At 48.6% G+C, this 71,338-nt stretch overlaps 2 protein-coding genes across 5 annotated transcripts in view; one reads left to right on the forward strand and one right to left on the reverse strand.

Annotated features, from left to right (window-relative positions):
• Positions 1-5,034: 5,034 nt before the first annotated feature.
• On the forward strand, positions 5,035-38,064 carry Lkb1 (Lkb1/serine/threonine kinase 11). 4 transcript variants are annotated; one of them, XM_089572331.1, is made up of 10 exons: positions 5,035-5,324; positions 8,789-8,934; positions 13,935-14,128; positions 21,064-21,237; positions 23,868-24,000; positions 25,358-25,494; positions 27,325-27,716; positions 34,455-34,544; positions 34,628-34,702; positions 37,680-38,064. In XM_089572331.1, the coding sequence occupies exons 2-10, from the start codon at positions 8,791-8,793 to the stop codon at positions 37,778-37,780; spliced, it is 1,440 nt and encodes a 479-aa protein (XP_089428457.1). In that variant the 5' UTR covers positions 5,035-5,324; positions 8,789-8,790; the 3' UTR covers positions 37,781-38,064. The 4 variants fall into 4 exon arrangements, with proteins under 4 accessions (XP_089428457.1, XP_089428456.1, XP_089428459.1 ...); XM_089572330.1 differs by lacking the exon at positions 5,035-5,324 and adding an exon at positions 5,345-5,848; XM_089572333.1 differs by lacking the exons at positions 5,035-5,324; positions 34,628-34,702 and adding an exon at positions 5,347-5,848.
• Positions 38,065-44,140: 6,076 nt separating this feature from the next.
• The window catches only part of milt (trafficking kinesin-binding protein milt), a 30,894-nt gene continuing 3,696 nt past the window's right edge, over positions 44,141-71,338 (reverse strand). The window contains exons 3-14 of the mRNA XM_089572334.1: positions 68,979-69,083; positions 67,970-68,261; positions 66,381-66,459; positions 65,550-65,628; positions 64,361-64,491; positions 62,964-63,286; positions 59,558-59,632; positions 57,698-57,837; positions 56,878-57,015; positions 55,365-55,434; positions 53,673-53,799; positions 44,141-51,902 (exon numbers count right to left, since the gene is read on the reverse strand). Coding sequence (XP_089428460.1) covers positions 51,666-51,902; positions 53,673-53,799; positions 55,365-55,434; positions 56,878-57,015; positions 57,698-57,837; positions 59,558-59,632; positions 62,964-63,286; positions 64,361-64,491; positions 65,550-65,628; positions 66,381-66,459; positions 67,970-68,235 — 1,665 coding nt within the window. The 5' untranslated portion in view covers positions 68,236-68,261; positions 68,979-69,083 and the 3' untranslated portion in view covers positions 44,141-51,665. The remainder of the gene's footprint in view (positions 51,903-53,672; positions 53,800-55,364; positions 55,435-56,877; positions 57,016-57,697; positions 57,838-59,557; positions 59,633-62,963; positions 63,287-64,360; positions 64,492-65,549; positions 65,629-66,380; positions 66,460-67,969; positions 68,262-68,978; positions 69,084-71,338) is intronic.

Here is a 71,338-nt window from a genome sequence, read left to right on the forward strand (position 1 = left end):
GCGAAGCAGGTCTTACCGCTAGATGTCGCATGTGTTGCCCGGAACACGTCCAGAGCATTCAAACAAGCGTTTTAACCTCTGTACGTGTGTACGCATAATGCGATCTCAAAAGTCCCTAATCTGTGTCCCTATCTGTGAAATGTCCCTAATCTGTCCCTAATCTGTCCCTAAATGTCCCTAATCTGTGAAAAAGAAACAAACAAAAGCCGAAGCGTCCTACAACAAACTTCCGGTTGGATCTCTTCCACTCGATGAAGCGAACTGTGGTTGTGGTTGCGCTTTTCATTCTTACTAATGCAGATATTTAGGTATTATTTCTGTCATCCACGCTCGTAACACAGATCAGCAATATCAAGTTTCCGATATCTCTTTACGTGGGTGAGATCTTAGTAGGCAACTGAACAAACACCTTTCTTGGTGAAATGCCCAGTCTCTCTGTCTTGTTGCAAGAAGAACCCTCGCTCTGTGCTGATGTAACGACGTATTTCTAAAAAAATTGAACATCCTCGTTGTATTCAAGGCAAATCCACTTGCTGAATTCGCACTTCTTGGTTACATAACTTTGCCGATGCTTAAACTTTTATATCATGTTAACTGCAGTAGGTCATTGAACCGGAGTACCCGGGTTCGAACACGATCGCTGCGCTCGCGTTTCGATGGAGGCATAGAGTAGGGAAAGAATCTTTTGACCTGAAGCCTCTTCCAGGCCCTGCCCTCCTTTGGAGTGAGTGACCTATTTCGGAAGTGAGAGTCTTCTCCTATCCAGTCTAGGTGTTTCAGAATTCTTAACACGTTATGAGAGGTCTTTATTCAAACTCAGGGGCACTTACAGAGCTGCTAGGACGCATAATTCTCGAGCGAGGCTGTGAAAAGCCTCATTACCCGGTATGTTCTCATCAGTAGTAGAACCCATATGAGGGAGACCTCTCTGCTTGTGGGGTATCTTAGTAAATTTGGCGGCTTGACTGTAGACCACCCCCTTACGAAAGTTGTGAACAGCTGCCTTATGGTCAGACAAGATGATCTTGGCTTTGGTACTGACGCACGCTAGGGCAATATATATCCGCCTCCTCTGCCACTAACGCATTCCTAGTAATAATCGATGCTATTTCCCCTCATTCCCATCAACGACGGCAATGACTGAGGCGCCATCGGACCCACAGGCTACGCCGCAGAAGCCTTTGTGCCCTGCGGGTCCCGGGCGTGATTATTCTTTATTCTTCGAGCTCTATGTCTTCTCCTTCTTTATCATGCTCCGGGTGCATGTTCTTAGGTATTGTTCAGATCAGAGAACACGGGCCTGGGAAGAATTAGTACCAGACGTGAGCCATCGTGAAGCAAAAGATGCGGCGAGGGCTGGCGACGGCGGCAGCAGCGGCGGAAGCAGTGGCGGCGGCGGCAAGTGGACGAGTCTGTCCTCGGGCCGCCGGACGGAGTGGGTGCTGCGCAAGGTCAAGCTGTTGCTCTTAATAGAAAGACGGCTGTGTCCTCGACAGCGGTCTCGTGCTTTGGACTTTCGGTGGGGGAGTGCGAGGAGGTTCATTTACCTGCTAGGAGACTGCGGGAAATTCCTTTCGCACGGAGGCAGCGAACAGAAGACTTGCCGCAGTGGTCAAAGTGACTGTTGTGTATCGTGGTGCTGCCGCTCCAACTGCCCAAGCAACCACCGATATCCTTCGGACGGCCGACAGAGGTCTGTTTCGGATGTTCTGTACGTCCGCTGAACATCCGCAAACAGCCGGTAGACGTCCGTCGGCCGTCCGAAAGGTGGCCAAAGGTATACGATTCGCCCGCCGACGGACGTCCAGTTGAGTACGTCCATAGGCAGATCTTTCTCGAATATTCGCATATATGGTGCATGTGTGCTTTATTCACTCCGCGCGATGCAATAAAACCAAAAACAACTTGATGAACAGCACGCATATTTTATTGTGGTTGATGATACATCAGCAGAGCAATGGGTTATATTCGGAAAATTTCTTAAATGTGACTCTTCAAAAGTGGCAAGCTTGGGACACACATCCGTAATCTTCCCACCCACAGGATTTCTGAAATAAAAAAGAACGCGGCAAACATCAGTCATGTCAAACAAATGGCACAATGCAGCAGCCCAAGTTAAAAACATTGGAACCAATTAATAGAAGCGCTGCAAGTATAACAGACAATGCACTTTAACAAACACCTCAATAAGTATAAGGCAATAACAGCTCTCACTTTTCCACACCACATTTGACAATGTATTTGTTCTTTATTTATTCTCATGGGCCTTAGGGCACTAACCTGCGCAGCAGTGTACGCGACTGCGCACAGAAAGCCGCAAAGCTTCCGTTGAGAACCACTACGAACTACACGTGCTTCCTATGGTCCGCCTTTCGCGCGTTGTCACTCTTTATAGAGGCACAGTGAACCTAGCTATGCCTTAAAAATTAACAAGATGCGAAAATACTCCGTCCCGCAACTTTGAAGAGGAGTGGGAATTAGCCGCGCGAGTTGAAGGCTCCCGCAGCTGTGTGAAGTAGGCTCCCGAAAGTGTGAGAACAGCACACACTTGTTGAAGCCATCGCCTCGCGCTTACTGCTCCCACTGTCCTGTGAACGAATGTTATATGAGCATGCTGCATTGTCCTAGAAGCAAGTTCCAAGAAGTGTACTGGATACATACCTTCGTAGGCAATCACATGTGCACTAAGCCTTCTTTAAACCAAGGTCGACGCAGTACGGGATTCCGGTGTTCCAGAAGACCTTCAGGCGCTCCTCGTATCTTTCGAATTGCTTAAGTTACATACTACTTTCGTCCACAGACCGAACAAAGCCACACATTATAATAACAGAGCTATAAAGCTCTGCGCGACAACACTACGCGCCAAATCAACAACAGCGCTACGGAGCGACGGAGCCGTACTGATGGATTGGATTGGACTGACCGCGAACTGACATCTATGATGATGGTGATAGCAGAATGCACGGGATTTTGATTCTTACGAATGGTTTCAATGGTAAGTTTAGCTGTCTCACAACTCCACTAATTTGGAGAAGTTTTACAAATATAAAACTAGTCATTGAGTTCTTGCAAAATTCTGCAACACCCCCTTCTCCTCTTAGATAAATTTAGCTCGTTGGCGGCTCTTGCACTGCAGGTAGGAGTGGAATCGCACCAATTTACAAACATCTTCGCGTCAAACTCTCCAACAGATGCAAATAAAACAGTATACATACACGAAAGACGCGAATTTTCTGTGAAATAAAAAACGTCCATACTCATGGCCTGGGAAAATACTCGGCCTTACATCCTTCGGACGTACACCTCGTCTCTCATGCGGATATACAAAAGTGGACACTGTCCGTACGTCCGGCGGATGTACGAATACGGATATCCGAAATCGGATTGTGTTCGTACGTCCGATGGACGTCCGATCTCGGCAAAGGACGTTCGGATCTAGCTCGTACGTCCGACGGATATCTGTGGTTACTTGGGTGTGTATCGCACTACTGCCGCTCCAAGCGCCGCTTCCCGTATAGTACCTTCTGTCTGGCCTGAGCATCGTATTTCGCTCAACACCTCATCCCCGCGTCTCCGCGGCTCTTCGGTCCTGGCACGTACCATATGCATGTACGAAGCTACACGCGGACACTGAACTCTCTGCACTCTCTCTCTCTCTATCCCGACTGTCTGCCCCGCTTGTACGCTTTCGCTATATAAGCAGTTTTGCCTCAGACTCCGACTGGAGAACACATCAGTGACACATCAGTGTTTGATGACTCTGTCTTCCCCTTCCCATCGACCGAGATGCGAGAGAGCGAGAGCCCAGCACCGCCCCCTGCAGTGGCCAGTGTCCACATCTGCCCACATCGTTCTCTGTATTTTATTCCCCAGTCAGGGATCTGGAGAATACGAAGCCTATTTAACGGGAAGTTGTTTTGTGACCGGAGCACGGCCCATCTCGACTGTAAATATGTAAAATAAACCTTCTGTATAGTTTCCTCCATAACGGAGTACGACACCGTCCTTCGGAGCCGGGACCTGCGAGCCTGAACGAGTCAGTCAACAGGGCCCCTCCGTCTCCAACACTGGTGCCAGCGGTGGGATTGAAGCGCAATCTCGTATACTGGCAATTTTGAAATGCTTCCGTAGGGGCTCTGCAGTATAGGGGGTTTCCTCTCGCTCTCCCCTAGGTCATTTAGGATCTGCCTACCTTAAGCCTCCAAATTTGCGCTCCCCTTACTGCCCTGGTGATCTCCGCGATGAAGACACTGGGGAGCCTGAGCTCTGCAGTGGCTGCCAAAAAATGACTTTGCAAAATCACGTAATTTGGGACTGCCAGGATTCTCCTGGGACTAACTCACGTAATATCTCAGACCTTACCACCTGAGAAGAACTGTTCCGGAGCCACCACCCGGTTCAGAGAAGATTCATATCATCCGTCAGGCGGAGACGGTCTCCGGTGCCGAGAGCCGGCTGAGAGGCACTCCCTCCTGCGCCCAGACCGTAAGACCCCGTGATGACGGGAATAAAGTTCATTCATTCATTCGATGGAAGCGAAACGCGAAGGAGCCCGTGTGCTGTGCGATGTTAGCGCACGTTAAAGATCCCAAGGCGATCGAAATTATTCCGGAGCCCTCCACTTCGGCCCCTCTTTCTTCCTTTCTTGTATCACTATCGCCTTCCTCCCTTCCCTTACGGCGCGATTCGGGTGTCCACCGATATGTGAGACAATTACTGCGCCACTTCCTTTCCTCAAAAACCAATTTTCAAAGAACTCATCGATTCTTATACAACGTGCTCTGACGACACTTGTCTTAGCGTGTGTTTGAACATAGCCTCATAGTAGGCTTTGAATTTGCCGCTTTGAGACAACGAACTTCGTCCTCGCCGCATTTTTTGTGTCTGAGTTATCTAGAATAGTACTATATTTTTGATTTATTGCAAACTCTTTTAGCTCCAGCCGTCGCCTCCTGTGAGCTTCGATCATGTCGAAATAAACGCGCTGTTACGTTCACGGTTCCCAGCGAAATAGCAATGCTCCGTATTCTCCGAGTCTGCCGTCCGTCCGTCCGTCGGGTGGTGTGTGATCGTGGTTGTCCGTGTCCGTGGGCTGGGCCAGTGCACCGATTTCTTTTAGCGCGCTTGTTGCCGGCTAGCTATCTGCAACGTTAATGCCTACCGGAACTTCATACCACCTGTCTGTCACCGAGCCGCATGATCTGATGTTCGGGCGCTCATATGCGCGCTCGGTATCTGACCTAAGGCGCTCTCGTCGCGGAAAACTGTCAAGGATGCCGGCTGCTGTGGTTTCGCTCTAACGACTCTGTTTACGAGAACTCCAGGTAGGAATTTCGGGCGTCATTACGCTGGATAAGATGCGAGGGAGGCCTAAACGTACGCAGCAGGACCGAGCCAAGGGCATAGCACATTTGATTCAGTGTTGTCCGTTTCGCGGATGAAACTACACGCGTGCACGAGCAAATCACGCGTGCAGTGTTTATGGTGGCGCGCTCTCGCGAGATTTCGAACATTCCCGTCTTCTTTCTCCGGCGGTTGGCCTGTTCTTTCGACGGTTGTCACCGTCCTAATGCATTTCCGAGGTTTCCTCTTCAGTTGTCGACGAAAGTGTGAGCTATCGGGCTGCCGTGAGAAGCGAGAGTCGTCCTTGCCTGTGTTTTCTCTTGCGTGATACGCTGAGGAAGCGTAATGGTTACTTGCGAGTGAAGAATAGAAGTACGGAGGACCAGGAGGAAAAAACGTCGCTGAGAAGTTCCGCTAGCCTGAGACGTCGAACAAGTGGAGACCATGTTTCCACGCGCTTTGCCGTATTACCTCGAAGACATTGAATCGAGCTGCGCGCACATGTGTACGGTATATTGTCACTTTCGGTTCCTTTCGCGAAAACCGCAGTGTCGAAAAATGTCAAACGTGCTTTGCATCGCAGTGTCATTTTGCAGCTGTAGGTGTCCTTTAGCTTCTTCACCCTGACATGAAAACGTTGCCTCGGGCATACTGAGCGAGTCTCGGAGGCGAGGTCCTTATTCATGCAAGATGATAACGCTGCTGCGGGTGCGATTAAGCTTTCATGGGTTCAAGTGTCAGCACTCTGTCAACAGGCTTGTTGACGGCTGCTTGGCTGGAAAAAAGCGTTGTACGCCACCTTTGTTGTAACAGTTGGAAGAAAAAAAGATGTAGGCAGTATAAGTGGCCACTGTCAGCTCTTGTAAGGAATGGTGGTGCTCAAGATGAAAGTCTCGTATGAGCTTTGCATTGCCCCTACATGTCTTAGGCTTTCTTTTGTGTATATCGGTGCATCACATGAAGGAAAGTCCATGCATGTTTTCAGGGATGTGGCTCACATGTTGACAAAGGATCAAGATTTTGACAATAGCAGTGTGTACTTTTGAAGTGCGTTTTCTTTGCAGACACAGGTGGACAGAGTTATTTATTTCTCCCTAACCTTGGTGCGTTTGCATAATAGGGTGCAGTCTAAACAGAACTGTTTGCCTGATCGTTAAATGGGCTTTGTGGCCATAAATTAGATGTCGGTGGGTTCTTTAGTACGTTGCACCTTAAACCAGTGGAGTGGTCCAACTAGATCTATTATACCAGTAACCTCTGTGTTGGGGCATGTTTTTAGTTTTTATCATGCATTCGCCGTATGTAGTGGTTTCTGGAAGTTGCCTAATTAGTGCTTAGTAAATTTCAGTTTCTACATGGGTCACGCACTTGTTTTGTGTTTGTAACTTTATTGGCCGATTACTGTGTATTGTCGTTAAAAAATAAGCCAGAAAGAGAAGCGTTTATACACAAAGCACAAATATTAGGTTTTGCCTTTTTAGGTCACGTCTTCAGCTGTGTACTTTGTTGTCTGACTGATACCACCTTCATTGAGAGTGGAAAGGCGTGAGGCATTAGTGCAGCATGTGTGTACTCTTTGAAAGCATCTGACCAGTTTTAGCCACCTTTATTTGTTGCAACCTTGGTACTGTCATGCTGATGTGACATGCTTGGAATTACGTTTCAAATAATCGTGGTAAATGGACTGTTTGCTGAGTAAACTTGTGGCCAAAAAACGAAATTGGTTGCACCATAGCCAGAAATTCGTTAGGCTTCAGAGTTGAAAGACTGTGTGTGGCCTTTAAGTGTTGTGTGTAGTGTCACACATTCTGGCTCGCTTGGCAGTCATTGTTGCAGTTCAGTGAAGCGCTTCGAACATACCAGTGCGTAGCTCAGCCTTTGCCAAGATACAGCCATAACTAGAACAGAAAACTGGGCAAGTTGGAACGGATTCATCTTAATACAGCGCGATACACAGGACGAGAGAAAGAAACAAGAGACGACACGAGCGCTCGTGTCGTCTCTTGTTTCTTTCTCTCGTCCTGTGTATCGCGCTGTATTAAGATGAATACAGCCATAACATCTGAGCAAAGTGGAAAGATAACATGGCTCTCTTTAATGTGATGCATAATTTGTCTTAGAACACCAGTGCTGCTCCCAGACGTCTTTTTTATTTTGCATGCCATTGCGCCTTGGCTTCCTTTCATGGCAGGGGTCTGAGACACTCTGGCCGCAAACCCTTGTCGTGCAGCCCACGAGGCTCAAAGATTGCACCCTCTGATCTGGAGAAACATCATTCCTTCTCCCTTTTTCACTCTGTGATGATCTAGGATCGCAAATAATTTCTCGATATTCAGTCACACCTGCCTATGTCAACAGCTAGCCTTTCGTAAAAAGGTCCTAGAAATTAGAATATGGCAGAAAAATTGAGAATACTGGGGGAAAAAAAGCTCTGTTCACGAGTGGCCCTCATTGCTGAAGCTTCTGACTTTTTGTTTTCTTTTTTTTTTTCCTTTAATTTACACTTACATGCTTTTGGCTGATTTTTTTGCCGATTTGTTACTTTTTTGGCATTGGAGCCGCCCCGCCCCTCTTTTTTTTTTATATACCTATGCTCTGTGGGGGTCGTCTGTTGCATAACCCTTCTCATATACAGCATGGCAGACTTACTCCATGTGTGAGCAGTTTAGGTTTTGTGCGCTGCAGCTTTTCTTTGGGGTAAATGTGACAGTCTGGCGGCTTGTGGCAGGCCATGAAGCAGTTCAGCCAAGCTGCGTTTCCAGTTCACTGTTCGCACCTTTCATCCATCTATGTTTTGATTTGAAGGGTGCTTTAGCCTTAACTACCTTTACTGCTTCTGCCTCATTGGTTTGGGTCATACTGGGAAATACCTGGTGGGACAGGCTCTGACGTTATCATCTTGTGAAGCTTTGCAAGAACTGAAATATGCACCAGCTGTGCTTTGCTTATACCCTCCATGTGTAATTTTTCTCATTCACATTTGACCACTTTCCACCTAGAAATATCACAAAACTTAATATGCTTCATGTCACAAAGGGCACTGCCGTTTTTGTCTAGACTCATTGTTTCTTGGTTTATTTGAAAATTCCACGCTCAATTTTCAGTTACATAGTAGGTTGGCGCATAGGTATTTGAAGGTTTAAGGCATGAAAAAAGCATGAGCATGTCAGTTGCAAGTCGGTGCACTTGAAATATGACAAGCACAGAGGTTGACCACTGAAATGTTCCTTATTGTTAACATAGTAGTGAACCGTGTTAAAGCCTAAATGTGAGGAAAAGTGAATCTGCGATGACAAAACACTCTTGTTATGTTCATTTCATTCACTTGTCATTCTGAGAAACAGCAATGATTGGAACATCTGATGTATGCATGAATGGTAGGGTGGTGTAGTACAGCAGTGGTGGTGCGTACACGTCGGATCATGGTTCTTTTTATGGGTCACAGGCATGGAGGAAGTGGAAGAATGCGTTCCCGTGTCGGACCTGGATGCGGACGCATTCTACACTGAGCCTGATGACGAGGGGCAGCCGCTGGAGCGATGGCTCAACGACGACGAAGGGCCGCTGGTCTTCTACCGTGTCAACTCGCAGGTGAGACTGAATCCTGGCGTTTTGGTATTTTGGGACACTGACTCAAACTGAAGACTTCATTAAGGCGAAAGCCTTTAATGGCTCATGCTGTCGTGACCAAGGCCTGTTAGCAAATTAGAGTTTCAGATTGGTCGAAATGGTTGTGACGTCAGTGCGGGCGAATTTTAAGGCGAATGCCTTTAATTTCTCATACTGTCGTGACCATGTTAGTAGCATTTAGTTAAGAAGTGGCATGTGGGACTGTTCACTGCGGGCGTACCTTAAGTAACACTAATTAATCAGTGTACTAGTTAAGGTCACATTAACTATCATATAACCATGCATTAACTAGTATCACTAAATGTGCAAGTCATGCTTAACTATCATTGTTGCAACTGAGAGGAGGAGGAAAAGGAAAGTGCAACACCACCACCACCAGCAGAGGGGCCTTAAAAGATAAGAGAAGAGAAGAAAAAAACAGAAAACAAGAGAAGCACTTCAATATAGGAGGCTGGCTAGAAAAACAGATAACCCAGTTAGCTGTTCTACATGTTTCATATACATTCTGTTGAATATTCTAGACAGTTCCAACATTTGACTGGTGAATGACAGAACATGATGGATGGAATTACAATAATCTAAATATCAATTAGCCTAATTAACCTTTCTAGTCAGACCACATAAATCAATAAAACCGAGTACGAAATTGGTCCAGTTGGGGTATGAACTAGAGCTGTGCGCGGGCTCGGGCCGGCCCGAAAGCCCGTACCCGGCCCGGCCCGCGGGCCGGGCTCGGGCCTTACGGAAGTCTATTCACCCGGGCCCGGGCCGGGCTCGGGCCACGGTATATTTGTCTCGGACGGGCCGGCTGGGCTTCGCGATCGCGATTGCTCCTGCGTGGCTCCAGCCGCCCTACTGTTGCAAGGTTCGGAACTAATCTCCACATGAGTGGTCTCACGAGCCCAAATGACACTGCACAAAGGAAGGTGAGGTGTGTCGAACCGAAGGCACTCGCAAAACTACCCTCCGCCACGCGTTGACGGGGGCCGGGTGGGAGGGGTGGGGGGGTCATTATCACATGTACGGGACAACAGGATTTTCGCTCGTGTGGCAACAACGACGTGTTGTGACCGTTACCTTCTTGCTCGCCATGGTTACCTGCGAAGGCGCATAGTTTAGTTGCCGTCACGTGAATGCAAGGAGGTCGCGCGACTCGATTCGTCACTGAGGACAGCGAAATCGGGCATCAAACATGTCGCTGGCGACTCATTGGGGTCGCCCCCTCCGTGACCATTCGAGTGCCTCCGACAGTCACCAGAGTGAAATTATCTCTTTCTGTTTCATCGTCACTTCAATTTCAGTTTTGCAGGTCTGGCCGGGCCCGGGCCGGGCCTTAACTAACACGGGCCGGGCCCGGGCGGGCTTAGGTTTCTTCAGTGTCGGGCCGGGCCGGGCCTCCGTCAGTAGTGTAGGGCTCGGGCCGGGTGCGGGCTGAAATTTTCGGCCCGTGCACAGCTCTAGTATGAACCAGGGTCTCCAGAGTAGCACACTTCCACTCCCCCATGCCAGCTGAATGATTTTGAATGAACAAAGGCACCTAGCTAATAGGGTGTTCTTCACTCACATCTTCCTCCCTTCCCTTACTGCCAGGTTCAGGTGTACACCCAGGTTCAGGTGTACACCCAGATATGAGAGAGAGAGAGAGAGATACATTTCCTTTCCTTAAAAACAAATTTACTGTCCAGCAAGGCGTGGAGGGAAGGGGTAAGGGTGTTCTGTGGACTCCCTGGCAATGTTGCAAGACGCTGTCGCAGAGGGGAAGCTTAAAGGTGCACTGAAGAGGATTCTGAACATGTCTTTTTGCCGCGGGAACTCGATCCACACGTTCCTAGCATTCTTAGAAATAGTGACTTATTGCCCTGTGTGGCCGATTTCCCCAATTAAAACGAATTAACGTCCGGCTCCCGCCTTTTTTTTTTTTAATTCTGCCTCGTACGGTGGGCGGAGTCGACCAACGCGTGGAGCGCCTTTCACCCAGTCCCGTGGAGGCTTTGCTTTTGCTTTATTTTGTTTTTTAGGTTTCCATGAATAAATAGTTTCATTCGCAGATAATATAGCCGCAAAATAAGCCCGAAGAAATAAAAATACGCGCGGACTATTTGCTACTACGGACTACTATGTATTACTCCGCCGATGGCAGAGCGGCAAGCCGCCACGGGACTGGGTGAAAGGCGCTCCACGCGTTGGTCGGCTCCGCCCACCGTACGAGGCAGAATTAAAAAAAAAAAGGCGGGAGCCAGACGTTAATTCGATTTAATTGGGGAAATCGGCCACACAGGGCAGTAAATCGCAGTTTCTAAGAAAGCTCGGAACGTGTAGATCGAGTTCCCACGGCAAAAAGACAGGTTCAGATTCCTCTTCAGTGCACCTTTAACATCTTAACCACACATCAGTGACACAAGCAGACAGCCAATGGACGCGTCATCTGTCTGCTGGGACACTTGAATCATCATTCGCAACCACATTCATGACAAAATGCTGTACTCAGGCTTTCGCCTTGCACCACTTTAGTTGCCAAAGTGTCTCCTAATTTTTTCTCCTGTCATATGAAACTGGTGGTGTGAGACTTTGTCGATATGTTGTCCCGGCAGTGACCTAATGACATACATAAAGCTTTCTGTAGACCTTTGGTGCTCGGTTACTGATGTAACTTCACTGTCGTCCAAGTCCTTGCAGCTGTGTTCATTAGCTTGACGGTGCCTGGCCTTCCTGGTTGGCCTAGCTGCAAGAGTGGTCCTTTTAGACCTGTTACTAATAGTTGAGCTTCTGTTGCCAAACACGCATCATATTGGCACATCTGGTTGTAAGTGGTACTCATTTTGCAGCTGCAAGGTTCGTTACAAGAATCTCCGCCTTTTTTCTTTTTAAGGCAAAAGCCTTTCTTGGCTCATGAGTGGTGTAGACGGAAGTGGTAGACGGAGGATGTCCGTAAAAGTGTCCACTTGAACTGTCTACCATAAAATAAGAAAAGAAAATTGGATTCTAGGTCGGAATCGAATCCGGGCCGCCGGCGTGTGAGACGGGTGCGCTGCCACTCCGCCATGACGCTTCAACATTTGAAGCTGAGTAAAGTCGCGTCTAGTGAATGCATAGTTTCTAAAAACGTATCTTCGAGATATGTACTAAGGCCTGTATTAGTAATTATGAGCATGTTAATTACATATGTCGCAATCAAGCGAGTACCAAATTTCCTCCATTTGCGGTAAATTTTCTCCATGCTTGGCGGGCAGTTGTAGCACCATCATGCGGCACCCACTGAAACACCCCCTTGCAACGTACGTTGCTGGCTCAGCAGATAGCGCAGGGGGTGGACCATGCTCAGCTTTCGCATTTCCGCACGTAAGGAGACTTTAGTGCACCTCATAAATTTTTTCTTTGTTTTATCCTCGCAGCTACTCTTGCATGCTTGCTGATCATTGCCGTGGTAGATGCGCCCCTCGTAAATTTCTTTGTGGCACCTGCTCATGCAGTGTGTAATTTAAACCAGTGAAATCAAAGGTGCTGAGCAATGTTCCTGTGTTCACTCGTTTCTTTTTTCATGTCCTGTGGCCAAAAGCTTTGTTGCGATCCAAGAAGGTGCCCTTGGAAACATACCTTGCCTTCCGCATGTCGTAAATGGTGTACATGTGTTTCATTCGCTGTTTGAATTATCTGGAAATGGAATTATCTAGTGGAAAACTTTCAGATAGATCACCTGTAATCTGTACCAGTGACCTCTGTGTGTTTTCTCCGTGTTCTTACTTCCATTGGCCACATTAATTTTCTATCATTTTTATTTGTATCTAGCCATCAATAGCTTTGTATGTACCATCGTGGGTAAAAGGAAGAGAACCCTCCTTCCAAATTCCGACCCGTGCCGCTATGTGAACGTGCACCACCTGACAAAGCACTTCTGGTGTCGAGATGGGCCAACTGCGCCGGTCTCGACACCAGAAATGCTTTGTCAAGTGGCGCCTCCATACAGAGTAGTACAGATCGCAACTTAAAAAGACAGTCTCTTACTTTTGCCCACAGTAGTACAGCAGTCACGTGGTACTATTAGGGCGTGTACGGCATGCTTTTTAGCTTTTATGAAGTGCTTGCTTGCAATCTGGTTTAGCAAGACATTCAACTGGGCTAGTTGGTAAAGATTCATGGTGACAACACAGCGCAAAAGACGAGGAACCAGAATGCCTACCTGTTTCCTTCATATAAGAAGGTTTTAGAAAATAAAGCCTTTAGTTGCGAGTCAGCGCCTGTCCTGTGTCGTTCTTATTCTGGTTTCTCGTCTTTTTCGCTGTGTTGTCAACATGTTGCGCGCAATCCACAAAGATTAAATGTAGGCTTGAATTGGGACAAAAACCGACATTGTCCAGAAGAACGCCCTTCCTGATTGGTATTGTAATTGATGCAACATTTTGAACAGTGGAAAGGAAGGATTGTTTTCCTGCCTTGAATGAGGTGCACAGGAAAGGGTTTCTGAAGAAAGTTAGCCAAAGTGCAGATGGCTGATCTCTCTCATACCTTGCTTTGAAAGGCATTGTCACTGCTCTGAGCGGATGCCAGAGTTACTCGAGAGCGTGTCCAGATGCACGCCTGGCTGATCGACCATCCCATTTGCCATTCGTCGAAAAGAATGTGATAGGTGTGTAGGGTACGTGGAGTGCAGGTGACTGCTGTTGACAGCAGTGTGCTCATGTAAATCGCAACATGACTGCACATGCAGAGAGTAGTTATTTGTAGTTAGTGCCTGTAGATAAGTGGATAACACTAGTGGTTGAAGTAACCCACCAACTGATGCAACCGCATTGCTGCAAGCTGCAGCAAGGCATTGAATTGCTTGGAGCAGTGTGACTGAGAATGGCCTACACGTTCTTGTCTCTCAGGTTAAGTAGTAGTTGAGTGTGAGCATGCCGTGAAGTCGCTCTTGACCCCTTCAGCTCCTCTCCGAGTGCTACCTCACTCGCTCGCTGTGCCTGCAGGACATCATCTACAAGGCGAAGAAGAAACGACCGAAGATGGTGGGCCGCTACCTGATGGGGGATGTGCTGGGCGAAGGCTCGTACGGCAAGGTCAAGGAGGTACTCGACTCAGAGACACTTTGCCGGCGAGCCGTCAAGATCCTCAAACGCCGCAAGCTGCGCAAGATCCCCAATGGCGAGCAGAACGTGCAAAGGTGGGTCAGAGCCCCCTGCTTACTGTGCATGTGTAGTGTGCTTGTGGAGTTTTAGTGCTCACAGCATGTCAGGCCAAGTGTGTCTCCCTCTTCTGCAGTGGTGGCGACACCTTCAGGCAGTTGATGCACAGCCATTCTTGGTCAGTAGTCAGCTGATACAGGTATTGTATTCCTTGGTGTCAAGAGAACCCAATGGCATACATTTCAGAAAGTTTCCTGCAGCAAATTTTCTTCAAAACTCTCCGCAAAATAGTTGCATAAAATGTGCATAAGTGCTCAAGGAATTGTTTTAGATGAAATTAAATGACATACCTAGAATCAGCGCACAAAAATACATGTGCCCTGAAAATTTAATAACTATGACTAAATTAATAAAATTTTCTTTTCAAGACCAGTGTCCCCCCTTAAACCAGATTTGAAAACTTAGATTCGGTGTACTTCTCACATTTTTAAAAAATTTTTTCAGTTTAATACAAACACTCCAACCTCTAGTTACAACATAACTGTGATGCGAACACATTTTAGCCTACAGAAGGTCTCCTATGCTGGTGTCACTGTGAGAAATATAAAGAATTTAATGGGTTTGTCCAGTGCTTAGCTTGGAAGGACGTGCCAGTGCAGTGTATGGCTGCTTCAGAACTGTGCTTGCTCCGCTGTTTCCGTGACAATCCTCTCCTGCTGAACTGGAAGCTTACTAGGGCAGTGATGTTTATGTCACTCCATTAAAAGTTATTCTTCATGCCTACCTCTGCGTGGCTTGGCGCACATGTCTCACTCGCTTGTCCACCCTCAGAGATAGTGTGTTCCACATAGCATTGCACTCAACTGTGTTCAGCGGTCGTATAGTCTCCTCTGCAATTGCTGATAAACTGATGCTGCCTCAATTGAGGTAGACAATGGCTTATTGAGCTCAGGGATAATGTTTAACATCCAAAACTGTCCAGCATAATGTCTACTGTAGACATCCCTGTCTCAGTCACTGCTCACAGATCCTTAAACACAGTCCGTGGCGTAGTCGTTGCAAATGATTGTGTCCATCTCACAGAGGAAGAAACGATGGGGGGTCTCAGAGACCAAAATGTCATCAACATTCATCGAATTAAAATCCAAAAGAAAACAAAAAAATAGCGACTAAGCACCTAGTCCTCACTCAAGCACACTCCCTGACTCAGTAGAAGTGGGGCCCCGCCGCGGTGGCTCAGTGGTTACAGCGCTCGGCGGCTGGCCCGAAAGACGCGAGTTTGATCCCGGCCGCGACGGCTGAATTTCGATGAAGGCAAAGTTCTGGAGGCCCGTGTACTGTGCGATGTCAGTGCGCGTTAAAGGACCCCAGGTGGTCGGAATTTCCGGAGTCCTTCACTGCGGCGTCCCTCATAGCCTGAGTTGCTTTGGGACGTTAAACCCCAATAAACCAATAAACCAAGTAGAAGTGGGTATATGAAAATGTCTGATCATATATACCAAACCCTCGACGGTGCTTCAAATGCCAGAGATACGGCCATGCCTCGTAGAGTTGGCATGGCTGCCAAACTTTCGCAACATGCACCTCAAAGGAACGTGCTTATGACAGCTGTGAAGCGGCACTGTGCTGCACATACTGTGAAGGGGAGCACCCCGCTTAACTCCTGTTCATGTTCTTCATGGAAGAATGAGAAATAGGTTATAACACTAAAGAAAAAAAAAAGGAAACCTCACATTTAAGGAAGCCAGCAGACAACTCTACCTTACCAAAACCGCATTCTTCATTACCACAAAAACAAATTTCGCCAATGTGGTGCGTGAGGTGGTGCATCACACCAAGTTTAGCACTTGCCCAGGCCACACACAGCGAGTGTGTGGCAGGTCCTTCCAGTTACCTGGTTGAACTGGCTCACTATTCCGCCACTTCCAAAGCATGCTACATGGCCCTCTGGGTCAGCAGGCAAAGCATGCTACATGGACCCCTGGGCCAGTAGGCAAAGCATGCTACATGGCCCCTTGGGTCAGCAGGCAAAGCATGCTACATGGCCCCCTGGGTCAGCAGGCAAAGCATGCTACATGGCCCCCTGGGTCAGCAGGCAAAACATTCTACATGGCCCCCTGGGTCAGCAGTCCTCAAGGGGCCTCTCCCCAAAATGGGAGGTCAAGCACAAACATACGCATACATTCTTCACGATCCTCCAGCGCCTCTTCAGAGGCGCTAAGCTCCTTGGGACGGCTCAAAGTGAGACAAGCCCTGAGTCATGGTGCTGCAAAGATACATAACCTTGCTTTCCACATTTTGCATTTAGGCTAAGATGGGGTTCGTTGTACAATGGAATTGTAGGGGACTTTTAAATAACTATATAGCGATATAAAAGAAATGTTAATCTCGCCCTCCCATGTTGTGTTAGACATACAGGAAATAAATTTAGGTCCCTGGCGCATGAATGTTCTCAAGAAGTACAGTTTTCCGCCATGGTCATGAGCAGGCAAGCAGGCTCTTGGGAGGTGTTGCTATAATAGTTATTGTTATTGTTATATAACAGTTATAACTATATATAACTATATAACTATAACAGTTATTATAGTTATAGATATTGCAATGTGTCAAATCAAACTCCAAGCCAAATATGAACCAGTTGTCATCACCGTTCTTCGTTTTAAAACAATCGCAATATGTTCTGTATATCTCAAGCCACATCTAAGCGTCATTTCAAGCCATTTCATAACATAGAAGTGCTTTTAAAGCAGCTTCCAGAGCCATGTCTGGTGGTAGGGTATTTTAATTCCCACTCTTCTTTTTGCAGAAGTGATCACACTGACACCAGAGGCCATATTTTAGATGATTAATTTTGTGCAGTATTACAGGTGAAACATAAACATATGAAACATAAACATATGAAACATAAACATATGAAGAAAACGCATATGAACAAAACAAAATATTTTACCTGTGCACTTTCAGCTGTAGTGTTAAACTGGAGCGATACATGTTTCCGGGTATACGGTTTACCAAAGTGCTTATTCATAAACCGGCTGGAAAGGCATCTCTCGCTGCAAAATACAAAAGTAAGGCATATGTGCGTTTGCTTTTCATTCCGGCCTGACTCTACTGCCCTTCAAGCACCGGGAAAACAAGCTGCTTAGGTTTAGCTTTTAGTTCACCACCTATTTTTCATCTTAAGTTAGGGACAATGCAGCAAGCTATGGAAAGAAAAATGATAGGTGTAACGTTAAGAGATCAGAAGCGGGCAGGGTGGGTGAGAGAACAAACGCGTGTTAATGACATCCTAGTTGAAATCAAAAGGAATAAATGAGCTTGGGCAGGGCATGTAATGCGAAGGCAAGACAACTGCTGGTCCTTAAGGGTAACGGAGTGGACTGCAAGAGAAGGCAAGCGTAGCAGGGGGCGGCAGAAAGTTAGGTGGGCGGATGAGATCAGGAAATTTGCGGGGATACGGTGGCCGCAACTGGCAGAGGACAGGGTTAATTGGAGAGGCATGGTAGAGGCCTTTGCCCTGCAGTGGGCGTAGTCAGGCTGATGATGATGATGATGATGGTGTCAGCATTCACATATCTTACGAGCCACGCGGCCCCAACACGCCAGCACACGACATTTAACGCTCCTGCTCAGCGACCACGAGGCGCCCCGCATCCTAACTTTCTCCTACGAGCGTCCCCCTTGACAAGCCACGATGCTGCGCCTTACGGCAGCGGAGTCGTAAGGAGAAGTATCTTCAACCAACACGTCTGGACTTGTCACAAGAGGCCAGACAGCGAGGCGCCGTTTCCTCCTCCCCCGGACGCCAGCGCGCGCGGCAAATTTGAAGCGGTTGGCCGCGCGGTCGCTGGTTGGTCCTTTCGGAGTGCCGCCTTTGGATTGGCCAGTTCGGAGGGGCCACCGTTCCTCAGGCTATAAAAGCCCCACCGCTGCAGCATGAGAGAGAGACGACCGAGAGGCGCCGACGATACGAGACGCGTCGGCGAGGCCCTCTCAACTCTGCAGATCCGCCGAACCTCCTACGTTTCAATAATCCAGTTATCTCATTCTTGTATCCTTAAGTTTTAAATTAAACCTGTTTTCTTAATTCGAAAAGAATCCGGCCACTTCTTGCTAACATGGCGCAGTCGACAGGATCTGCAGAGGCGTCACCCCTGAACGAAGACCGAGTCGACAACGTGGAGCCCAGCAGAACGCCGACGGTGAGCTTGGAGTTCCTGTCCCTTCTGGCATCGGCAGCACGCAACGCACTGACCACCTTGAAGAAACGGCAACTGGTGGAAGAGCTTCGATGCCGAGGACTTTCGTGCAGCGGCCGCAAGGACGACATCGTGACGCGGATCATGGACGACAACGCTCGCCGCCAAGCCCAGAAGGCGGAATTCGAGAGACTGCTGGCCGAGAGAGATCATCTGCGGAGGCTTCTTGCTCAACAACAAGTGTCACACGATACGAGTGACAGCATGGACCAGCAGCCACTGTCGACACGGGTCGGCCACGAAAAGGGCTCCGAACGACACGACGGACCCCGCGCCCCTGCCACGGACACTACGGTGCAGCACACGGTGTCGCCGCAAGCGGGCCACGAAAAGGGCTCCCAACGACACGACGGACCCCGCGCCCCTGCCACGGACACTACGGTGCAGCACACGGTGTCGCCGCAAGCGGGCCACGAAAAGGGCTCCCAACGACACGACGGACCCCGCGCCCCTGCCACGGACACTACGGTGCAGCACACGGCGTCGCCGCAAGCGGGCCACGAAAAGGGCTCCCAACGACACGACGGACCCCGCGCCCCTGCCACGGACACTACGGTGCAGCACACGGTGTCGCCGCAAGCGGGCCACGAAAAGGGCTCCCAACGACACGACGGACCCCGCGCCCCTGCCACGGACACTACGGTGCAGCACACGGTGTCGCCGCAAGCGGGCCACGAAAAGGGCTCCCAACGACACGACGGAACCCGCGCCCCTGCCACGGACACTACGGTGCAGCACACGGTGTCGCCGCAAGCGGGCCACGAAAAGGGCTCCCAACGACACGACGGACCCCGCGCCCCTGCCACGGACACTACGGTGCAGCACATGGTGTCGCCGCAAGCGGGCCACGAAAAGGGCTCCCAACGACACGACGGAACCCGCGCCCCTGCCACGGACACTACGGTGCAGCACACGGTGTCGCCGCAAGCGGGCCACGAAAAGGTCTCCCAACGACACGACGGACCCCGAGCCCTTGCCACGGACATTACGGTGCAGCACACGATGTCGCCGCAAGCGGGCCACGAAAAGGGCTCCCAACGACACGACGGAACCCGCGCCCCTGCCACGGACACTACGGTGCAGCACACGGTGTCGCCGCAAGCGGGCCACGAAACGGGCTCCCAACGACACGACGGACCCCGAGCCCCTGCCACGGACACTACGGTGCAGCAGCCGGTGTCACCGCAAGCAGATAACGAAACGGGCTCCCAACGACACAACGGACCCGGCGCCCCTGCCACGGACACTACGGTACAGCAGCCGGTGTCACCGAGATCGAGCCACGGAACGGGCTCCCTACGACACGACGGGCCCCGCGCCCCAGCTACGGATATTACGGTGCAGCAGCCACTACCGACACGAGTTGGCCACGAGACGTGCCTCCAACGACACGGCGCACCTTTCGCATCTGCTACAGTTACTACAAGGCAGAAGCCATTGCCAAGACGAGCTGGCTCATCCATAAAGCCAGCGCCGCGACGAAAGCGCGGCAGGATGCGGAACGATCCAACAAGCCCGACTCCCTGGACCACGAAACGTTACGAACGAGACAAACACGGCAGTCCGCATAAGTCGCATCAGGTCCCCAGGTGGAAACGACGACGCAGTCGTATCGGTGAGCATCACGGTACAAGCCCGACTCCCTGGACCAAGAAACGAAACGAACAAGACAAACACGGCACTTCGCACAAGTCGCATCGTCTCCCTAGATGGAAGCGAAGGCGTATTCGAACGAGCTGGACGCAAGCCACAAGATACGCGGGGAAGAACGCCCAGCACGCCGAAGAATTGCTGTCGACAACGTGCGCCTGAGGACAGGCGCAAATTTTGGGAAGGCCGTGTCAGCATTCACATATCTTACGAGCCACGCGGCCCCAACACGCCAGCACACGACATTTAACGCTCCTGCTCAGCGACCACGAGGCGCCCCGCATCCTAACTTTCTCCTACGAGCGTCCCCCTTGACAAGCCACGATGCTGCGCCTTACGGCAGCGGAGTCGTAAGGAGAAGTATCTTCAACCAACACGTCTGGACTTGTCACAAGAGGCCAGACAGCGAGGCGCCGTTTCCTCCTCCCCCGGACGCCAGCGCGCGCGGCAAATTTGAAGCGGTTGGCCGCGCGGTCGCTGGTTGGTCCTTTCGGAGTGCCGCCTTTGGATTGGCCAGTTCGGAGGGGCCACCGTTCCTCAGGCTATAAAAGCCCCACCGCTGCAGCATGAGAGAGAGACGACCGAGAGGCGCCGACGATACGAGACGCGTCGGCGAGGCCCTCTCAACTCTGCAGATCCGCCGAACCTCCTACGTTTCAATAATCCAGTTATCTCATTCTTGTATCCTTAAGTTTTAAATTAAACCTGTTTTCTTAATTCGAAAAGAATCCGGCCACTTCTTGCTAACAATGGACAACCCGTATGGAAGTGATCACCCGCTTGTCATAGCCATACTTGGTGGGAAGACAGCGCAAAAAAGAAAAAAATAAAAAAAACGATAACCACAGGGGAGGACAAGACACAAAAGAACGCTAGCGTTCTTTTGTGTCTTGTCCTCCCCTGTGGTTGTCGTTTTTTTTTTTTTTTTCGCTGTCTTCCCACCAAGTATGAATTACCAACTAGCCCAGCACCATGTTTTATTGTCATAACCAGCTAATCTTTTCCGCCGTCAGTCGTCCCACGGAGAAGACCGAGATGTACACTGCCGTGCTGTGACTGTGCAGGGAGATCCAGCTGCTGCGTCAGCTGAGCCACCGCAATGTGATCCAGCTGGTGGAGGTGCTGCACAGTGAGCAGAAGCAGAAGATGTACATGGTGATGGAGTACTGCGTGGCCGTGCTCCAGGAGCTCCTGGACAGCGCCCACGACCACCGGCTGCCCCTGTGGCAGGCTCACGGGTAGGTGGGGATGCACTCCGCTTAATCGCCGCTTCATCAACTTGGAAATGGCGCAGAGACACCGCCTCTATCAGTGGCATCTAACGGGCTGCCTGATGCGTGATGTCTTGGCTTCCTGCAACATCTCTTGCAAACTGAGGCATATACAGGGTGTTTCTTCTGAGATGGTGTGGTAGTGTTTCTAAAGAAAAAATTCAGGGGGGCACTTTGTTGACCTAAAGTGCAGTGAGGCGAAAGCCTTTAGCGTGGTGTTGCTGCTTGTGTCATTGATGTGTGGTAAAGATGTTAAGTACACAACTGTTTGTGAATCTTGAATGCTGGAGACACTGGAGGGCGTTTGGGAGGCATCCGTCTGATTCTACACCTTTCTGCAAACACTCCCCAGCGTCCTAGACAAGGAGAACTACGTATGCGTTGGCAGGAAGTAGCGTAGCCGTTAGTACGCTCGGCTGCGGAACGGAAGGGTGGTGGTTCGAATGCCGTCGTGCACAAAGATTTTTTTTTTCTGGTCTGACTAGAAAAAGCGTGGCACCTCTGCTGACAACCTTCTGCAGACAACCTTCTGCCAACAATGATGAGGCGTTAAAGGCTTTTGCCTTAATAGACTTTTTGAGTTAGAAAAGTGCTTTTTTCGGCATAGCATTGTCAGCGGTATGACGCGTTACAGTTAATACATGCTAAGTAGTAGGGTGGTTAACTAATGTTGAGTAGTTAATTTTTTACCTATTACTGTTAGTCTCCATATTTGTTGAGAAGCGTGTAAGCCCACTGAAAGTAATATCCATATCAGTTCTTAAAATTTTGAAAACACAGTCATCGCCAGCACTGCGGTCTAGCCAGTATTGGTAATTTCGGTGAGTTACGTGCACTGGAAGAGTTGCTTTACCTGCAAGCTTTTCAAAAGTGCATGTGTTCTGAAGCGATATAGGCAAAATTTGTTGGGCCACAACGCTGCTTTTTCAAAATTCCATACACTGACATCAATATTACTTACGGTGAGGTAGACGCCCACCAATAAATAAAGACTAACAGTAATGGCTAAAAAGTTAAATACTCAGTATTAGGTGGCCAGCCTAATAGTCAGCACGTCTTAATGATATTCTGATGCTCTACACTGCTGACAGTGCCACGCTAAAAAAAAAGCACTTTTCTAACTGAAAAAGTGTAGTTTTAAAAATTGCAGAGCATCTTACGTGAAACACCCTTTAGGTATGTGTGTGGTGCGCCATTGTGAAATGCCCAGCAGCTAGCTGTCTGCCCTGCGTTGGACACGAACTCAGATCTTGTATAAAGAAATCCTGCTGTTGAAAAAAAATTGGCTGCAGACAATTATCATTTTATTTTCCTTTCCGTTCTGTTTTCGAGGTGAAGCAAGCTGCACAGTTTTTGTGAAAAACAATAATACACTAAATGGTGTTTGCGCACCATTCATTTGCCATCATTCATTGCATCCATGGGACGTAATTGGAGTCGGCCATTTCTCGAATGTGTTTTCAGAAAAAGGGGAAAAAATCTGTGTTGTTAAGTCTTGAATTAAACTTAGTCTTAAATTAGTCTTGAATTAGAATTATGAACATTTTGTTACTTATAATGGCCAGAACTGGGGATATGTCTTCTGTAGTGAGCTTAACTTTAGATGGTTGAATAGAACCTAATCCTGCACCAGTTGTTTTGAGTGATTTGATGGCTTGATGGACTTCTGTAGATGTAGAACGTAAGTAAAAAGAGCGGGAGCAACGTGACAGGGAAGGTAAAGTGGTTACGTCGTGTAAACACTGGGAAAAGATAAAGTGCTGATTAGTGCTGAAAAGTTAAAGTGCTCTGCATTCGTGAAAACACTTACTTATCTTACATTTATCAGACCTAAAATAGAATACCATGCTCAGTCTGGGATCCCCATCAAGCTAATCTTTCTAACACCCTCGAAGCTCTACAAAATCGCGCTGCAAGGTTTATTTTCTCAGACTACTCCAATCATTCCAGTGTCACTGCACTCAAATCACGGGCTAATCTGACTAATCTTGAAAAGCGATGCTGCATCTTCAGGCTGTGCCTTTTTCACAAGTTCTACCATACGCCACTCAGTGTTTCAGCAATCTTACCAGTTCACCGACAATCAAGTCGCACCAGCCATCCTAAAGCCGTCTATCCGCCCCCAGCACAGACCACAGCCCATCTTCGTCCGTTTTTTGTTCAGACCGCTCGGGACTGGAACAAACTGCCTGTCGACGCCGTGCACCAATTCGACCCGCATTCCTTCAAGACTGCCATTGAACCACTGTTCACTCTTCACTTGAACATTATGCCCATCCCTCATGTAATACCCCACACCAAGGGGCATTTGAGGTACTAATAATAAATGAATAAATAAATAGAATTAGGAACACTGTACTAAGTGTTTACTTTTAGTTGTCACTATTTCTTACCTCCATGGGCTCAGTTTTTGTCACATGAAAGCATCCACATAATTGTACATGTTTGAATTTCTATTGCCTGAGAGGTTAGGGGGCAGTTTTAATTTGATTACCTGGTAACTTGGCTCAAGAAAATCCATTGTCACACGGTAGCACTGGGACGAGCTTAGGAGTCGCGTTAATTTTTGACGTTGAGCGTACCCTTTCTGTGTGCAGCTACTTCTGCCAGTTGCTGGATGGTTTGGAGTACCTGCACAGCCAGGGCATCGTCCACAAAGACATCAAGCCTGGCAACCTGCTGCTCACCAACTGCGAGACGCTTAAGATCTCAGACTTGGGTGTGGCCGAGGTGAGCTGCTGTTCCCTGTCTTCTGAATCGGAAGCTTCACTACGGGACCTCTGGCTTCAATCGCGGAGCGTGTAAATTTGACCTTCGGCTGAATCAGAGGTCAAACCATGAAAAGGACAAAAAGGAATTGAATCAGTATCTATGACTGGGATTCGATCCTGCAGCTGCACGAACAGATCTCCTTTAAGGGCTCGTTAATGACTGCGACATTGCAACTAGCGTGGAAACACAAGGACAGCGACACAGGAAACCGACGGGACAGCACGCTAGTTGGTTGAATAGAACCTAATCCTGCACCAGTTGTTTTGAGTGATTTGATGGCTTGATGGACTTCTGTAGATGTAGAACGTAAGCGTACTTGAATACATTTGTGCAGCCTAATTGTGACTGTGCGAATTTCACTCTGCACCATCAAACATGGACCATTATGCTTTAAAGAAATTAAATTTTTTCGACAAGGTTGCCTTCCATTTACTTCTAACGGCGAGTGTACATGCACCCACCTTAATCATTGAGTTGTAGTACTAGGGTATGCTTTGGCATCATTCGGTTTATGGCACAGGGCTTGTGGTGGGGGCTTTGGGGTTTTAATAGGGGACACAAATACTTTCTCCCTGCTTAACCGCGGCTGACCCAGTTCAAAACCACCCGGACTTCACCCCGTGATTGCGTACGCGACCGAGCGCACGCTGACCACGGTGGGCCTTGCTCTGAGAGAACAAAGGAACGACACACTGGCTGACACAAACAAGGCATTTATTGCTACTACAGCAACAATAACGCCAGCTAGCAGCAAAATGCGCTGAGGAATCGAGGACGTCCGACTCACCAGCACGGTTACGAGCGAATGTTTGCCCACACTAGGGAAGAGGAAAACTCCGAGGCAGGGCAGGACAAGATGCGGGGTGAACGTTCCTCCCCACGAGGGTTCGCGCCAGCCGGCAAAGACCGGAGCCTCGCGCTGAACATCAACGCGCTTCCCCGGCCCCAAGCAGAAGAGGACCGTCCCTCCCCTGCGTGCGCGCAGCAAACATGCCATCTGTGGCGCTAGTGTCGCTGCGATGTCAGCGCCCTCTCCTGTTAAAGTAACACAACTAAGGAGGGTGCATTGCGGGGAAGCTAACCACCGGGGACGAGTTGAGGGTGCACTGCGGGGAAGCGAACCACAGGGGACGAGTGCGTCCCTGCAGGGCATGCATTAACCAGGCTACTGATGTACAGAAAGTTATAGTTTTTGCATCTTTTGCGTCATGTATCGGGTCAGCCTAGCAAGTAATTTTCTCTGCATGGCATTACTGAAGGTGATTGATTCTCTTTGGTCTTTAGCACAGTGTATCTTCGTACTGTGTTTGTGCAGGCACTGGACCGTTTTGCCGTAGACGACACATGCCACACGAGCCAGGGTTCTCCAGCCTTCCAGCCTCCGGAAATAGCCAACGGCCTGGAGTCCTTCTCTGGCTTCATGGTGGACGTCTGGTCATCGGGCGTCACCCTGTATGTATGCATGACTCATGGCTCTGCACCCTCTCTGGATTTCCCCCTACGTCTGCTCGTGCACGTGGGTCTAGTTGGGCTGATGATGATAATGATGATGATGCATGGAGCAGTGCCCTTCCAAAGTCTCTGGGCTATTCCTCCAGGAGCTGCATATGTGCTCAAGGTGCTACTCAAATGAGTTGTGAAATCATTGTTTTCTATTTGCTCTGAGTGTTCGTACATGATGTCAGTGAAGCTGGCTCTGCCAACTATGAACAAGTTTATTTGCTATTTATAATCAACAACATAGTGAAGGCAGATACACAGGGCACCATGGATGTGATTGTCATGCTGAGAGCGTCAGGCTACGGTAGCTATATATATACCTTCCAGATCTGTTGGTGAGGTGAGAGGGATTGCGATGCATTTGAAATTTTTCCAGTGACTCTGAAAATCAGAGCAATAGCACTCAGCGCCTCCTGGTGTTGTTGGAATTCAGGTAGCATGGTCAGGCCGGAGGAGGGACGAGGGACGAGGAAGTCGAAGACGTGGTTGCAAAGAAGACACGGAAAAGCTTTATCCAAACTATTTGCATTTTGTTAACATAAAGAGCAACTGAGAGTGTCCGCAAAAGCAAAACTGAAACTATGCAATTAGGCTGATTTTCGGAGATGATGCCTATCGATCATTGTCGTGCCTGCCTTTACATGCACATCATTGGTGGGCAGGCTACACTGCACAGTGCAGTTCAGGTTTGAGGAGGATTATTTCGGCGGTCACTTAACATGCCGCTATGACTCCAACACAGCCTTGCTTCGGGAGTCTGCCTAGTGCGAGACCCACAGTGTCCGAGTTAGCAAGCGTCCGTCTGCATAGATTCACATTAGCGTTGGTCGAGACCATACTGGTGGTCTGAATCACATTCCGATTTCCAAATTGACAAATTTTTACAGTAGTTACTTAAAGGGGTGGAGACACCAAATTTGTGGTTGGTGCGTTCTTTGTTTCAAACATTTCTAATGCCTCCAGGAAGCATGATACACACTCGAAGGTTCATATATTCACAGTGACTAATTTAAAATCACATTTTTAGGCAAACGATTTTCAGTTTTGGTTTCTGAACGCCGAGTTGGACAGTTACGTCACTATCTGGACGCTCAACTACTTTGCCTGGTCACGTGGGCCCACAAAGTTGTGACGCACCTACTGCTGCATCGTCTGCTTTCTCACGTACGTGGTGACCAGCGCATGAAAGCTATACAATGGCATGGCTAGTCCCAGCAGCTTGGATTTTGATGAATCGGATTCAGTGAGGACATCGACTGTTTTTTTGATCGCATGATCGTGCGCTAATATAGCCTTCGTGGGTTTGCGTGAGGATGCGAAGCACTTTGCAAAACGCCAGTAAGCATGGCTAGTTCGGCAATACGTTGACAACAACTAACCGAGTGAGGGGCGGTTCGCAGCAAATGCGGCCCGCTGGTGCATCAACTGTGCTCACATGGCTGCGGCTGTGGATGTGCCCCGCTCATCGTACGCCACTGTATTTTGGTATGACGTCGCTGAAACGTTGGTTACTCTACCAGCGTAGTGACATCAGCGTTGATGGCACTATCAATGGGTCTAGATTGTGAGAGTGAGTGTCCAACACCTGGCTGTGAGTGCCCTTGTGTACAGAGGAATCCCATAGCAGGCTTTTTATAGCCTCAAAATTTGGTGTCTCCACCTCTTTAAGTGTTCGAAGTGTGCTAACCGATAAATGCCAGGAGACCTTGGGGACCCTGTCGCAGCCTGCGTGGGTGTTTCTGGTCGCGTACACAGCTAGCTGTCGTCTCCCGTGTGGTGCAGCTTCAACATCACGACGGGCAAGTACCCTTTCGAGGGGGACAACATCTACCGGCTGTTCGAGAGCATCGGCCGAGGCCACTTTGAGCTGCCGGAGGACGTGGAGCCGGCGCTGGGAAATCTGCTGTGCGGCATGCTGCACAAGGACCCGCAGTTGCGGCTCAGCCTGCAGCTGGTGCGTCGCCACGACTGGGTGCGGCGCAAGCCTCCGCGGCTGCTCGAGTACGTGGCCATCCCTGAGCGGAGCAACGGGAACCCCCTGCGCTCCATGACGGTGATCCCGTACCTGCCGCTGCTGCACGACCGGCCGCCAGGCGCCACCCAGGGGGGCAGCCGCGCCGAGGACGAGGATGACGACGACTCCCAGGAGTACTACACCGAGCACGACCTCCAGGGTACGCTGTCCCCGTCCGAGCTGTGGCAAAGCTGCAGCCGCGTTGTGTCCAGTGTATATCAGTCATCATGACTAAGCAAGTGATGTACTCTAGTACGTGTTTGTTGAGGGAACGAATGACAGCAGTCGTTTATTGCACCGTATTGCCACCGTACAAACCAGTCAGTGGCGCCGTACCGCGACCAAACGGTCTTAGCTGGAACTTGCCATGCCTTGGGCATTCGAGGTGCTCGAAGATTGTCGTCTTCCTCGCTCGAGCTCCCTGCTGTCAGGAACGCCCATCTCGTCTAATTAGAACCTGGTCTGTGTTCTTCAATTGTTTTGTCGGTGACAGTATATAAAGCCACGTTGGGTGAGAGGGTAGTGTGAGGGTAGTACTGTTGGTAGGAAGAGTTATCATGAAAGGAAACGTCGGCACATGTGTGCTGGGAAGCAAAGATTAATGCGCTTACAAGCAGATGTGATACACAGTGCAGTGCCTTACCCGGTGACGAGACGTCATGCAAGCAGTCGCCAATTCCTCACAGCACTATGGGAGCTACAGACCTCAGCCAATCAGGAGATCGTAAAGACCTCAAACGTGTTTTACTCGCCTTGTCTTCCACATGTCGTTTGCAGGTGGATTCTGCAAGTGCTTCATTGTTTTCGGAAATGCCGCGAGTGGGAATAGAGACCAAAAAAATGTGTTCAAATCATAGATAGACACCCAAACAACAGTAACATGCAGGTTTTCAATACCTTCGCCTTACATACAAATTTAATGCCATCAAGTGCCTGCTACCTTACGTTTTAATGGTATTCACGCTGTGTCACATGCGGCAATTTAATGTCATTACCTTTACCGCCATTCGCAATTTACTGAGTTCGCCGCAACTCATTAGTCAGGGAAATGCGTGCTCTCGTCCCCGTTCTACTCTCAGAAAATCGTAACTTTGCGAGTAACTACTCCCCTCAAGCGGCAGATGGTTGATTCATAGCTTTCAGTTCAGTGAGATGCCTCTACTGCACTTTTACTGGAAATTGCACTATCTTTACCAGCAGTCCTGAGAGATACTCCTGGCTTATGTGCTGGCACACGATCTTGTGTGCAACTTTTTAGGCTTGTCAACCAAGAACAGCAGCATTTTCTCCAAAATAATTTTGTATTACATTTGGACAACATTGACATCATTTTATACTCATGAACACTATTTTTTTTTTGCTGTCTTGTAGGCGTTATCGTCACTATGATGCACATATAATGACATCAAATATTGATGTGTAGCACCAAATTTAAAAAATAATGGCATTAACAAGCCTAAGGCATGAAGTGTTTACATACTCTCATTTCTTGTGGTTGTGTGGTATAACAGGAGCATTTATCATGGTCGGGAACTATTTGATGTGGAAACCGGAATAGTGTAGTTGTATTTGTCGCAACACATTGACGTTTTCATGCAGGTATGCATTGTGTGTCCTGCATCCACTCCGTAAGGTGTACGCCTCCCACACTCGAAACCTGTTTGACCGTTTCAGAAAAACTGGGCGTGTGGCTCCATCTAGGTTCTAAGCTCCAAACTACCCATACCACCAAAGGTGTTGCTGCCAGCTTGTCCTTTTAATTGGAGCGTGCAAAATTTTATTCCTGCTGTATACACGCGTGTAACAGCCGCACTTTTTTTTTTCAGATTCGCTGGTCAATTTCTGGGGTGCGGCCCATATACGCGATGTGCGAAAAAAAACATTTTTTAGATGTGAAAACATACCAATCAGGGAATGGGCAGCATTTATACTGCGTTCACTCGTCACTCGCAGAGTATTTCGACTCTGAGCTTGTGCTGTGCTCTGGTGCACGCTGATCCCAAAAGAAGCCGTGCTACATGTCCGCTGTCAACGTGTAGCCGTTGTTCCGCACTTCCATCACATAAGAGAGCAGCTCTTCTTCCAGTTCGGAAAACTTGCGCGGCTTGCCCCGGAAAGCGCCCTTTTTGCAGCTTGTGTTTCTCAATGCATCCTTTTGGTTGCACCATCATCGGATGCACTTCTTGGCCAAGTCGAATTTTCTGCTGCCACACGCTTGCCGTGTTCGAGCGCTAACTCCCAGCCATGTAGCTGTTAGGGTGCTTGCCCATTGTGCTAAAACTGCAACGCTTGGTGGCAGCATGCAAAAGCCACAACCACCACAACTACGATGAACATGCTAACCTGCCACAAAAGCAACAAAAGGCTGGAGCTGGCGGTACTGATGCCGATGTTGATAGCGGGAGGTCGCGGCGGAAGAAAAAGTTGACGATGATGATGACTGCGACCTCGGGGCGCCATCCATGGATGGCAGTTGGAAGCTCCTGTGCACGTGCGTGGCCTCCACGATCAAGTGCGCCATTGCTCGCAGCCGGAGCTGATCGCGGAGGCCACGCGCGTGCATTTAGAAGGCTATTCCCGCCTGGGCTATGGAAAATTCGGGTGCGGCCCTTAAACGGATTTATTTATTATTTTTTTTTAACATTTCCTTGGGGAAAACGAGTGCGGCCCATACACGGGTGTGGCCCTTACAGGCGTTTATACGGTATTATGCTTAAACACTAAGTTTAGATTGGGGGACCCTGGTCTTGAAAAAAAAAATATTAATGAAGTTACAGTTGTGCAACTTTCAGGTAACATGTATTTTTTTTTGTGCTGATTCTAAATATATCATATAATTTAATGTGAAATGAGCCCTTATGTGCTTATGCAATACTTTATGTAATTTTTTGGAGAGAGCTTTTAAGAATTTTGCTGCAAGGAACTTGATTAAATGCATGGCATTACTTTTTCATGACATCAATGCGATAAGGGTAAAATTATCGATGTGCCTTGAGTTATAGGTTCTTAAGTTGCCACTCAAGAAACAGGGATACGAACTTTTGTTGCCATTTCTGAACTGGCGACTTCAAAACTCCATAACTCAACTTCTATGATGGGCAGGTTGATAATTTTACCCTTATTGCATTCCTTGATGCCAAGACAAACCAATGGCATGCATTTCAGCTAGTTATCTACAGCAAACTTTCTTAAATTCTCTCTCCAAAAGACTTGTATAACGTATTGCATAAGTGCACTAAGACTTGTTTTTTGCATGAAATAAATGACATTGAAGATTGTATAATTGTGACTTCACTGATAAAAATTTTCCTTTTAAAAGCCAGGGTGCCCACTTAAACAACACGTAGAATATACCAAAAGAAGTAGGTAACAATTTGTTATGCTACTGCTCCTGAACTGAAAAGAAAAATGTCTTGAAAAATTTGTCATTTCGCATAAAACATTGTTTGCTTTGCAAATGTAGAATCCTACGAACACCGCTATAAATTGCACTTGTGCATACCTTGACTGCATAAATGAGTAGGAGACTTTTGACACTACTGTAAAAACCAGCATATAATACGAGATATTTTTTTTTCCCGAATTTTAGCATGCCAAATTTCGACCTCTTATATGCGGATGCTAACAATTTCCAGCCAAAATCCACATTTCTGGTTTTGTTATTTTGAAGCGCCATCACCATCACGCTTCCAGCGAGAGGGGGCGCTATGTAGTGTTGGTGTAGGTCGGTAGTTTTGATTTCGACGCCATTTCACTACGATGACCTGACCTCATGACAACCACTACAATAGCACCTCGCGTGGTGTTGGCACCGTGAAAACAACGATCAGCTGGTTTAAAAGGAGAGTCAGCTGGTTTAAAAGGAGAGTAATCATAGCTGCAGAAAGCATCAACGCCACATCAAGCGCTGCCGCATGGTCTGGATGAGGTAGGGGGAGCCTGCAGTTACTGCCGCCAGACACCAGCCTCTCCAGCCACGCTGTGCAGTTGGATCACGGACGTTTTGTGCCAGCATTCCCGAGGAGCTCGCTGGTTGTTATTTCTAGAAATGAGGGATATTGAACGCGCTCGACGGTACCAAACACATGTTTCTGTGGAAAGATATCTCTGACAAGGGCCTCTCGAAAGACACCCGACAACGACATTACTAAAGCTCCGACTACGGGCACTTCCATAGTGTGGGCGCGAGCGTAGTGCCTCTGTACCTGGCGCTCGAGCTACATGCGTTGTATTCGGCTTCCGCGACTTTCGGGACGTCTTCAAGCTGACTGCCTTTCCTTACATAGATTATACACAGATTAAAAATTTTTTTTTCCGTTTTTGCGGTGCCCAAATTGAACCTCGTATTTACGTGGGTCCATATTATATAACAAGGGAGTAATTATTCATTGGCATCCACCCAAGCGCAGCCATACGGCTACAAAGGAAAGCTATACAGCTTTCTCAGAAACTTCGTAGTTAAAGAAAAATTCGTCCTGGTCCGGGGTTCGAACCCAGGACCACCGCTACACCGGAGCAGTCGCTCTACCAATTGAGCTAACCAGGACGGCAAGCTTATGGTAGGACGAGAGCGAATTGATCAATAACTCGAAGTGGGAACTGTGTTGGTCAAATGTTTAGGGGAATCCCCCAAGGTGGAGTAGATTTATAATAAGGGAGTAATTACTCATTGGCATCCACCCGAGCGCAGCCATACGGCTACGAAGGAAAGCCATACAGCCTTCTCAGAAACTTCGTAGTTCAAAAAAAATTCGTCCTGGTCCGGGGTTCGAACCCGGGACCATTGCTTCTCCGGAGCAGTCGCTCTACCAGTTGAGCTAACCGGGCAGCAAGCTCATGTTAGGGCGAGAGCGAATTGATCAATAACTCGGAAGTGGGAACAGTGTTCCTCTGAACATCCGTATTATATACGGGTTTTTACGGTATATTCCACAGTGCAAGAATGCTGGCTGCTCTGCATGCTTCATAGCTTTGGCAGTGCTGCAAGGAACTGCTGAGATGGAGTGTAATTGATGGGTAATTAGTATTTAATCAGTGGGCTTTTCCTTACTAAAGGTCCACTTGGGCAACGAGGTATGCCATAGTGGAAGGCATCCATCCACTCGCATGAACCTTTTACTAGATAAGTACTAAGTTTACTCCTCGAGTAAAGTCAGGATAATGTGTCAAATTTCTCCCCAGCGTTAGACCTTTTTCCAAGGCTGCCCGTTTCGCAACGAGGAACGTGGCAGTGCTTGTCAGGACAAGAGCCCCTCACTTCATTATGAGCATGCCTTTGCTCACGCACTGTGCGTCACGCTTGCACTGCATCCTATTTCGCTCCCCCTGCAAAGTTTCGGCCATGAAGGGGTTTTACGTCAAGGTTTCATCCGGATTTCTCTGTGCTCTTTGTTCTTATTCAAAGAGGGACATGGTGAATGACGTGACAGACTTGGTTGAAAATTTCTAGTTATTTTTTTTTTCTTTAACCTCTGGTCTTCATCTGTCTTTGAGAGGAAATTGTAGCGGTATATGCTGCAAATTATCAAGAAATTGCATTTTTTCATGCGCGGTTTTTCGAAAATTGTGAAGGAATAGTGCTTCTGGTGGTCCAGGCACACTGTGTACTCTTCGGCTTTCCGGCAACGGGGCACCACCATCTTTGTATCACCGTGAAGAGGTCAGCTTCCGATGGCTCTAATGCCGCATTTCTCCGAGGAAAAGCAAGAGTGAAACGGGAAATCAAGAAACAGCAAGAATAGTGCTGCGACAGGGTGCTTTAGTTTCTTGTACACCTGTACTGGCTCAGGCTCGACTGCGTCGGCAGCACTCTTCACACATGTATGTTGAGCTGCATCGGGATGCGGCGTGTAGTCTTCTGCGGACCCTGGAAATATGTCTGCCTCAGCGCCATGCTTGGCATGTTCGGTGTGTGCGATAAACAAAGATGTGAAGAAATATTACGTCTAAAATGGATTATTTTTGCTTTCTTGCTTCTGTGGCACTTATTAGTTCCAGCGCAATAGTTACTGAGGCGCCCGTAGCTACAACGCTGTCTAACTGATCTTTAGCGAGGCGTGCTGCTCGGTGTAGTTTCGAGCATCTGATAGTGTTTTTGTCAAAAATGAGGCCAAATTAGCCTTAAAGCTGATTTTCTTAGCTTTCACTTCTGGAGTTATCACTCATTTCTTATAGCATTTCATAACGAATGACAGTAGAATGATTCTGCTTTTTGCGCACGACTACTGAGACAATGAAGAGCGCAATAAAGCTTTCAATTTTTCTGCATATGTACATGCAGTAGCTTCTTGAAAGTTTTAAACTGCTCTGCATGGGGGTAATGCGTTACTAAGGACCGTGGCATCGCATATGAACAATTATAGCAGATGTTCTCTCTAGGATAAATGATGTGACTGTTGCCCTACTTACGAATAAATGCTCCAAGGCTGCCGTCTTTCAACACCAAAATCTGAGTGGTGAGCATTTCCATCCAAGAGGATGTATGGGCACTGGTAATAGATTAAACGTCAAGGCTAAGCTCCGTTTCATACCTTTTCATGCTCTTGCCTAGCTACCACAGTCAATTGCTTTAAGTGATCACACGTCAGTGCTTGTGTCATCATAAAGCAGTACATTGAGTGAGCAAGTTTTGTTTGGCTTGTGCGGACAAGCATAAATGTCTTTTGAGCTGTACCAGTCTTCTTTGCAGCTTACACCTACACTGCAAAAGGAAAGCAGTTGCAGCACGTGGTGTTTGCTGTTTGAATGGAAAGACCGCGACATTTTCTTGTGATGAAGATAACGAATGCGATATTTGCGCCACAGAAAATTCAGCAGATGCTTGTGCAGTGCAGCCTACCGGTCCCACTTATTGGGGAGGCAAATTAGGCCTTAATAATCTGCTTTTGTTCTTTCGCAGCTGCCATTATCCCCGAACCCACCGTTAACGAACAGGCTGTCGAGCTTGAAGACGCGCTTGTCTTGGAGTCGCACACAAGCACATGTCCATGTAAGCAGTAGTGGGAAAACGCATGCATGTGCATTGGTGTGCTGCCAGCCTCAGCTAACCCTCTTGTTTGGCCTCGGACGCAGCGGAGCAAGAGCAAGGACTTGAAGATGATCTCCCGACTGAGCTTATTCCGGGGCAGGACAGCGAGCACTCTGGCGGTACGCTGAAATGGGCACGGGCCCACGCGTGGCAGTGAGAGTGTGCGTCATAACGCTAGCGATGCGACGGCCTTGCATAATCGCGAATTTTGGCAGCTGCCTCTCACAGCCTTAACGTTTCTTTGGCAACGTGCCAAAGCTCACATTTTCAGTTGCTGTGGTTGTCCTTACGACATCGGAGCTGCTGCCAACTTTTGCCAGCAGTTGTGATTCCGTGGAAGAAGACACGCTGGATACGTGTGAGGAGAGCAGCAGTCCCAATCAGCTGATTCTAGGGCTTCAGCATACAAAGCATTGAATTTTGCACTCTGTCTTACAGCGAGAGCTGTTACTGCCTCATTCCCCCGAGAACGCGGCGTCGTAGTGACGGCGGCCACAAAGGCGTTGCTAGGAGATGGAGTGCAAGGAGGATAGCAGGGAAGGAGGAGAAGGTTTGTCTAGGCAGAGGATGGAAGTAGCAAACATAAGTAACTGAGAGGAAGATGGACTTATGGGAGAAGCGAAGGCTGGTCTGAACGTGAGCACTGCACGACTAGTTCCACCTGGTGGCATGGCCCGACTGAACGAGTGTGCGTGCTGCCACCTCGTCAGCCGCATCTGGACATGCTGCTGTGTTTGCCATCACCTGAGCCGCGTCGACATCTGCACATTGCAGCATGATGCTCTTGTAACAGACACTGCCTGTGCCACCAGCGTGATCAGTCATAATGTTACTTGGGCTGTTGGTGGGGGTGGAGATAGGCATTCAGATAGAGAAAACAGGCAGACATGTGTACGAAAGAACGAACAATAAGCAGTGAAGCTGATGCTAGCTGTCTGTCTTTGCCATTTGATGCGAATAAAGACACAGCAAAAGAAAAAATTTAATTATGATAAACCCATGGGCGGTAATGGTTTTGATCAGCTCTAGCTTGGCCTCGTTGGGCTTTTGCAATTGTTGCCTTTGCTTTAAATGCTGTTTCTATGCATGAGTGGGTGACAATTGTGTTTTGGTTCGGCAGTGTTACAAGCGCTTTGTAGTGTGAGGAATGGGTCGGCACGGACTTGAGCATCTTGTCGTGTAGCGCATTTACGGTCAGTGTCCCAAGACCATTCTTCCCACTGTTTTGTGCCTCTTGCTTCCCGCATACATGCGGCATGCAGAGCGTGATGCTGCACCTTGGCTATGCCCATGGCTGTTCTGCAATGTGATTGATGTGCCACGTCACCGCTGTCTGCTTTCTCGCAACTTCTGCAGCTGCTAGTGAGCAGGTCATGCCATGCAGTCATGCGAGAGTAACCTTGAGCGGCGTTTCCAGGCGTTTGGGCTCTCACACATCTCACCTTTATAACGATGAATTTAACGCGAGGCGTGCAGAATATGTGCGAAGGGTGGTCACGTTTTCGCAGCTGCTGTTTGGTGGTGAACACTACTATGCGTTTGGAGAGAACCTTTATCCTAACTGGTAGCGCTGTAAAAACTGACGGCCTGGTTATTTATTAAGGCGAAAGCCTTTAATGGCTCATTCTCCCGTCCGTCCGTCTGGCGTTACATCCAGTTTCTGGGGTAACTCATTGATGAGCGCAGCTGCCAAAAGGTGACATCATCTTCGTCAACAGGTGGAGCTGTTGGTGGCGGCGTTGAGCGCGCTCCATCGTCGGTCGGTGTGCGGCAGCTAGTGAAGGGAAATGGCTCCCAAGCGGTGCAGCCGTAACAAACATAGGCAGTCATTGGCAGCCGAAGTAGCGTGACAAAGGCTTTCGCCTAGCGCACTTTAGGCTGCCAAAGTGCTCCCATAGTTTTTTTTACCCTCAGGGCCAGAGTCAGTACAGAGGAGAGTGGGTTACATAGGATAAAAAAAAACATTGAATAAAATATGAATGTTAGTAGAACACAAATTGAGCTTTCTCCAAAATATAGAAAGTTAAGTAGTGCATCGCGAAAACATAGATTATCTTCAATGGCTGCAATATCGGGGGAAGGTGGTTCCACTCGACGTAAGACCAGGGAAGTTAAGACTGAAAAAAGCCTTGGTATGGTGTTTTGCAATGCCAATCTTGCGATTTAAATAGGTGCATGGTATTTGGAGGTGTAACTGAAGGCTCTCATTGAAATTTGCGCTGCTGTCGGTAACCATAGCCATTTTTTACAACTCTGTATGTGCTAGCTTGCACAAAAATTCAATGCCTTTTATGCTTAGGCCCTCAGCGCTGCTTCTTTGCACCACTACCCTCTGCCTCTTGCAGATACTCACCGAACAACCACCTCTGCAGAAATGCATTTACGACTCTGTTTCACTTTTGAGGGATGGCCGCTTATTTAATTGTTCACAGTTGCTTGGAGGTATTTGTGAATAAGGTTTGCCTGCTTTGTGCAATGCGGTTTGCCTTTGTACCGAGTTTATTGACAAATACAATCGCTGTAGGTCTTCGAGGTCTCTCTTGCAAAAAGCTGGCAATGAACGAGGCTTTCGTGTCATTGTCGTGGCAACAGCCTAGCGAGCTGCATTACAGCGCGAACACAAAGATCAGGCACGTCCACGTGTTTGCGAAACCTGGTCCGTATTGCGCACGAATGAGACTCCATTGAAATCTTCCGCGCGTTTTGGCGCCGGGGAGTAGCTTCTCGACACAGCTGGTTGATGTGCTGGTCCGATTCCGTGCAATCTCATTTCTTTCCAGTTCTTTATAGGGTCACGCTGTCGTGGTTTTTGGCAATAGCTTACTACATCGAACTAAACAGAAGAGCGCTCAGTATCTCCTCTCGGCAAGCTTCCATTCGTCCATGTTTGGTAAAGACACGGCACGTCAGCACGCTGCACGGCATCCTGGCTGGCGGCCTTGTCGAACGCGCGTGCAAACTCCAGGCGCTGCAGAGCTAGGACTAGTCTTTTGCGTTGGTTGTTAGCAGGAAGCAGTTCACCGGTGTGCGCAGTGTCGCACGTATACAAATGGTTTTTTCCAGCGATAACTCTGTCGCTCGTGTCTTTCCGCGCAGAGCTGCGGCAGCGCACTGACGAGAGCTGCGGAGCCGGGACGCATCCTCGGCGAGGTTTCCTGAGCCGTTCGCGTGTCTTCAGCGGCTGCCAGCCGTCCTGAGCCCCGTCTCCCTCCCACCGCCACGTGTACGGATGCCCTGCCCAGTGTTCTTTCCACGTCTCCCGCGTTGCCAAACAAGCAACGACGGCCTCGAGCTGAGGCGTTTCAACCTGCAGCTTACCTTCCCTCCTCGCCTGCCGCTGTTACAAAAGACTCCGCGGGTTTTGTTTTCCATCCCGTGCCGACTAGTCTCCTTCAGAAGGCAGCAGCCGGACTGCAATGGGACCTGAGTAGCAAAGTGTTGAGAGTTGTCCATTAAAAGAAATGAATTCCCTTTTTTCCCATCCTGTGGTTGTTGTGTTTCACCCTGGCACTGGACCCTTTTCTCCAGTAGCGCACACCTCAAGCGGCAGTTGTGAACAGTGTGCGTCGGTCTGTGGCGTACTGTATTACTCCGATAGCCAGTCACCAAAGTAAACAAAATCAGCTTTTTAATGATTTACTTAAAGCTAGGTATCAAAATTCAAGAGCTTATCTTTTTTCTTGTGATTAGCTTCTTGTTTGGGTGACAAGAAGTTTTAACAACGCACTACTTCTTAGTCATAGAGGAATACTGTGCGCCGGTCCTGAATGTGGGCGGAGCTTCACTGCGGACTTCTAGGTTGTATTTGACTTTTAGCATCTTTTCTGCAAAAATTTCTTTACAACGGAATGGTAAGCTTGCTTTTGGGCAATACTTAAGAACAGTGCTGGCTTCCTCTAGCCAGAGCTAGTTATTCCCGCTGCACTTAATTTGTTTATTATGAGCAGTTCGGACCATGATTGGGGATTGACACTGGCCTTGCATGGGCCAATCACCGCTTGCCAATGCCGAGCCAAGCTTGAGGGCCGAGGCCGTGCTCAGCCTTACGATGGCCCAATGACAATTACGTTTCGTACAGCGAGTACACTAAAACTGTAACCAAGCAAAATCTGCGAATATTCGCAAAGCCTAAAGGCCGGTTCACATGCAAGCGATTGCGCGGCGCGTCGCAGCGAAAATTTCGGAACCTCGCCGCTCATCGCAGCGACGACTCAGAACAGGTTCTTCCGTCGCGGCGGCAGGTTTCGCTAGCAAATTCGCTTGCATGTGAAACAGGCTTAACTGCATTTTGAAGCAAAAAGCTTCACTAGGCTCGTCAACACCGCGCTTCGCGTGAGCCACCCCTCGGCGCAGCCGCGGCGCGCGCTACGTCGCCACTTCTCCTCCTCGCCACCGGTTTACCCTTCGCCGCTGCCGCGCGGTAGCCCCCGCCATCCCAAGAGGAGAAGGTTCTTTTGCAAGGCGTTGCGAGATCGCATGAGCGGCGGCGGCGGCCGTAGAAGATTGGTTTGGTTTATGGGATTTAACGTCCCAAAGCGACTAAGGCTATGAGAGACGCCGTAGTGGAGGGCTCCGGAAATTTCGACCACCTGGGGTTCTTTAACGTGCACTGACATCGCACAGTACACGGGCCTCTAGAATTTTTCCTCCAAAGAAATTCCAGCCGCCGCGGCCGGGATCGAACCCACGTCTTTCGGGTCAGTAGCCGAGCACCATAGCCACTGAGCCACCGCGGCGGCCGGCCGTAGAAGAGGCGCAGACATTCGCCTTGGAAGGAGGAGAAGACGACCCAGAAGTGGTAGCAAGGGAGTGGCTCATAATCTATACAGCTATCGTTGTGCTCCCAGTGCATTGTGCTCGAACTGCGACAGCCATGACGTCAAACAAAGCATAACTGCAGCTTTTCGCTTGTATATCCAGGCTTAGCCAGAGCTAAAGCGACTGCCAATTTTTCCCCCCTTTTATTACATATTTTCAGTGTAGAAAACATCGGAAGCGAGTGGTCGTAAAGAGGATGCATATTCACCACGTGGAGCACAGTTGGCACTCATCGTAACGGCTCCAAGCGAGGGAAAAAGGAACTGCGTGTGCCTAGCGACCATGGGGGCCACAGCTGCATAAAGGCTGGTTCACATGCCAGCGATTGAGCGACGCGCTTAGCGGCGAAACACCGGTCAAACCGCCGCGACGGCTTCAAACAGATTTTTGCGCCGCGGCAGCAGGAATCGCGAGCGTTTTCGCTTGCATGCGAAACAGGAGAGAGAGAAAAAAACTTTATTCAGGCAAGTGTGTTTCGACCCCCCTTGGTTAGTGGCGCACGAGTGCCGATCACGCAGTGACCATAGCTGGCCACGCCGCTGCTTAGGGCTGAGATAGGTGAACCAAAAAGCTCCATACGACAATCCTGAGACGACCCGTTCGTCGGCCACACTACTCGTTATTGCAGCTGCGTAGGAGGGGACGCAGCGACCAAGTGGGCCAGATCACTTATCCCAGCAAACCAAAAACCTCTCAGAGAAGTCTATCTAGACGTGTCTAGCTAGCTAGAGACGTCTCTGAGAGGTTTTTTGCTGGGATCGTAGAACCTGCGTGAAGGCCGGGAGCACGAGCTGAAGAGTTGTGTGCCGATCACGTGGCGGCCAGGTTCCACAGAAATGAGCAGCCGCATATCAGTTCCTTCCTGGGAAAGCTAACGAAACCGGATGTGCTGGTCAAGCGTCGACCACGTGGGTGAGTAGCTGCTTTGGGGTGGAATTCACCTCGAGTCCATACCCAGACAATGGCCCACACACTGAATTGGAACAGCGGAAGTCTTAAATAAAGTCGCCTTTTTTATGTTCAACAAGGGTTTCGTATGGAGCCGAAAACTTTGGTCAGTGGCCGTTATATGCATATTTTATGGATGACGTCACATTACCGGCGTTTTGTAGGCGTAAAGAAGTGTAATCGCGATTCTGAGCGACGCCTCCGCTCTAGCTCGGCCACATCGATGTATAAGTACAGGTTCGATCAAACATAGTGGGAAGATTTCAGCGCGTGGTTTCGCTCCCCGCGCAGAGCCAGCTGCAGGCACCTTGCATGAGCAACGTGGCCATAAAGAGCAGCAGGGTCCATACAATATAACAGTGCGCAGCTGCACGAGCCACACGCGCAAGTGTGCGTGATCGATCCTGTACAGTCACGCTTTAGAGAGAAACGCTTTCGTGCCAGCCAAATATAGGAATAAATCTTTCTTACCGTAACGGCCATTTTCTTTTCAACTAAAGTGATAATGGTGGGGAATCTATGCCCATGCATATATTTAGTGCAGCTTACTTTAAAAAAAAGAATGCCTAAAACGCTATAGTGTTTTACTCCACTGTAGTGGAGTAGGCTGAGCATAAAATGCGACATTAGAACCGTTGCCGCACTTTGCAGAGAAAGGAGTAAAATGGGAGTAAGCTGTCCTCTACTCCATTCTATAAAAGGGAGCGTGCTAGAGGACAACTTATGCCCATTTTACTCCCATGATTTTAGTTTCGATACCTGGGCGCCGCCATGTTTGTTTTACTCGAGCGCCGCCTACCGCCGACGCCATCTTGGACTGATAATTTGCAGCTGGTGGGCTGCAGCCGAAGCAGCGTGCGATCTCTGAAAGTGTCATTCGCCAGTTTTATTCCTGCCAAGCCTAGAAATTTTGGGTGGGCGTTCGCCTCGTGTCCATCCTCGTGTGGGCTATGCCATTAGCTCCTGCAATAACCAACTGGAAGCAAGCGACCATTCCTCGACGCAGCGAACGATCAGCACGGTGAGTGCCAAGCTTGCAGTTCACGCGTGCTTTTTTTGTTGCCGGTTGCCTGTGCGGCAAACGTGGCACGGTGTTGCATGTTAGAAAAACGGAAGCAAAATGAGTTGAAACACAAGATCGTGGAGGGCAATGAATATCTAATTTTTCGCGGAGCGCAGTTTTTCATGAACGCTTTCGCTGCCTGCTTGGACATGGCAAGTGTGACAGTTTAGATGCTGAGCTTACGACAGAGTACAAACTCTGTTTACAAACTGAACATTTTGGAAACAGTGAGTACATCACCGAAACGAATCCACTTCTGATTATTAGAATGTTTGTTTGCGGAGATACGCGCTATGAAATTGAAATTCGGCCCCTCCTGCCGCTTGCTGTTCGTACTACGAGCGATACAAGCCAGTTGACAGAAAGCGATTCGCATTCTCGCCTTCTCCGCTCCCGCCAGCACTTACTGGTGCACAAATACCAGAAAATGTGCAATTACACGATCTAATAGGTTGGTACGCTAATGGAACGCTATTACCGCTTACTGACAGGCAGAATCGCCGACCTGTGTTGAGAATTCCAATCTCAATCGGGTCGGGGCACTGCTCAAGTCGCTGCGTTTGTTGTATCTCTGGTACGGTTATGCATAGTGTGGATTTTTTTTTTTTTTACAGTGCATTTGATGCGATTTCAGTCGAATAATTTATTACAATGCATGGCAGAGTTTACCGTCCTGTGCATGCCGTGTATTTTTTCATCTTACGTTGCCATGGCCGCATTTTTTCTCACTTTGCAGTTGGGTAAAAGTTCATGTCGCCGCTTCTATTCATGCCATGCTGTGCAAATTAAATTAGTATTTTTGCACTAACGACATGTTTATTTTTTTCAGGTGGCGATCCCCACACCCTCCCGATATTGACGATCATGTGGGGCGGCGAAAAGAAGTTGTGGCCAAATTTGTGAAGTCCTCACATAGTGTACTGCTGAATTAAAAAAGAGCTCTGCCAAGGCCGTCTAAATACTTGACCTCTTAAAATTATGCACAGATTGTAGTTTGGTAACCCAGGCGCAGCGCTTCGTTCCGCGCCCGATATTATGCACAGGCAGTGCATTTGTTTCTGTCTGCATTTCGTTCACAAACTGCGCTAACGTTTAGCTTTTTGTTGGCGCAAGTATTTTTTTGTTCACCAACTACGTCCACTGCCAATGTAACTCGGGACCGGCGGAAAAGCGGTGAAGAAATGGACTACTATTTCCGCAACCGACAATAAAACAGTGATGTCTAGAAGACGTTGGTGTTCCGTACAACATTGCTGCTTTTGTTGTACAGACGCAAACACGCGCTTGACCGGTAGCTAAGCAGCCGCGGACGTTGCTCCGAGCGCCGGATTATCAGTCCAGGGGAGGACGGCAACAGTGGGGTGTCGCGCAGCGCACGTGTTTGAGAGTATTTTTCCCTCTCCTGCCCGCTCCTCGTAAAATGGTGTATAGGCCTATTCGTGTTTAGAGCGTAGGAACAAGCACGGCGCCAGAATACTCGCAGCAGGGTGGCGAGAAGCGGAGGGGGGATTGAAATTTCGAATATGGATGCTGTGTCAAAGGCATTCCCTCCTCTTTGGTTTGATTTATTGGGTTCCCAAAGCGACTCAGGCTATGAGGGACGCCGTAGTGAAGGGCTCCGGAAATTTCCACCACCTGGGGTTCTTTGCACTGGCCTCTAGAATTTCGGCTTCATCGAAATTTGGCCGCCACGGCCGGGATCGAACCCACGTCTTTCGGGTCAGCAGCTGAGCGCCCTAACCACTGAGCCACCGCGGCGGGGCTCCCTTCTCTTTCAGGCAGAATAAAATCTTCAGCATGCAGCACTGCCAGCTCAGGAGGAGGCTGCATTATCAGGCAGCATTCTCTTCTAGCAGTCTGAATGTAACAAAATGTTTACTACATTCCTCGCCTCCCCTTCACGCCGTCACTGTGTAGAAGTACCTGGGAGCGATTTTGCACTCCCCACAACTGTAAACACTTGTAGCAGGTTGTGGATTCACTCCAACTGGAGCTGCCCGACGCACGTCCAAACTGAGACGCGAACATGTTCCAGCCTGCCCGGGGCAGTGTACACCTCCCTCGTTTTTCTGAAGGTGCCCCCTCAGTTCCTAATGAAGCTTTTTTTTTTTTTACACACGACAGGCAATTTTGTCATCTTTGTCATTAGTGTTGGAGTCACAAACGTTGCTAGCCTTTACCGCATCACCTCTACCTTCAAGCAACCCTCCACAAGAAATCTAGACGTCCCCTAATTTCAAATTCCTCAGGAAGCTTCTCAACCTGGTTGGCTGGCCCTTTCCCAGTTGAGCTCACCCCCTTTGTTTTTCAGCGTTAATTTTTTGCAACATGTTCACGTGACTTCGATAACGCCCCAACCCTCTCGACCAAGCAACACCGTTTGTGACTAATGGAGGACGCGAAACAGCATGACGTGAAGCCTAATGCTGTCATATTAAAACTGATCACCTTCGCACCGATTCAGATCGCATGGATCTTCCATGGGAGTGCGCAGATACCGCCACCACTGCTGTGCAAGGGACATCAGATTCTGAGGCAAATTGGGTGGCATGCAAGCAGTGTTTCCACTGCCAAGGAATCGAGTATTTCTGATACTAGCAAATTATGACACTGTCAGCAAGCTCTAATGACCACTCCTCAGATTCATTCAAAGTGGGGCAGTGCGGTAGAGACGCTGGCAGTGTAGGCGGCGATTCCTGCGCCGTCTTCCAAAGCTCTTGCGCAGACAGACCTAGCGCAAAGTTTATTCTTCTGACACAATCGCAAGAGGCAACACCTCATGCTCTCCTAAAGTGGCATCCCTGCCTTCACATTTTTCTCCACCATGCCCGTGCGCTGGAAATGCTGCAGCTTTCCATGCCGAGAAAGAAAAGTGCAAGGCAGACACAATGCTACACCCCCGTCACACAAGAGAAATAAATTACTTAACAATAAGTCACTGCACTGCGGCTACACTGTCCACAGTACATCTTCTGGTGAATGACAAAGCATAAACCATACCTACAAACACTTTCAACAAAGTAGTGTTTAAATTCACAACAAAAGATGTATGTACTTGCATGCATTCATTCCAGCCTAAACTTCATTTCAACTAAAGTGTGACGGGTGCATCACACACCATGCAAATGTGTTTTCTTCGAAGTTTCAAAAAACAAATTTGCAGGAACGTATATATTTTGATTGTAATCACCTCTCCATATGTAGAACAGACATTGAGGAAAAACAGCTTACAGAACATTTACACAGGCCTACTAATCATAATAAATTTGACTCAACTGTCACACAACCTAAGAACCCTTCAGCTTTGACACGCTAGGACATTATTTTTTTCCCCGTCCAAATTTAGATGTTGGTTTTGACAGGGCTTCCGATTTTTCGCGACTATCGAACTCCCACAAAGCATCATGAAAGTCAATAAGCACTGGAGAGGCTCTCAGCTATAAATAACAGTTCAATACTTGAACAGGTTGTTAAAGTCCCGCCACTACACAGTTCTGTACATCTGACAGGCAGGATGGCGACTTGAACAGGTAATACCAACACAACAGATGAGCAGAGCATTCTGACGGCTTCACAGGTTTACAGAAAATGGAACCCTCTGAAAATCTGAACTTTCGCCACGCCCACAATCAGATGGTGAAGTCTGGACTTGCTGTACGACCAAGGCAGTGAGAAGCACTTATGGATGCACAGCATCATTGTTTAGTTTCATCAAGGCTCCCATGTTCCATAAACAGTTTCTGCCGACCATGCTCGTGCTTTTTCAATTGCTATAAACTGGCACCTATACTTTCATCCTGGAGTTTGCGGTTCTCAACAAAAACTGCGCACCTGCTGAAGGGAATTTCACCAGCTCAAGTGCCAGGCATCTCGGCATTGCAACTGTCAGCAAAGGTTTGCACGTCTCATTAAATAGGCAAAAAGCAAACACTGAACACAAAAACAAAATCAAACAGCTTGGTTGCGTGCGCTGCCCAGTGGATCGGGGTACTACTGCTTAAAACAAAGAATGCACGTTGCTCAGTCATAATTAAACAGATAATTAGTAATGATTCTCAATCAAGAATGTCAGACAATTTCTTTTGCAAAAGGTCGTAGCCTTGCGACTGGATTGTATAGCACTGCCCAAACATGGTCATATAGGAAAGGAAAAAGTTATTTACACAAACAGCATTCAGTAAAGCTCTCAACAATGTTTACTATGAACTACGTGAAAAAAAAAAAAACGCAGCACTGAATCATTTTAATCATATGCAATCATAAGACATGGCAATAATAAATTACCAGCAAACTTTCTTTTTTTCTTGTGGTTCTGTGGCAATGGAAATAGTAGACTCTCGTACGAAGCTAACAGCAAGTGCAGTCAAAATTTAACCTAATCAACTTTCCAGAACAACGATTTTTCAGACAACTTGGATCACTGAATTCAATCTTAAACAGCTGTATGACACAAGTCGTAAACTGGAGATGCCAACACGGTTGTATTCTGCAACATCTGCGGAGAACAGGGGAGTTGAAAGTCACGGTTATAAGAGTGACTTATACCATGCGCGCAACGTTTTTAGGACGGATGTCATCTAGCAGCTTCAATGAATGCTTCCTTCTCTGCCCGAAGGCCTTTTTACTTTTTCTTGAGATAAGCTATGAGTGGGATTAAGAGCATGAACGCTAAAACAAAAGGAGTGATAACATACCCTTCAACATCGTTATTTCTGTCCCAGAACATCTCGTAAATGTCACTTTAATGGACCGAGTTCACACAAGACGCAACTAGGAAACAATTCTGTGAGAACGCATTTTGTAACGCAAGCGTTAACCCCACATCCCAGTGCATCAGAGGCTTTGTACCTTGCTTCACGGGTTGCATCAGAGCCGACTCATTTTAAATAAAATGACATTTAACAAGAGGCGCAAAAGACACTCAGCGGAGAGACAAGCACTCTGTGTAGTGGCCAACATACGACTAGAGTAAGAAGGAAATGATAAAGGTGACCTTGCATCGCAGTCAACGGACAATCAACACTTCCAAGAACACTGACGCCAACAGAACGCCGAAAGCACCTGCTAGGCTACTGCGTAAATTCGGTTGTTTGCGACTACTTTCATGCTGTAGCAAGCTTGCCGCCGGTGCCAGCTTTGACACAGACACACAGACTCCGAAGCAAATCGGCGCCTAAAAAATGCTTGCCGCTACTTTCGATATGTACACTTACTTGGAAGACTGCAACAGAGCTCACTGGCCAAGAATTGGTCATGCAGCTTTAAGCACAACGCACACGCAAATGCATCGTCAGTTCAAAGAATGACCTCTTCCCTCATCCCTTGTTTCCGCACCCACTAAAAGCTACTAAATTATGTAAAGCTACGAGTGCTCGTAAAATGTGCTACTGCCTTTACAAACACACAGGTTAATCTGCAGTGCCATTATCTAAATGCACCTGTCCTCTTAAGATTTAATTTTTATTTATATGTTAGCTACGTTTTTGCAGGTAGTTGGCATTTCCACTTCGATACTTGACTTCATGCGTGATTCTCAATACTTACTGCGCCTCCCAGTTAAAAACTGAAATTGGTTAAGATAAAACTGCAACAAAGTGGAATCTGATTGGTTCCAAACAGTCCAAATTGCTTTTCTGGCCCCATTCCAATCAGTATTTTTTAACTGACCCGACCTACAGGCTGCTTGGTTTGTGTGAATGTGATAACATTGCACAGCTTGGCCTTAGCTACACACTGATTTCCATCCAACCAAATGCACTCGATTTTACAAATCTTAATCTTTCAGCCCACAGACCATTGATTTCTTGCAGCAACAGCGATGACCGTGATAAACACAGCATTCTGTCCTTAACGTGAAACCGCAAACGTCTGTTGGTAAGAAGGCTCACACAAGGCTCAGATCAGACACTCCAGGCAATCCACAGCACCACCGTCTATCACAAGTGCACATAACCCGACCACCTTAACCCCACAGATCCCCACTAACTAGACACCATAACATATGTACACGATAGGCACAGGTTCGTTAAATATGCAGGCTTTAACAGTGCGTATTTAAAAAAATATCTAATGCAATCGTCACACACAGCTAAAAACAAAAAACAAAGCTGAACAGCCATCCACAAACACACTCTATGATGTGCAGGGAATACAAGACATCCTCAATACACACAAAAGTGGCACTATTACTACGGTACATTCACACAAGAGGCACTGGTGCTTTTAAAACGTGCTTGGGACGATGTCTAAAGAAACAGCATTCTTTAACCACGGCAGATGTGTAAAAATGCTCTAACATCAAGCCCTATCATGCAATAAGTGTTTTTGATGATGTAAGTGTCCCTACCGCCACATAAAGGAACGCCCATGTTGCATCCTTTTGACCATTAGTGAAGTTCTCGAACTACAGGTGGTGTGACAGTCTGCTGCCCTTCAGACAAGGGACCATTTCGTGCTGCTTTTTTTGTTAACGTTAGGCCTAAAAGTACCTAGTTCTGCAAACCGGCGTGGTTAAAGAGTGCTGCTTACGAAGCTCTTGCCGTAACTAGCTCCTGGTCATTGGTCACGGGTGATTTGTCCACCATCAGTGGCAGGAGCGGTCAGCATAGATTTGCACACATTTTGACTGCGCGATGAATCTGCACATCTGCACACGAACAGGTACATGACCGTATGAAGCTGGACCCTACAGCACTGACATGGGAACCTGACGGACTACTGTACAGCGCTGCATTTTCCTCGAAGCATCATGTCGTTTCTTCAATGCACAACTGCCCAGCAAATATAAATGCTGGATGTAAAAAGAGAGACCGTAGGGGGGGGGGGGTCTAACATAGTATATAGTATAGGTTGTATTTTCTGTTTAAGATCCGGATGTGCGCTTTCACTCAAAACTGCGTTTGAAGAGGAAAATTGCTAAACTTACAACTTCCATACTTGTCTCAAAGCCAATACATGTCGTTCCACGTCAAGCCATCTTGCAATTAAAAGTGCAAGCCCCTAAAGTCTGAAGCACTCATTCGCAAGTACTGGCAATCTATTTCTGACATAGAGGGACTAAAGCCACCCCAAGTTCATAGCTCCTCAAAGTGCAGTCGATGAGCCATCACTGATGACTCATGAGTAAGATAGCAACGTCCGTGCACTGCTCTTATTGATCGATGACACTACGATGAAACAAAACTCTGATGATTTCACCTAGCGGAACTTGAAAGAAGCTAGTGCTAGTTTTTAGCTGCTGTGTATCTCTCGTGTACTTCCCTCTCACCCTTAAGGCCATGTTTGGCACAAAAACAATGTTCAACAAAAACAAAACAATGCACTGGCACCTAACAGCACTGTACACCTTACCACTGTGAACAAGTTGGCTCAAAGCATGCGTGTGTTAGGCCGCATCGCGTGCGCCTGGCGAAGAGTTTGTGCGTCAATGGGACAACATCTCTGGCCAATCTACTGCTAAAAAAAAAATCTACATTGCTCACAGCTTCTCGAGTTCTGTGGTACAAAGAACATGAACTAAACATACAACAGCGGATGCCTTAGTGCCTGAGGACGCTACCTGGTGATGAAAGGAAAGGCTCGCCGAGTTTTTGCATGACACTGTCACCAACACAGTAATGCCTGAGCATCCCCGATCTGAAAACTGGTGGATGTGAATGCAGAAAGACCAGAAGGGTCCACACTGTTCTCTTTCAGATAAAGGCTTAGGTAAGAAGCCTGCTGCTATCTTTCTACTCGAAACCACATTCGCTCCCTAAGTAAACCGTCAGCCGTAAGTCCTGGCACCACTGTCGCAACACAAATGCAGCTAAGAACAGGAAGTCGTCCACTAGTTTTATTATTTACTTTTTCTCATTGGTACGATGTGTGTATGGCTTAGAGAAATGTCTGCTCCTGTAGCCAGTCGTGACAGTGTCACTGGAAAAGCTCCGGCCTGGCTCGACACATTGCCTTTTGCTTAGCCATGACGCTAGCCTTCTATCTTTCTTACTACAGTTGAACCTCGATATAACGAAGTCCTACTTGCAGCCGAAAATTTCGTTACATCGCGAATTTCGTTACGTCGAGGTTCCCATGTTTCAGCTGTCAAAATAAAGTATAACTGGTTCAGGAACACTGCTTGTTGATGGGAACTTGTAAATCACTTATTGAGGAAATACACAAGAAAATCGAGTAATAGTATCGCTAACAAGGGCACCGGATGTTTTTTTCTACATCAGGAGCATAATGAGTGATAGCAAACACCGGGACGGCATCATTTTTCTCCGTGTGCGCATAGCAAAAGAACGAGCGCAGCGCCTAGTACTGAAAGCCGCCACAAGATGTCGCTACTGGTATCATCATCATCAGCATTGAACATTTGCAGCCGGCATGGAGGAAGAAAAAACTTTTTTTTTTTTTCCTCCATGGCAGCCGGGGACGCATCAGAGAAAAATAAAGAAAAATGTTCGCATCGCTCACGCCGGCGCGGTGGGATTGTGCTCGCGGCGCGGTTATACTCCGACGTAGCGCGAGCGCGCGTGCGCGCGCGGCACGGCGACGTCACGTCCGCGAAACAGCGGCGCCCGATCGCAAGCGTGTTCGGCGGCTACCGGCGCGCTCTGACTGCGCCCGGCGCGGAATGCAGCATTTCGCGCGGGCCGCGCCGAGACCGCGGCGCGCGGGCCGCGCCGAGAGCGCGCCGAAGCCGCCCACCCAGAATGCACCGCGCGCGCCTCCACGCCACGCCTCCCCTCTACCCCCTTCGCCACTCGCCTCCTCTGCCAGGGCACGTTTTTTTTTTTTTTTTTCGCCGCTCACCCGTTTTAAAGGTACGACCACACTAGCTCCACGAGTTTGTCAACACTGAAGACTTTTTTTTGTTGTCTACGAGGACATCGCACGCAAAAAAAAAAAAAAAAACGAACGGACGCTGCAAGAAAATTCCGGTTTGCGCTTTCACGTTCAGAGTCTACAGCTCGCCAGTGGCGTCATGGCGCGGCGCGTCTTGAAACTTCCATGCCGCGGGCTTTGTATGCGCACGACAGATGGCGCGGCGGTACGTTCTCGCACACTGCCGGCAAAATTGGCGCGTAAAAGGGCAAATACAAACTGCGTTTCGTCTCGGCTAAACTTTTAGCTCTCATTCGATTGTCAAGGTAGCTCCTGGCACATGCATGCGATGCGCAAGGACTTCGTTACATCGAAAGTGCGGAGCAAAATTACTTCGTTAAATCGCGAAAAAAAATACATGGTTTTCAATGGGGAAGTGATTGGGAAATGAAAAAAATGCGTTACATCGCGAATTTCGTTACATTGAGGTTCGTTACATCGAGGTTCGACTGTATAACACAGCAGAACAATGTAATAGTATTTAAACTGGCACATCAGAAGATGCATCGCTCCCAACAAATCTGACACCTCCAAAAGAGTGGGCGCAAGCTTTCAGAAGAACCTGTCAGCATGTGACAAACATGCCCGCAGTGAAAAAAAAGACAACTACAGGATTAAAACATGCAGGGTTTAGTTGCAGGTACTCCTTAGGACTGATGGCAACGAGCTTCTCAACGAAAACCCGGATGTCCTCAAGGGACCATTGCAAAGATGCTTTTTCAATGCAGTGCTGCATGGAGACGTTGACAACTGCCTGACAGAGAGCGCACATGACCGAAGCAATCTGTTTCTTGAGCTGGCTTTTAAAATGATAACATACTTAACAGTTTGGTCGCAAATGATTCACCAACATGTCACGTGAGAACAAAGTACTCTTGATGACAGGAAAACAAGAGAGCCGCAGAGTTTGTGGGAGGCACCAGGCAACGGCACTGTCCAATATTACCACGCTTGCTGTGGTTACTTCTCTGTTTGTCAAAAAGTAAAAAAAAATGGGGTGAAGACCCAGTACTACTGTGGCATTAAAATAGAACGGCAACATTAATGGTAGTGAAAGAAAAGTTTCACTCGTTACTGACGCTAAATCCAGTGGCAGAATTGAGCGTGTGTAAGTTTCTTTTTTTTTCAGCAGCAAATCAGCGCCAAAGGTGTGGCCCAAACGAAGGATTCTCCCTGAAGTGGTCCTTTTAGCACACGCATGTGTGTCTGAGAGTGTGTGTGTGTGCCCACAGGGCCCATCATTCCTGTGAAAAACCCCAAGTCACCTCTATGGACACGAACCAACCTTAAAACTACACAACAACAGGCACATAAATATCACCACAAGATAAAGAGAAAACAAAACAGCACAGCTAGCCTAGGTCAGTCCGCACTGTCTCCCATCAACTGCTGAGTGCCGAGGAAGTACTCTGGGCGCCTTCCCGTAGAAACGGCACTTCTGCGGAGGCAGTCTGTTGCTGTGTGACCGCTGCCACCTCTCCCTCGTGGAGGATGGCGAGCTTCGATGGTCGGGCTGGCGAGTGGGCGACATATGACGCCCGGTATGAACGTAACAGTCTGCTGGTGGCACGACGCTGCACAACTGGAGAAGACGGAGGGGTGCCTGGCAATGGCTTCTCCTGTGAGCACAGAAAAAAAAAAAATCTTCCTACCCAAGTCCTTCCACCACTGCAAATGAATAAGCAGACTGGCTCTTGAGCTGTGCCCTTCAGGCACAGAGAGTGTGCGCATTCAAGCAACGCAATTTTAGGCAAGTCGAACCTGAGACACTGTCGTGTTCCAAGAGCAATGAATATGAAAGAAAAAAATCTACAGGGATGCTTAGTCACCTTAAGAGTAGAATGCAATCACATTGCTACCACCCTGAGATCACAGCGCCATCTGTGGCAGCAACTACTCATCCCGTTTCGAGATTTCGTGGGGTCTGCTAGCACCCTGAGATCACAGCACCATCTGAGGCAGCAACTACTCATCCCGTTTGAGATTTCGTGGGGTCTGCTAGCACCCTGAGATCACAGCGCCATCTGTGGCAGCAACTACTCATCCCGTTTGAGATTTCGTGGGGTCTGCTACCACCCTGAGATTACAGCGCCATCTGTGGCAGCAACTACTCATCCCGTTTGAGATTTCGTGGGGTCTGCTACCACCCTGAGATCACAGCGCCATCTGTGGCAGCAACTACTCATCCCGCTTGAGATTTCGTGGGGTCTGCTACCACCCTGAGATCACAGCGCCATCTGTGGCAGCAACTACTCATCCCGTTTGAGATTTCATGTGGTCTGCTACCACCCTGAGGTCACAGCGCCATCTGTGGCAGCAACTACTCATCCCGTTTGAGATTTCATGTGGTCTGCTACCACCCTGAGGTCACAGCGCCATCTGTGGCAGCAACTACTCATCCCGTTTGAGATTTCATGTGGTCTGCTACCACCCTGAGGTCACAGCGCCATCTGTGGCAGCAACTACTCATCCCGTTTGAGATTTCATGTGGTCTGCTACCACCCTGAGGTCACAGCGCCATCTGTGGCAGCAACTACTCATCCCGTTTGAGATTTCGTGGGGTCTGCTACCACCCTGAGATCACAGCGTTATCTGTGGCAGCAACTACTCATCCCGTTTGAGATTTTGTGGGGTCTGCTACCACCCTGAGATCACAGCGCCATCTGTGGCAGCAACTAGAAAACAGCACATCTCGCATTGAGACTTGTGGCGCCATCTACAATAGCATTGTACAAGCAACCACCTGCCGAATGCTTTAATCTCATTCATATCAATTCTAGTAAACCAAATAGCTAACGCTCGTCACTTCAACGTCTTCCAGATGGCGGCGGCCTTTTTTTTTTAATGTTATTTTTATTGAAGGTTGCTCCTAATCTGGTGAGCAGGTTGTGATGACAAGGCTGCGTCACCTCTCTCAACCAATCATCAATTTAACTGCCACCTGCCACGATGGGCACTCACAATTTGGTGGGTAGGTTGTGACGACATCACAAGGTCATGTGACCTCTCTCAACCAATCAGGGTGGTCCAGCAAAACAGGCTGTGATGACATCACAATGTGACGTGACTTCTCTCAACCAATCAGCAAATTCTGCGACATCAATTGGCTTTTGGTGTGACGACAACTCTAACAATATCGCACTGAAAATCCAACAAATCTTGAGAGTGAGAGAGAGATAGTGGAGAGGGAAAGGCAGGGAGGCTAACCTGGAGAAGGCACCAGCGCACTAACTTGCATTGGAGGGCAAGTGATCGTAAGTTAGAAAAGAGAAAAGAGAGCCCAACTGTAAATGCGAAAAATGTGAAGCAAGTAAGGACTGCGCGTAGGGCTCAGAGCTGGGGGTCACACAAAATCTATTGCCCGCAGGAAAACGGGGACAGCAGCGCACCTGCTGGGTTCGGAGTAGCACGCTGGGCACCCGACTCTCGCTGCTGCCGCTGTTCAGCTTGCCCAGGCAGGCTTGTAGCCGCAGCCAGGGCGCTTCCGGCTCCCAGCCTGGACCTTGGACCCAGCACCTGCACATTGGGTCGGGTTGGGTTAGGCTCGGACATCCTTTCTGCAAGTCCGGGGGCTACGTAACGAGACAGTCAGCTCCGGCATCGTTTTCCGTTCTGAGAGACACCACACCCAGCATGGCTATTTGCAACATGAAAGGATGATCACTAAAACCACAGTATTTGCTGACTAGCTTCATCGACTCTAACATGCCCCATTCAATGAATCGAATGCCTCAAACTACAGTTTCAAGCTTGACAGTACTGCAAGGATGCTTCTAATGGAACATTCTTTGGCATCAGTGACAGTGTCAATTCTGTTGACAGTGCCCAATGCAGAAGCTATGTGACTAACAGAAAAAGCCAATCTTGGATGATATCCAAGGTTGGCACTCACTGACAATCTATTGATAAATTTATTTCCCTGTCCAATCCCACAGCCTGCTGCTGTCAATCAGCAGCCGGTGACTGTGATTTCTTTGAAAGTGATGTGGCCACACTTAGCCGGTTAAAATGCTGGCGTCCACAGGATGCACTTCAGGCGATAAGAGCCATTTTGTAGTGGGCTACAGGCTCATTTCAACCAACAGGGGTTCTTTAAGGCCCATGTGCTGAGACTGCGGCAGAAGCAACAAAATGGCACATTACCATGGTTGTGGAAGATGACACTGCCACAATGCTTTTGCAAGGCCATTGCAAAGAAAGGGAGGAGCATGGGAAGGAAACAGTGTCAACAGAGCAGGTGCTTCTCAGTTCAGTGGAAAGCAATGGCACCACAACGAAGAAGAGGTAACTGATATCAAGGAGATACACAGCCAGACCTTGGCCTTGGACTCAATGGCGCATTTCTTAAAGGACTATAGACACCTATTTTTTGTTGTGTTTTCTTCTCTAAAATGATGCATTAGACATTAGAATATACTGCATGAATCACCATGTGGTATTTGCCCATGAATGCTAAATAATTTATAATTGAATTTCTTCTCTCATGCTGTGACATGTAGTTGACATTTACGTCGCATAAGGCACGAAAAAAACCTGGAATATAAATGCTGATACAAAGTTTTAATAGCTAACCTAAGTGTGAACTACACGGCACAGCCATCGTTCGGTTGATGACACCGAAACAGCGTTGAGAAGAAATTCAATTATGAATTATTTAGTGGCCATAGGCGAATATCATGTGGTGATGCATGTGTTCTAGTGTCTAACGCATAACGCAAGTGAAAATTTGGTGTGTATAGTCCTTTAAGTGCATCAGCAATGAAGCACACCTACATCAATCTCCCCAATTTTTAGTGCTATGGCTTCCAACTTGCCTTCCCCTTCCTTTAGTAATGCCACATCAGCACTAAACAGTCTGTAAGCTGTCTTCGATGCCTGCACTTTGCGAGTTGCCTATGATCAGTGACGTGGTGTAGTGTGAATGGTGTGCACTAGGTTGTTAAAATAGCCGCGAGAGTGCTGTGCTTGCTGAGCTAATGTGTGGGAAGCACAGCATCGCCAGGTCAAGACCATGAGCATGCAGGCACACCAAGGCCGGCAAGTGATTCCCGATCTCTGACCACAAGATCGAAGGCACTCACCGAAGCGCCACGCCATCTGGAAGCCCACGGCCAGCGTTTCCGGCCAAGCCCTTGTGGTCCATCTCGTCCTCTGCACACAAGGGGGGAGGAGGGAGACACCACTGAGCTCGAGTGTTTTAAAAAAAGGCACAGGTCATATGGATAATGTGCATTACAGGACAGTATATAGTTGAGGCGTTTTTAAATCGCACCACATCAGCACCACTGATGTATCGCAGGAACTACTGCATTGCAGTAAACCCTCATTGACTCAAGGTAAAAAAAATTTCGACACAAACGGAGTTTTGAGATATGCGATGTACAAGGGCGATGCAAAAAAAAAAGCAAACAAATTGGAGCCTAGGTGCTCCGTGGTTCGCATTTCTTTTCATCATACTTTTACTTCAGTGTTAGCAAAAAGACACTAACGTCGTTTTCTTACCACCCAGCTAAAAGCACGATGAAAAGAAATTCCAAACGTGGAGAGCGTAGGCGTTGTTTACATTTCTTTCCATCGCGATAATACATACTCTAATTATTTAAGCCACCTATCTAGCACTCCTTTCCAGTGCAAACTCTGTAAAGTAAACTATTTGAGAATATCCGAAACTTTGCTATTTCCTTCGATCCACAGTCTGCACCATCACTATTTCAATATCCTATACATTTAGAAATTATGAACTGCCTGTTCATTGAACTGGTGGCAAAAATCTGGACATTTTCGAACAGCAGTACCTCTGCACATGTTACATGAGTTAACTCGCTCTTTGCTCACAGAATAGACTCACTAGAAGCGGCAAAAACCAGCGCGTGGTAACGCCAGGCCTAGCATAAAATCAATGCGTTGATACGCTGATTGCCATCGAGAGCCGGCGCGGCCGCTGCAAGCTTGCGGGTCATAAAACAAAGTGTACCACCATGCGGCACGTCACTGTGTCGTGCCACGATATAGCCGACAACTGCCTGTGTCCAATACTGGTAGCGATCCTCTCGTTTTAGATGACTATGATAAGAAACGCGGCGCGCACGGAAGTGGCCCGGCATGCAGTTGCAGTCCGCGTATGTAGCCTGCGGTTGTTTTGCGGCAACCACTTTGATCGTTCTCGACTTTCATCAGCCAGAATCTAGAAACTGCGCACCTTAGACCGCAGAGGACAAGAAAAACTCAGGGGAACAATTCGGGGGAAACACTCGTCTCTTCCTCGTAGCAGTATTAGTTGATGAAGACGATCTGCAATGCACAGCGTGAGAGTGTGTTGCAGTTTAACACGCGACGTGATCGGCTGTGGCGATAACCTAATGCTCTCAAGCAGTGGCCGGCGAAGCTGATCTGTGCGTGCCACTGCGGGTTTGAATCCCAGTCGTGGCAATATTTAATTAATTGATTTATTTATGGTTTACTCCAGGTCACCCTCAAGGTCGAGCTTCACACAAACCAGTGAGCAGGACTGACTAACCTCGCATAGTAGTGCTTTTGTACCAAAAGAAAACGAAAACACTGAAAATGAACTGACGCAGAGAAACCGACGAGTACCTGGCAAGAGGTGCGGAGGCTCCAGAGGTGGCTGCACTGGTAGGCCACCCTTCAGCCTGACCCCCGACCCTTGGTCCTCAAAGAGGTCGCTGAGTCCAGGTGTCGCCAGGCGCTGCCACTGCTTCAGCGTCTCCGAACCTGTACAGCATCGACGAGCACCGCACAGCTACAGGCACCACTTTCCCTTCCATACTAGCTCAGCACCTGCTCTATGTGCGGTCGTGGGAAAAGCAAAGTTTGCTCTGACCTGATTCCTGAAGAAGTTAGCGCAAAAAACGGACAAGGGACAGAAAGAAAGGACACATAAGACATTCACGACAAACGCTTGTCGTGAATGTCTTATGTGTCCTTTCTTTTTGTTCCTTGTCCCTTATTTGCGCTAACTTCTTCAGAAAATGCATCACCAACAAGCCCGGCAGCTTGCTCTCCTGATCTGACCTGATGACGTGAGCACTTAAATGTCTATTGTGGTCACTGCAGATGCGCCGGTACATAAAGAGTGCATGTAACTTGTTTGACTGAGAGCAGCTGCTGGAGACCTCAAGTTTACCTTGAGATATCCTTGAAAAATGTTTCGACAATCTGGGGAAAAAAATTCACCAAACTTTAACACTCGTGGCAACGCAAATTTCAGCGACAGCTGGGGCAGTGCAAACTGCTGATGCCAGTCAGACCATTCGGTACCTCTGGGTGCGGTATATCAGTTGTCATTACACACCGCACCGGCACCTTTTTCTGCCTCTAGGAAAATGCGGCCGCTGAGGCCGAGATTTCGCGACTTTGCCGACAGCACTGCCGAGAGGAGCGGGAGTGCACCCACCCTCCAGAGGCTTGACCATGAGGAGCTTGTCCGAGAGGCGGAAGGGCCGTGCCGTGGCACCCCCCCAGAGGCCCGGCAGGAGCCTTCGGCTGGAGCCCCGGCGCTCCTTGCGAGGACTCAGGCCCAGGCTGCTGAGCGAGCTGCGTGCAGTCAAGTGGGGGGAGGCACCTGGTGAAGCTCTAGACATGAAATGAACACTGGGCACAAGTACAGGGCCGATCGAACGGCCCCGCCAGGTTTTGCGATGCATAAGGTGACTAGCGTCAGCATGCGCCAAACACACGGGCGGGTCTCTTTAGTGCTGTAACAGCAATGTTTCGATAGGAACCCACCCAAAGTTGTCACGAAGCACTGTAAAGTGGTCACGCATTTCCTTATTGGCAGAGTGATGATGGAGGCTGTTACTGAACAGCCATGGTGCACCACACTGCCAGCAAAAACGCACCAACACGGCTGACATAACAAAAGAGGAGCAAGGGTTCCGGGTACAACTCGAGTGATATTGTAGCGTGCGACGCGGAATAGAACACCGGAGCAGAGACGAAAAACTGCGGCAGTCCCTCAGTGGTCCAAGCGCGCATGCAAGAGACAACCAACTTCTTCCTCTACTAGTGCATGCTCTACTTTTGTTTCTTCGAAGGCATGCATCAGTATTAACCTTCCCACACTCTTGTGACCTGAAGACAAAGCGCTGGCAGTACAATTCCACAGCAATCGCGGTGCTCTCAACCTGACGCAGCCTGCTTGGCATTCGGGCATTGGTTTCGCTGCACTGCAAGCCCCGTGATGGGCACAAATTCGGCTGCAAACGTGAGATGGGAAAACTAACCTGCTCCACAAGAGAACACGTGGGCTTTGCTGAGTGCGACACTGTTGTGTAGGCAGACTACTGAGGTTTTTGCTTCTGCCATCCACTTAATACACAGGTTCTAATAAAATGGGAATTGTAAGCGACAAAAGCAGTTGCCGTGAAATAGCACACATGGTTTGCAGCTTCGCCCATTCTATACTAGAGTGAAACCCAATTCATGCGTTTTTCACCGGACCGGGAAAAAAAATGTAACTGCCGGGAAAACGCTACAGTGAGGAAAGCTCCAAAAATGAATGAAAACAGAAAACTCTGCAGCTCTGCCTTGAAACAATTTCTGCAAAGTGAGCTTAGGACTTAAAAAAAATCAAGACTGGTGGACTGCCGTTCCTTTTGCTCGCTTGAAAGCACCACGCGTTTCTCAATAGCCTGGAGGTCCAGAGCCGTGGCGGCTCCTCCAAAGCTTGGATCTGCCAACTCCCCGTGTGGCTCGTGCTCCTCGTCGCCATCGCAGTCAGCGGCTTCAGTCACGACCCGAGTTCGCAACGATCTCAGCGATGCTTTGGCTCATTCCAGGGCCTTTGTACTGCGGACGCAATGCAGTCAACGGGTTCGCTTTGCATCTAGACTTAGTCCAAATCTGTGCATTAATCGGCAACATGCTGATGGCAGTTTAGCCATCCTATGCCGAGCTCGTGAAAGTGGTCGCCGCCCGTCATTTGTGTACACGACGCGTGCCAAGGTTTAGTTGTCAGAAGCTTCAGAACATGTACAAAACCACAGATTCCTTCTTCCAGCATTTTGGCAAGTTAAAGTGATTTTTTCGGACTGCCCGATTTTTCAGAAGTTTTCGAGGTCCCTAGGGAGTTCAAGATATCAGCTGTTGACTGTATTTGCGCACCCCTAATTTTAACTGCAATGCTGCCATTACTGCCGAGACAATTAATGACAGACTGGAGACAGACAGCGACAAACAGCGACAGAAACATCGCCAACAACTGACAATTCTATGCGGGCAGGCCGCACGAAGCAGTGAAAACTGTGGCACTTACGAGTACTGACTGTCGTTGCAGTCGGACTCTTCAGACTCCTCCGACTGAGACCAAGGGCTGCAGGCAGGCTTGAAACTGTCACAGTAGAAAAGAAAGAAAGAAAGAGAAGAAAATTAAGGTGCGCACCAATGGCCAAATGGTGCCCCATGAGGAACACCCAAGGACATTTTCTGTTTGCGCACTATTTGTGCACAGGCAACTCTGCAAAAATTTTTCGATTCTCTACAGCAGACAAAACCGCACCATCAGGACGTCCTGTTCGAAACTCTAACCTGCACACGACCAAACTGCACCACTGGCTCTTCTTCCTAAACATTACTACAATGAACCCAGTGGTTTATGAAGTAATTTCATGGGCAAAAAAAAAAGGGTTAACAATTCGAAAGGAGCGCTATTGCATTGTACTCTTAAAGGTTTCCTGGCATATGGTATAGGAGGTATTCACATGACGTCATCCGCAAGGGGCGCTAGCGGCCGGCGCGGCATTCGCCATGTTGGTGGTCGCGCGCGCGGCCGCCGCAGCCAGCCGCAGCGTTTGAATAGCTGGTGATAGGTGAAATGTGAGTGTATTTCGCGTCTCGCCGCACGTAATTTCTGTCCGACCCGTGCCGCCGCGTGACTGAGTGAATATTCCGTGAACTGTGCGAAGCAGAAAAGAGCGGGCACGCTCAGAAGGTTCTACTTTGTGAAAAGGTCGACCCCCCGTAGGAATGCGGAGGCACCGGCATGGTGTGCGACGTATACAAGACTGCTGCCGCGCGTTGAATTCACCGGTATCGAGGCCCACCTTGTGCACGGCTTAAGTTTGCTGGCAGGGCAAGGAATTAAAGGATATAAACCTATGAGAGGGTGCAATTACTTGACAAGCGGGTGAGTCCAAGAGTCGTGCTGTGGGTGCCGACGTCCGCGGTGCCGACGGCCGAAGTGCCGTTTTTGAAGAGGTGAGTAATTCGAAGGGTCTGTTCACTTAGCTGTAGCTTAACTTGTCATCTCTACCTGCTGAAAGTGACGTGTTACAACTGAATCTAGCGGAATGGCTGCACACTGCGTTGCTGCGAAAACGGTCTACGAAGCAGCGCTACGTAGCTAACTGCAAAACATTCTCGCTGTGTCTGCCGTTCGTGCTGCGAGCGCATGGCAGTATTTGTTTGGCCGTTCTGTCGGGTAAATAAGGCAGCTATGACGCTTTGCCTTTCTGCTGAAAGACCGTACGTCTGAGAAGCGTCAGCAGTTCGCGGACTACAGCTAGGCGCTTGAATTATCAATTTCTGCGGTGGCAGTTCTGGAATTTCAGTAATTAATTGTGCTGTTTATCCATGATGTGCCCTGCATGACTAGCTGACAGTTATCAACTGATATTAAAAACTGCAAGTCGTGTACGTTCTTGCGTGCAGCGCAGCCAGCCAGTTTTGCTGCCGAGTTGAGGCAGCTCGGTTATATCACGGCGCAGAAGAATTCTGCTGCAAACTTCATGCACAATACGCGCTCCACAAAGATAAGTGGTCGCTGACGTATTCAACAACGTACAAATATACTCCGGATCACTAACAGTTCAGGCCGGGTACCTCACGGCGCACCGTGACACTGCGCGAGCTGGCCTGAAACGACCGCAAACATGGCGCGCCTGCCGCGACGACGCTCGCGCCGTCTGGTAGCGCGGCCTCAGTGAATACCTCCTATAAGGGGGTTGGGGGGGGTCAACTTACATTCAAATCGACTTACAATCGCATAAATACAATAATTTAGCTATACACCCGCGAAAATTGTGGGTCACTGCAGAATTAGGGCCAGAGAAACATCACCGCCAAAATAGCTAGAGTAGTGCTGAAGTGGCACTACGCATCTTCTACAACTGGTCCAAACTGGTATGCTTCAATGTTCACCAAATGGAATCGCAATAAAAAGGAGGAACGACTCCACTCCCTTACACAGCATTATTAGTGTTGCGGGATGCTTTCACCGGCACAGACTGTGTCAAATGTGGTGGTAGCACGGGTTAGCTGGGAAAAATGAGCTTGTCCATGCCGAAGTTTACTGCGTTTAATAAGCACACGAGGACATCCTTGAGGATGGGAAAGGAAAAGAAATAAAAATAAAGTCACCCTGCCTGCACCACCTAGAGTGCATAGAGACAGTGTAATGCAGGCCTAGTGGCTCATTTTGCTGCTGGCCACACAGCCGAGGGCAAAACGGTAAGCCTAAATCCCATGCCACCAGCTGCTGCCAGTGCAAGCACCACTTCAGAGCACCTCTCTGCAATATTATTTCGTCACCCGTTTGTGCACAATTACGCCCGTGGAAAAGAGCTCCCCTGCTGTGATCATCTCACACCAAGAGATACACTCGCAATGATGGTGACTAGATTTGAATGGCTCAGTTGGCATTAACCGCAACTGGCCAAAGAGTGCCATGACCAATGCTAGAGGTTCAACCTTAGAAGCTACAAGGGGATAATGATGGTTGGTTTGGTTGGTTGGTTTATGGGGTTTAACGTCCCAAAGCAACTCAGGCTATGAGAGACGCCGTAGTGGAGGGCTCCGGAAATTTCTACCACCTGGGGTTCTGGGAATGTGTAAGCTGAACGGAAATAAGGTGTAGAGAGCGGATGTTCCAAAAATGAATATGAAAGATTTTAACGCGACAGCGTTAAGGGCCCCGTGTCGCAGAAAAGCCGGTGTCGTCGGTGGCGGTGTTTGCCGTGAGCGAAAAATGCCACAAGCTATAATAAATAAAACCGAGTAGGAAATTGGTCGAGTTGGAGTCCGGAGTGCGAGACGAGCACGCTAACCACTCCGCCACGTCAGCTCGATGGTTTGGAATGAACAAAGGCGCGTCTAGTGAATACAGTGTTGTCTTAGAAGGGTGCTTTAGAGACATGTACGGGGGTGTATATTAGTAATTATGAGCATGGAAATTACAGAAGTTGCAGTTAAGCGAGTAGCAAAAGTACGTTTCCGCTGCTTTTCCTCTTCGCTTGGCGCGCACGTAGCACCATCAGGCGGTGCCCACTAAAACCACTTCCTCCTCCTCCTCCTCGCAATGTATACACCGCTGCTCCAACAGATAGCGCGCGATGGCAGCGCCTCCCTCTTGTCTCATTCGGCTGCAGTGGGGCCATGCTGGGACGCAGGAATCACGCGGTGAGCGGCAAACAACGCAGCACACATCCAAGGCGAGTTCACCACGAAGCTTGCAGCTTGCTGCCCGTTTGGTCGGCGTGGAAGCTATGCTGGCATTCGTGCCACCGGGCTTGTCGAGAACGATGTGCCGACGAACGCTATCGCGTCATACCCTCAAGGCGGAGCTTGAATGTCTCCTCCAATTTCCCCACTTGCATTAAAGAGACAAGAAGAAGACAGAATGCTTTCAGCAGCACTACGCGGGTGACAGATGAAGAGGCACTAACGATGGCAGCCCATCGGGCCCCCCAGTGCAGCTGCCAATCGGCGTCTGGTCCCTCTGGTCGGCAAGGCAGGCCTGCAGCTCGGAGCCCAGGGAGGGTGGGTTGCTGGTGCTGGCAGCTGCGCGGCCACCCCAGATGGTGCTGTGGCGGGTGGCCAAGGTGGGCTCCTCGTCCTGCCGCTGCCGCAGCTGTGCCTGCAGCTCCAGGAAGGCCTCCTTGAGGTCCAGGTAGCGGGAGCGGGCCTCCAGGAGCTCTTCCGACTGCTGCTCCTGCAGCCCCCGGCTCAGCGCAAGCTGCGCCCGCAGCTCGTCCGCCTCCGCACGCAGCTGCATTCATCGGTGTATACAAGCATGACAGTCTTCAGAATCGCAATTGAAACTAACCCAAACTGCGTACAGTGCCACACTCCAGAGACTATTGGGCACCATCTTTGTGAGTGCCTGAACTACAATTATGAGAGGAGAACATTGGAAGCGACTACGAGACAACTGGACTCTCGCCCTCTCTCTGAAGAAATTCTTCCAGGCACCAGGGCGAAACATTCTGATTGGTGCTGTGCGACAAAGGCCGTGCTCAGGTTTTTGTGTGAAACAGGCCTGGATACTCGTCTGTGACCGCCTGTGCACTACATACATGGTTTACACTGTTTACACGGTATACGCTTGTGTTTTCATGGAGCCGCTACTCCAATATGTGTTAATGACATGTGTCGATGTGTGTGTTGAAGACGTGTTTCACGTGCATCTACTCACCGTGATGAGAGTGCCAGCCAGTGTGTGCGTGCGTGCGTGCGCGCGCGCGTGTGTGTGTGTGTGTGTGGACATCACTCATGGAACTCATTGTATTATGCCGTCATCAACTTTCATTCGCACTTTCCTTTTCCTCCTCTTCCCTTTCCCCAGTGTGGAGTAGCAGGCCAGGGCCATGCTACCACCGGCCGAACTCTCCACCTTTTCCTCTCATTAAAATTCCCTTCTCTCTCTCTCTTTCAAAAGGCCTCGCTGTGGTACTCCATCGACAGACACAAACAAATGCTACAGCCCACAGACCCCCCCGGATTCCAGGCGGTCTTTTGTATGCTGTCTCTACAGTGAACCTTCGGTTTAGAATTACGGCTATCAGTGGCAACTAAGTCAATTCCAAGAGTGTTAGACAAACGTACTGGACACTAAAAACAGTGTAGCAGGGGCTGGCAAAGGACAAGACGGAGTGATGACCTTAAAAGAAGCCCAGAAGAATTGGGTACAGGACAGGGTAGTTGGAAATCATCTGCCGCCGTGTAGGAGCAAACGTAATAACAATGCCGATAACAATAATGGACGTAATAACCACAGCAATACGTAATGACAAAATCGCCCAACAGAACTGGCAAAGCATTCAAAATGTGCAGCTGCACTTACCGACTGCGCATATCGCTGCATGTCGCTGAGCTGCGCGTTGAGAGTTAGGATCTCCTGTTGCTGCCGCAGGTTGACCTCCGTCCGCCGGCACAGCTCTTCTTGCAAGTGGCTGGACTCCTTGGTGACATCCGCTGCGGGAATAAAGAAGAATGACGACCTCGAGATAATATGGTGCAGGGATGACAAAAGACGAAATGAGAGAGAACTAAAGAGAATGGTAATCCCAGGTTGCTGGCCTGCATTGTCTTGTGTGTGCATTTCGACTTTTTCACTTTCCTTCAACAAGTTTCCCAAAATGAATCAATGCCATATGCTCAACTGTCTATTTTATTTTCAATATGAGAACAAAGAACGGCATCCTGTAACAACACGCATGTAAAAGAAATTAACGTGCACGTAAAAGATATTAATGCAAAAATGAAAACACAGTGGCATAAAATTTGAAGCTAATGCCACTGAGAAGACACAAAAATCGCGGTAATGTGCTGCATGACATGCAGAGCTTAGCCAATGTTATCGATGCTGCCCGCGGAACACAAACAAACCAGAAGCTCGCAACTTGTTACGGTTGAAAAACTATTCTCCCCCCATACCTCTGTATCGTTTAAGCCTGAACAGGCCTGAGCTGCAAAGCCCCACAGCCTTGTACCGTACTAGCAGAAGACATAGGTTGACGATAAAGTTCTTGCACCACAGTTAAGCAACGTAGAAGGACATATTGCAGAGTTAGATGTGACGTGGTCCTGCAGTTACTGCGTAAAAGGGTAGTTCATCCATTGCAGGTCAAAAATGCTATGCCATTCCCTAGCTATTCCACGGAGCTGTAGTTTTTGAGACAAGAGAGTAAGGTGGTTTCTTCAAAACTTAGAATCAGAGAAGAAAATAGCCCCAAGCACTTGCATAGCACATGAACTGCAGCTGAAGTGCATTGTAACTAATAAAAAAAAAAAACTAGAAGTAAAAAGTTCCGCATTTTGACACTGACTCATGGCCGCATCTTCACGATTAGTGCCGAACTTCACTAGCAGCTTTCTTTTGTTTACGCGACAAGGTGTCGACAGATCTAAGACAGACACCAGGTCAGCACTGGAACGGCACACTTTCTATAGTGACACGTCATCCCATTTCTCTTTGCACTGCCCCAGCGCAATACACTACAGTACAGACACAGTGAAGATTTCACACGCACATAGTTGCCGGACGCAGTCCCGAATGAGCTGCAGCTCCTTCTTCTCCTCTTCCTCCAAGTGGCTCAGCTGACTCTGGGACTGTCGGGGAGGTAAACAACGCAAAAGACCCAAGTAAGCCACAAGCAAGACGATAGAGCATCACTGCACGAAATAAAATTCTCAGTCGGAGGTTCCTGACCCTTCCCGCACACACCCTCCCTCGGTCTGCCTGGCTGTAGGTGCCCTGGAAAACCTTAGAAAACCCTGTAGGTGCCCTGGAAAACACCGCACACCGTCTTCACAGTAAATTCTGCAAATTTCGAACCTTGGAGCGTAGGTGGCGAGCAACGCCTACCAGTATATTGCTGAAACTTGACAAGTACAGAGTGGTATAGGGCGGAGCGATGGGCACACCTGCAGCGCACTAGCACAGACCTTCTCGTTGGTCCTGCACGAACTGCTGACTGATGGATCTTTTCTTCGTTATTTTGTTTTCACAGGGCAGACATTGAGTTGAGATAGCTTAATTTTTTTCAAAAAAACATATTGAAATAAGCAGCGACAAACACACAACACGGCAGGATTTCACTAATTCAAACTTCCAGTTTACTTGCACTGATGCTTTGGCCCTGTCAACGTCAAGTGTATTAAAGAGGCTCTCCCTATTCGGATAAGTCGACCGTACCTGCTGAGGCTCATCGAGTAGCAAAGATCACTTCAGCCTGAAAGAATATTTTTCAACATGCGAAACCAAGTTAACACAGGTTTGCTGCAAAAGCAAGGGAACGGAGCAATCTGAACGGCTGCTTGTGATGCCACACGAGCGACTGAGTTTTTCAAAGCCATCTCACCTCGGCCTTCAGCTGGCAGTTCTCTTGCTCCAGCTCGTGGATCTTGCGCGTCAACGTGCTCACAGGAACGTCATCACCCCTGCAGGAGGCAACAACGAAACTCGAAATGCTGCCCTTGGTCACTGCTCAGAGGACTTTAAAACTACCCAGCTGGCTGCATGCCGTACAGGGTCTGAAATCACATGCTGTCCCTTTTTTTCCCTCTCGCACCTCAATCCTTCCACACCTCTCCATGCACCTTTCCTCAGCATCAGCAGTGATGTTCAATGCGGTGACCGAAAATTCCCTCAAATAGACCCGAAATTCCCTATTTCAGGCCCTTTTTCCCTGCATCCGGTTTTAAAACTCCATCAATCTGGTAAAAGCGAAACAATTTTGGTTCTTAAAGTTCTTTGTAACTCGGTAAGAATTTCCTTTTCGACAAATATTACCAATTGAGTTCCCCTGTCTGAGAAAGGAAAAAGTTCTTCTCAAGGAAAGTTCTTCTGGTCGTGTCAGATCCCTGTGCTGCAAAAATGCCATCCAACTGTTTAGGCACCAATTCAACGCACAGCTATACGTCACACCTATGCGAGGCTTCATCCCTCGGAGGCAATGCGCGGTATATGATTCGGGATGCCATGCAGGAAGTGAGAGCGCAGGCAGTGCCAATGCAAATAAGCCACTATCACCGCTTGCAGCCTAGTTTGGGCAGTTTCTTTGCCTGTGCCACAAGTCTTTTTCACTGCTTCCCTTTCTCATCAGCTGCCACCTTCTTTCCATTATTTTCAGCCACTCTCACTCTCTCATCGCCAGCTCACACCGTGCGCTTCACCTGAATGGCCTAAGATGGTTGAAAAGGTGGCTTCCCTGCGCAGCTTATGAGCCTGGTGGTTGAGCTCAAATATAATTTGAAAAGCAGCAAAAAAAAGAAAAAAACACAGTCAAACTACACCTTGGTTTTGACTTGACTCGGGGTGCGTTGTGAAGTGGACAAGTTTAGGAAAAAAAAAAAAAATGGCAGTGGCTTAGCTCTGGCTAAGCCTGGATATACAAGCGAAAAGCTGCAGTTATGCTTTGTTTGAGCTATCGGAGTTCGCGCACAATGCACTGGGAGCACCACGATAGCTGTGCAGATTATGAGCCAACTCTCTCGCTACCACTTCTGGGTCTTCTTTTCTTCCTTCCATGGCGAATGTCTGCGCCTCTTCTACGGCTGCCGCCGCCGCCCACGCGTGCGTTCTCGCAACGCCTTGCAAAAGAACCTTCTCTTGGGACGGCGGTGGAGACCGCGCAGCAGTGGCAATGGCAAGGGGTAAATCGGTGGCGAGGAGAAGTGGTGATGGTGCGTGCGCCGCGGCGCGCAGCCTCTTCTATGGCCGCTGCTTCCGCTCACGCGTTCTCGCAACGCCTTGTGAAAGAACCTTCTCTTGGGACGGCGGCGGAGACCACGTGGCAGCGGCGAAGGGTAAACCGGTGGTGAGGAGAAGGGAGGGGGTAGCGAGGAGGAGGAAGGGTGCGCCGCGGCGGTGCCCGGTGTTGGCTCATGCAAAGCGTGGTGTTGACGAGCCTAGTGAAGCTTTTCGCTTCAAAAAAGAGCGCTCACTCACTCGGTGGGGGAGGGTAGGGCGCTGTCGGCCTCCTCCTGGGCGGTGTACACCTCCAGCAGGGAGGCCTTGAGGGCCAGCTCGTGGCGCAGCTGGGTGAGGGCCTCCTGGGCGTGCAGCAGCTCGGCCTCGAGGGCGTCGCTGTGCAGCACCAGCTGCTGCTTCTCCCTTAGCAGGCCCTGGCCAATGTGGGCCGCCAGCTCCAGGTCCCGCTCCTTCTCCTCCAGCAGCCGCGTCAGGGCCTCCGGGTCGCTGTACGTGCGCGTCATCTGGCTCACCCGCTCCCCCGACACCACTGCACGCAACCAAAGAGAGGGAGGTGAGCCAGTTTCAAACTGGGACTTGGGACAGGGCGAAGGTGGTTTAGAGGGGCCCTGAAACACCTTTCCGAGGAGAGTGCATAAACTCGCTCAATCATTACACTGTGTTGTCATGAACACTTGAGGAAAGCAATACACTTCTACGCACAGCGGGGAACCCACAATCGCAGGCAAAAGTTGACGAGCCCTTTCCAGCGAATTTTTTATACTCGAGCCCTGTTTCACACTTCTGTGCGTGTCAGTTAAGAGATGGCTATGAGTTAGATTCTTTCAAATGTCACGCAGCTACCAAGGCTTCGGCCACTCAGCTGCATCGCTCCGGCGGGTCAAAATGCTCAAACTAGCACCAACCAAGAACAACAAGCTTTTAAGGAACCACAGAGAGCATACCTGAGACTACAACGCACTATAATCCCTAGAGGTCCCTAGAATCTGATAAAGGCATGACACACGGAGTGCGAAACTGATGAAGAGACAGTAAAGTTGTGCCAAAATATATTAACTTATTTCCCGCGAAAGCAGTCCATAAAAGTCTGACTGAGTATTCGGATGCTTAGTGCTCCCAAATTTCTTTCTTTCCTGCCACATAATTAAACTAGTTTAAACTCTGGGCAGGTTCACGATTTTGATGCAACTGCATAGAGGCAGTTTTTTTTCTATATTTTTGGTTTGATACTGCTCGCTGCACTCACCAAAGTAGTTCAGTGTCTCCTGGATAAGCTCTGGTGGCAAGTCCAGATTCTCGGGACTTGGCAGGCACGGTGATGGGATGATGGACCAGTCCTCCTTGTCGTAACCTGTAAGGGCCAGTTTAAAGAGATGAGAAAATGAATTTAAAAAATTAGCGGATGCCTAGACTGTGCCCAGCCTGGGTTACAATAGCCTAAGGATCCTATTGAAGCGTTTTTCACTCCCAGTTTGGCGACGCCGCATGTGATGTAACATATTGCATAAACGTGTGTAAGGGCCGCACCTGTGTACGGGCTGTACCCTGTTTTCCCAAAGGAAATATTAACAAAAAAAAAGATCCATGTAAGGGCCGCACCCAAACTTTCCACGACCCATGCGGGAATTACCTTCGAAATGCAAGCTCCATGGCCTCTGTGATCATCAGCTCCGGCAGTGAGCAACGACACGCTTGATTGCGGAGGCCACGCATGCGCACAGGAACTTCCAGGTGCCGCTCACGGATGGTACCCAGGGCCGCGGGTCATCATCATTATCGTCAACTTTTTTTCTCCACCGCGAGCCTCCGCTATCCATATCGGCACCAGTATCATGAGTTCCAGCTTTTTGTGGCTTTCAAAGGCACGGGGAATTGTGATAGCGTGGTAATTCACCGTAGTTGTGGCTTTCGTGTGCTGCCGCAGAGCGTTACAATTTTAGCACGATGGGCAAGAAACTTAATAGCTACACAGCAGGGAGTTTGCTTTCGAACACGGCAGAAATGCAATATGCGGGAAATTTGATGTGGATGAGAAGCGTGTCCGACGACGTTGCAACCAAAAGGATGCATTGAGGAACACAAGCTACAAAAAGCACGTTTCCCGAGACAAGCTGTGCAAGTTTCCCGAACTGGAAGAAGAGCTACTCTGCTATGTGATGGAAGTGCAGAACAACAGCTAGGCATTGACAGCAGACATGCTGTGCAACTTCTCGTGGAATGAGCGTGCACCAGAGCACAACACCAGATAATGAGTCTGAAGACGCTGCGAGTGATGACTGAATGTAGAATAAATGCCACTCATTCCCTGATTGGTGTGTTTCTACTTTAAAGAAAAAATTTCTTTTTCGCACATCGCACATATATGCTGCACCCCGAAAATTGGCCCTCGAGTCTGAAAAAAAAACAATGCGGCCCTTACACATGTTTATACGGTAACATAATATGCATGTCATGAACACGCACCACGTGTCAGTCTTAGTCATAGACATCATAATACACACTAAAGCCACTGATATTATCACTGTAACCATTCTACACTGCATACAATATGCATAGCAGTTCTGAACCTGACGCCTAAGGAAGCACAGCTTTTCACTACTGCTAGTCTGCTGACGTAAGCAGCTGCCAATATCTGCCATGATCTTTTCTGGCTAGAACAATTATTTCTTGATCACTAAACAAAAGCAAATTGCAGGTGAAGTTTTAAACTTTAGCGTGGCATTGTCTGGAAAAAAGAAAAGAAGACAAATGGAAAACAACAAAGAAAATAACAACAACAAAAGAAAATTAAATCTTGCACATCACTTTCAAACACCAAATCACAAGCAGGTCCAAGGTAGCAGCAGTGCTACCTTAATGGCTGTTAAAGGCTGTTCCATGACTGAAGTTCAAAGCCTGCATGCAACACAAACACATCACCAAGGCAAAAACAGCTGCGGCATCTGCGAATGCGAGCAGCAACATGCAGGCATCAAGGGTGCAGCAGTGCTCTGCGTTGCACAGAGGAGCATGCAGCAGCATACAGTTGTCCAGAACAAGTGTGCACACCACAGCTAGAGATTTTTTTTCTGTTAATACATGTTTGGAAATATCTGTACACAAACATGTTTTTTACACTCTGGTTCCAACAAAATGCATTCTAAAGCACCACAGGTTGATGGCACGAGTAAAGAGAGAGAGAGAGAGAGAGAGGAGAGAAAAGCAGTAGGGTCAACCAGGCAGCATCCGGTTGGCTACCCTACACACGGGGAGGGTCACAGAGGGGGTGAATGAGTGCAGAAAAGTTTTCAATGCGCTTGGGCAACGCCACACGTTCCACTGCGAGAAGCACGACGCAACAGTGCTATGTGTCCTAACGTTGGAATACATTGCAATCCCACGGACAAAGCTAGACCACTAAAAAAAAAAAACACTTTAGATTTTTTTTTTCTCCCGTTCAGCCCCACTTTGCTTTTCAGGCTGCGGTTAACACAAGCAGCTGAATCACTGCACTCCCCCCCCCCCCCCCAAAACGGAAATGAGAAAGAGACAGAGAGAGGAGAAATGAAAGCACAGGGCATTTGTTCCCAGAACATGTTCACCTCCTCCCTGCAGAAGCAGGATGAG

The sequence above is a fragment of the Amblyomma mixtum genome, chromosome 2, assembly GCF_055824585.1.
Source record: "Amblyomma mixtum isolate Tamu chromosome 2, ASM5582458v1, whole genome shotgun sequence".
Classification (NCBI taxonomy): Eukaryota; Metazoa; Arthropoda; class Arachnida; order Ixodida; family Ixodidae; genus Amblyomma; species Amblyomma mixtum.

Bases quoted from the DNA above. Each gene is read 5' to 3' on its own strand.
- Lkb1 (XM_089572330.1), top strand. From the start codon at position 5,788: ATGTTTCCACGCGCTTTGCCGTATTACCTCGAAGACATTGAATCGAGC. The intron at 5,849-8,788 runs GTACGGTATATT...TATGGGTCACAG, and splicing joins ATCGAGCTGCGCGCACATGT to GCATGGAGGAAGTGGAAGAA. The intron at 34,703-37,679 runs GTACGCTGAAAT...CTTTCCGCGCAG, and splicing joins GGACAGCGAGCACTCTGGCG to AGCTGCGGCAGCGCACTGAC.